At 44.0% G+C, this 71786-nt stretch overlaps 1 protein-coding gene across 2 annotated transcripts; it reads left to right on the top strand.

The window, feature by feature from the left end:
* The first annotated feature begins 16715 nt into the window (after positions 1-16715).
* DNAJB12 (DnaJ heat shock protein family (Hsp40) member B12) lies at positions 16716-60204 on the top strand. 2 transcript variants are annotated; one of them, XM_032231791.1, is made up of 10 exons: positions 16716-16906; positions 26456-26630; positions 28231-28376; positions 33774-33953; positions 36781-36900; positions 37756-37835; positions 41250-41359; positions 51919-52091; positions 53497-53648; positions 58406-60204. In XM_032231791.1, the coding sequence occupies exons 1-9, from the start codon at positions 16774-16776 to the stop codon at positions 53616-53618; spliced, it is 1239 nt and encodes a 412-aa protein (XP_032087682.1). In that variant the 5' UTR covers positions 16716-16773; the 3' UTR covers positions 53619-53648; positions 58406-60204. The 2 variants fall into 2 exon arrangements, with proteins under 2 accessions (XP_032087682.1, XP_032087683.1); XM_032231792.1 differs by lacking the exon at positions 36781-36900 and having other exon boundaries at positions 16718-16906.
* The last annotated feature ends 11582 nt before the right edge of the window (positions 60205-71786 follow it).

Here is a 71786-nt window from a genome sequence, read left to right as displayed (position 1 = left end):
GAAAGCAGGCCACACCTACAGAAGAGGTTCCAAAATTTTTTGAAACCCACCACTAGTCCTTGGATATGATTATTCTACACTATCATGCTCATATTTATAAAACTCAGTGCCTCTGTGAAAGGTAAGGATAACTACTGCGTTTGTGGTGCAATCGGAACATTCTGTGTGTTGAAGTTGTTTTAAGATGCCTTTTAAAAAACAAGTTTATATCATATTCTTATGCATGCCAGTGCTGTGTGTGAAGTAATTTAAGATGGTTCTGACAAGTGTCATTGGCATCTTCATATCCGGTCACATGGGCGGCAAGCCACTCCCACAAAGGAGGCCACACCCACAGAGTAGGTTCGAACAATTTTTGAAACCCACCACTGAACTGGGTACATCTGCAGAATGTATATATTTCATAACCTATAAATTGTTTTCCTCCCGGCTCTCTCTCGGAAGCCCCTTTTAATGCGATCAGAGGTGGTGAAAATAATAATAAAGAACTTCATTATCTTAAACAGAAGGGGGAGCAAAATTGATTATAAACAGGTGGCTTTCCATGAAGAACAGTTTGGTTCTCCACCTAATTGTCCATGTTAGTATTTATCAATCTTGACAATTTTAAGATGCTTAACATGCTGGCTGGGGCATACTGACAGAGAATAGAATAGAAAAAGAAACAGAAACAGAGTTGAAAGGGACCTTGGAGGTCTTCTAGTCCAACCCCCTTGCTCAGCCAGGAAACCCTACACCACTTCAGACAAATGGTTATCCAACATCTTCTTTAAAACTTCCAGTGTTGGAACATTCACAACTTCTAGAGGAAAGTCGTTCCACTGGTTAATTGTTTTAACTGTCAGAAAATTTCTCCTTAGTTCTAGGTTGCTTCCCTCCTTGATTAGTTCCCATCCATCGCTTCTTGTCCTGCCCTCAGGTGCTTTGGAGAATAGCTTGACTCCCTCTTCTTTGTGGCAATCCCTGAGATATTGCAACACTGCTATCATGTCATCCCTAGTCCTTCTTTTCATTAAACTAGACATACCCAATCCCTGCAACCGTTCTTCATATGTTTTGGCCTCCGATCCTCTAATCATCTTCGTTGCTCTTCTCTGTACTCTTTCTAGAGTCTCCTCATCGTCTTTACATCGTGATGACCATGAATTGAAGGTTGAATGTCCACATATTATAAACATGCCATGGTTGAGTAACACAGGTCTAGGACTAACATAATCTGGAAAAAAGCAACCGTGCAAACGTTCTTATGATGTACGCTGCCTAGAGTCACTTGTTGAGATGGGCAGCTATAGAAATCAAATATATAAATTGTCAGGCCTGCAGCCATATTTGCTTGTGGATTTCAAGCCTGCCACACTTTCTATTATTCTACTATGCATTTTCTATTGTGGGAAAATGGGAGGGGGGCTTGTATGGAATTAGATGCTATGTAGCCATAACAAAATTCTTTCTAGAAAGCCAAGGTCTAGAAAGCCTTTGTCTTTGCACCTCTGCACCTGACCAGAACTGGATGGGGTGGAACTGCCAGCATGGCAATGGGAGATTGGACCATATGATGGGCTTGTGGATGTGGGGGCAAGATCTTGAACTTTCAACTGGGTAGGAAAACCAGGAAGCTTTCAGATTCGGGGTTTCCCAGATGTGCCAACATGGCTCTCTTAATAAATTGGAACTTTGAGCAATTATTTGCCTCAAATTATTGGACTCTAATTTAATTTTGGATGCTATTTGGAACCCTGACATAAATAAGGCCCATGTATAAGCTTGTCAATGTTCCACTGCTTGCCAAGGAAAGTCTCTCCCTCCTCCCCGCTTCCCGGCTAATTCTGCTTTGTTTCAGTAGCGTGACTTTCCTTTACAGTCATGTTTAACCGAGCCATTTTTCAGAACTCCAGGATGGAGCTCCTCACTCACAGCCATCTGTCTTGCTGAACCCCTTGGCAACCAGCAATTAAAAGGAAGATCTCCCCTGGCCAAGGGGGCATGGCTGCTGCTGACTTCCTAATTTATGGATCCAGCAAAAGTCTGCTCTTCTGTTCTCCCAGCAGCATTAGCAATCTGTTCTGCCTTTGGCCCGTTCTTGGAGGTGACCTGTTCTGGCAATCTGCTGATGCTACTTGGCGGTTTCGTTTCTAAGCAATCTTCTTCCATCAGCCTGATGGGACTGAGAAGATACCATCCATCTTAATAAAGACAGTAACCTTTGCCAGGGCAGCCTGAATAAAATTACCATCTCTTTTCCACTTTCTTTCCTTAAGTGATGCTCCTGAAACTTTCAGCCAAGGCAGATGTGCCCTTATTGGCGCCATATGTTGGCCTACTTGGAGTGCAATGAGCAACCTTGTTTTCTTGGTGGCCAGTAATATTGCTTCTGCTTCACTTCTACAGATGCCCCCCAGGCATCTGTTTCTTTCAATGTTGTCTAGCTTGGCCATCTTCGAGTGTCATAAAAATTGAGAGTAGCATACCCCTAGCTGTAGGGACGCGGTGTCTCAGTGGCTAAGATGCTGAGCTTGTTGATCAGAAAGATCAGCAGTTTAAATCCCTAGTGCTGGGTAACAGAGTGAGCTCCTGTTACTTGTCCCAGCTTCTGCCAACCTAGCAGATTGAAAGCATTTTTAAAAATGCAAGTGGAAAAATAGGAATCACCTTCAGTGGGAAGGTAACAGCGTTCCGTGTGTCTTCAGTGTTTAGTCATGCCAGCCACATGACCACGGAGACGTCTTCGGACAGCGCTGGCTCTTCGCTTTTGAAACAGAGATGTGCACTGCCCCCTAGAGTTGGGGATGACTAGCACATATGTGCAAGGGGACCCTTTTACCTTTACCTTACCCCTAGCTGTACTGTTATTGACACATGGTGCATAGTAAACAAACTATTTTGTTTCTGAATGGAAGGGGGGCGCGGTGGCTCATGTGGTAAGACGCTGAGGTCCACTGCTCAGCGGCTCAATTCCCGTGAGTGAATAAACTAAATAAATAAATCTGAATGGAAAGAAGATGGTTCCCCATTGTTTTCACACAGACAATTGCCTCTGACCCTTTCCAAAATAATTAGGACAAAAGGAAGGCAGTGTCTTCTGCAAATGCCAAAACAGGATGAATTGACCCATCAATAAACTTGCTGGGGGTTAACTGAGCCTCAGGTAGGCCCAGTATCTCTACTCCGTCATATTGTGGAAATAACTTCCATTCATTCTTTGTCTGTTTTTGCTAAATCAGCCTTCTTGAATTTCTTTTTCAAATATGGAGATTATGATTTTGTGTTTCAGTGGCTGCCACAAAGAAGAGGGAGTCAAGCTATTCTCCAAAGCACCTGAAGGCAGGAGAAAAAGCAATGGGTGGAAACTAATCGAGGAGAGAAGCAACCTAGAACTAGGAAGAAATGTCCTGACAATTAATCAGTGGAACAACTTGCCTCCAGAAGTTGTGAATGCTCCAACACTGGACATTTTTAAAGAAGAGATTGGATAACCCTTTGTCTGAAATGGTGCAGGGTTTCATGCCTAAACAGAGGATTGGATTAGAAGACCTCCAAGGTCCCTTCCAAATAGCAATAACACTTAGATTTACCACTTCACAGTACTTTTATAGCCCTCTCTAAATGGTTTACCTATTGCCCCCAACAATTTGAGTCCTCATTTTATCGACCAAGGAAGAATGGAAGGCTGAGTCAACCTTGAGTATGGTGAGATTAATCATGCAGTCATTTGGCAGCCAGCAGAAGTAGCCTACCCAAGATCTCAAATGAAGCGAAAGGGGTACTAAACCAAAAGATAACAATAGATGAATTAGAAAAGGCAGTCAAAAAAATGGAAAACAACAAAACTCCTGGCATGGATGGTTTGCCAGTTGAAATCTATAAAACTTTTTTGGAAATCTTAGGACAAGAGATGATAGTATTATTTAATGCTGTCTTGACGGATTCTATCACACTGAAATCATGGGCTGAGGCCTATATAACCCTTTTGCCTAAAGCTGGAGCTGACCGTACCCAAATCAAAAATTATAGGCCCATTTCACTTTTGAATGTGGATTATAAAATCTTTGCAGCTATGCTGGCAGATAGACTTAAATTCTTCCTTAGTAAATTTATACACCCTGATCAGAACGGCTTCTTGCCATCAAGGCACTTGAAAGATAATGTTAGAATTATTTTGGATGCCTTAGAATATTATGAAGCCCGGCCGGATAAACAAGTGTCCTTTATGTTTCTTGACGCACAAAAGGCTTTTGATCGGGTAAATTGGAAGTTTATGTTGTCACAATTAGAAAATATGAAGTTTGGAGAAAACTTCTTAAATGCAGTTCGGGCAATTTATGTACAACAAACTGCGACATTATTGGTAAATGGAGACGAGGTGGGTGATATTGAGATTGGTAAAGGCACAAGACAAGGATGCCCGTTATCCCCCCTACTGTTTATCCTCACATTAGAACCCCTTCTTAGAATAGTGAGGAGTGATACACAAATTAAAGGGTTACGAGCTAAAGCTCAGGAATTTAAGGTCCAGGCTTTTGCCGACGACCTTGTTTTTATTCTGGAGGATCCTATGGCTTCTGGGATACAACTTTTACGTAAAATAGAGGAGTACGGTAGGATAGCGGGGCTACGTATAAATAAAGAGAAGACAAAACTGTTAATTAAGAATATGACTTTGAACCAGAAAAGGGAAGTACAAAGCCTGTTAGGGATTAACATGGCCCATAAAATACAATACTTGGGAATTTGGCTCACGGAGAGATGTTCCTGTATCAAGGTAGATAACTATATGAAATTGCTACAACAGGTATCTAAGGATAAGACTAATTGGAGTGGTAAACAACTGTCTTTGATGGGCAAGATTGTGACAGTTAAGACACATGTATTACCGAAATTTTTGAATCTGTTTCAAACGGCACCAACTAAATTGGACAAATTTTTTTAAAAATCTTTGGAGACAATAGATTTATATGGCAAGGCAAGAAAGCACAAATTAAAGCCCAAATGTTGCAAAAACGTAAAGAACTGGGAGGCTTCGGAGTACCCAACTGGGAAGCATATTATAATGCAGCAACTATGACATGGGTGAAGGATTGGGTGACGTTGAGTAGAAGGCACCTATTGGCTATAGAGGGACATGACCTCCCCCAGGGATGGCATGCCTCCCTCTGGCAAGAAAGAGATACCCCCCCATAGGTACTTCATGGGACATTATATTCAGAAGATTTTGATGGGGATCTGGGAAAAGATGAGGAAAAAATACTATCTTAGGGTTCCGTGTTGGTTGGCACCGTTAGAGGCCTTAACGCATCCCAGTGTATTTAATTGGACAAGAAACATAACATATAAAGACATCATGACAGAAGATGGCAACATGAAAACAAAGATGGAATTAGAGCAGCAGGGCAGGAATCTGGAATGGTGGGAATATTTACAGGTTAGAAACAGGTTTAAAAGTAATAGGGTACGGTTTGGGATCTACCCAAACCCTCAGGGGCTAGATAAGATTTTGTTTGGCGGAGATAAGAAAATGTTATCGAAGATTTATCAATTTTTGACCTGTCAAGATGTTAAAGAAGAGATGGATAAAAGCCTTCTAATAGCATGGGAGAGAAACTTTGGCTATGAGACTGAAATGGGCAAATGGTGGGATCTATGGAGTAAGACCATTAAACTTACAATATCTACAGCATTTAAAGAAAACATATAGAAGATGGTTTATAGATGGCACTTCCCCCCAACGAGGTTAGCCAAAATGTTTCCTGGGTTATCTCCACTGTGTTGGAAATGCAGAAGAAGGGATGGCACATTCTACCATATTTGGTGGTCTTTTACTGAGGCCACGAAATACTGGAGGAGGATTCAAAAATGGCTTAAAGAGGTCACTGGGGCAAGCATGGAATGGAAACCCGAGAATTTTTTATTAAGCATAAAACCAGAAAACATGAGTAAATCAATATGGCGTTTGAGCCTACATATAATTGTGGCCGCAAGAATAACTTATTCACAATTTTGGAAATCTACTACCATACCATCGGAAGATGCCATAATTAAAAAGATCTATGAATGTGCAGAAATGGACAGAATGACGGGTTGGCTGAGGGACAAAGGAGAAACGGAACATTATCTTAGCTGGAACCTATGGTATATGTGGGCGACAAGGAGAACAGCAGGGACTTAAAACGGGGAAAGTCAAATAGCAGTTGTTAACAATGGGAACTAAAAGTGAACAGGAGTATTGTAATAGATCCCTGAATTTTGTAACGAGAAGATGCGGCTTAGAGACTAAACAATGAGGAAGGGGAAAAAAAGTTGGGCTGTGAATGACTGTCACCGTGGGGGGAGGAGGGGGGTAGTATGTTTAAATTGTATTTGTATTTAAAAAAATGTATAACCAATAGATTACTTTTAAAAAAAAGAAGTAGCCTGCAGTACTGCACTCTAACCACTGCGCCACCATGATTCATTCCTATTCCTATTCTATTCCCATGGCCAGAAACAAATTGCAAGAATCCTCATTGCACTGAAGTGGCCAAGTCCTCATTAAGCCCAGAACACAAGAGCCTTGCTTTCTCTCGTTCTCATTTGCCACTTGGCCTCTATTTAATTCAGTTGAATAGGTTCTGAACCCCATCAGCTTTGGAATTAATTCACCTCTTTAAATTCAACAGCTGCTAATCCAAGTTGTGCAATCCACCTTTGGCCTGTTGCAAGCGCAAGAGCGTTGCGGGAGTTGACTTAACAAGCCTACTGTGGGAAGGTTTAGGCGAGGAAATTTGCTGGCGAGACCTGATTGCTATTTTTCTATCCTTTGAACCTCAACACCTAATTTGAATTGGCATCTCTGAGGCCGTACAGCCTACACAAGCTCCAGCAAAATCCTCTTCCTTTGCTGCTTCTGTGACACTGAATTTTCCTCGCCTTCCAGCCCATGAATGAAAAGGGGCTCCGGTTGTCCTTAGAAGTACAAATAATCTTCCCTTGATTCTGAACTTCAGGTTGAAGGTGTGCAAAATCCACTGGGCTTTGTCAGTCTTACTTGGAAAGAAATCTGCAGTGACTGACAACAGAGGGTGGGGGTGGAGGACAGAAGATAGAGTGCCAATGAGGATTGTAAACTTCCTGCAGGTATAGTTCTTCTGCTGATTTGAGGATGGATGGACAGGGTTTTATCTGGATAGTGGAGGCCACACCTTGAGATTTATAGTCCACTCTATGTATCTTTTGCCAGAACCGAATAACCCAATGAAAAGATGCTCGGGAGACACAAGATCTGATTTCTACTTCTTTAATCCAAAACTCAGTTTCTCAGACCCTTCAATACTAGACAACACAGGATCAACAGTAGAGACCTTCAAATTTCTAGATTCTACCATATCTCATGACCTAAAATGTACACCTGTTCTGTCCCCCCTTCTCGGTTCAATAACCAACGGCAGGCAGACAAACTTAAAAGGAACTTTCTTTATCAGTTCTTGGCTCAGACTGGCTTCGAGCCCAGAAATAACATAAATACAGTCTCTGACCAGATAACGGAATGAAAAACAAATCTTTCTTACGGCAACACAAGTTGAACAAAACAAAAGCAAAACACTTCTTCCAAAGTCTCTAAGAATCAGGGTTACAGAAATCAAAGCACTTCTCCAAGTGTATCTTCTTGAATCAGGGTTACAGAAAACACAAAGCACTTATCCAAGTGTATCTTACATAAACCACGACTGATGATCAAGCATTGTTGTCCGATCCCAGGAACGCACGAAGGAACGTTGACTCCTGCAACTAGGGCGTGGCACCATCCGTCCTTTTATCACCCAAAGACCCACTAACGAGCCCCAGCTGCATTGTGAAACTTGCATCCCGAAAAGACTCACAGAAGACTGCTGCTGAGTCACAACAGACACCTAACATCAAAAACGTCATTCAAAAAAGCACAACAAAGAATGTTCTTTCTGCACCAAGTGAGGAAGCTCAAACTGCCAAGGAGCTGCTAATACAGTTCTACAGAGGAATTATTGAGTCTGTCATCTGCACTTCTATAACTGTCTGGTTTGGCTTTGCAACCCAACAAGGCAGACACTTCAGAGGATAATCAGAACTGCAGAAAAAACAATCACTGCCAACCTGCCTTCCATTGAAGATCTGTTTACTGCACGAATCAAAAAGAGGGCTGTAAAAATAACTACAGACCCCTCACATCCTGGACATAAATTGTTTCAACTTCTACCCTCAAAAATGATGCTATAGGGCAGTGGTCCCCAACCCCCGGTCCGCGGACCGGTGCCGGGCCGTGGAGTACCTGGCACCGGGCCGCGCAGCGGCCGGGGGCCATGATCGCTGCAGCGGCCGGGGGCCATGCAACGGCCGACTCTTCACTCATGCAGCACCGTCGCCGGAGGGGGGGAGCTGCACGGAAGCACAGGAGCAAGTGAGGCGAGGAGGAAGAATCCCCCGCTACTACACCACCTCCGCCCCCTCCCCGAGTCAGCCGTCCCCTCAGTGAACGCCTCCGCCTCTTTCTCCTTTCTCGCCTCAGTCGGCTCGCCTGGAAGCGAGGCGAGGAGGGGGCGGACCATGCGCTGGAAGCAGAGCCCTTGGAGGCCGCTCTCTTCTTTTTCCCGCCCGGCCTTGGCTTGTGAGAAGGAACGGTGGGAGAGGTAGAGAGAGAGAGAGAGAGAGAACGTCGGGCAGCCGAGGGCGGGGGGGGGTGTCTTTTGAGGGGAGATGGGGGGTGCGCGATTTTGGCGCGCGTGCGCCCTCCGCGGGCGTGGGTGGGGGGCTGAGAGGAGTCTAACGGTAGCGCAGGAAAGAGGAGGGTATGAGCGCCGCCTGAGGTGGTGAGGGGTAGTCGCCAGATTCAGGCCGCCGCTGCCGCTATTGCAGCGCACGGTGGAAAAGCGGCGGTCTTGCCCACCCCTTCCCTGCCTCCCGCCCGCTCCAGTTGCCGCAGCCAGGGGTGGGGGCTCGGTGCCTGAAGTCTCTTGCCTCTCTTCCAAAATTTCGCCAACGGGCATCGGTGAAGCGCGCTCTTTCTCTTCCTCACAAAACACATTTCCTTTCCCCCCACGCGTAGTTATTGGCGATATGGACTCTTGGAGGCTGCGCTCCCGGGTCGCGTTTCTCCTTTTATATATGGTAGTGAAGATACCTAATACTCCCACCCCCTATTTTCCCCACGACAACCTTGTGAGGTGGGGGGGCTTAGATAGAGTGAATGGGCTTAATACTGTATTCTTTTTACATTGCTATCCTCTGGCTTATTTAATTTTGCCCTTGCTCTTTTTATCTTTGACCTTGATTAATTCAGCTGTTTATTCCTTAAAATCTACATACAAAATGGAAGGTGGGATATGATTCAGGTGTTGAATTGGGAAGGTGGATTTAAAAAGTATGTTTGTATTCCCCCATTTTTGCCCCCCCCAACCCTGCGCGCGCTCAGCGGGCCACGGTAAAATTATCAAAGGCTGACTGGTCCGCGGCGATAAAAAGGTTGGGGACCACTGCTATAGGGCACTGCACACCAGAACAACTAGACACAAGGACAGTTTTTCCCGAACGCCATCACTCTGCTAAACAAATAATTCCCTCAACACTGTCAAACTATTCACTAAGTCTGCATTACTATTAATCTACTCATCATTCCTATCGCCTATCTCCTCCTACTTATGATGTAACTTTGTTGCTTGTATCCTTACGATTTATATTGATTGTTTTCTAGTATGATTTGATTGTTTATTTGTACCCTATGACCATCATTAAGTGTTGTATCTTATGATTCGTGATGAATGTATCTTTTCTTTTATGTACACTGAGAGGCATATGCACCAAAGAGAAATTTCTTGTGTGTCCAATCCAGTGGTGGGTTTCAAAAATTGTTCGAACCTACTCTGTGGGTGTGGCCACCTTTGTGGGAGTGGGTTGCCGCCCATGTGACCGGATGGGAGTGGCTTGCTGCCCATGTGACCGGATGGGAGTGGCTTGCTGCCCATGTGACCGGATAATGAAGATGCCGACGACACTTGTAAGAACCACCTTAAATTACCTCACACACAGCACTGGCATGCATAAGAATATGATGTAAACTTGTTTTTTAAAAGGCATCTTGGTTTGCGTTAAAACAACTTCAACACACGCAATGTTGTGATTGCACCACGAACGCAGTAGTCATCCTTACCTTTCACAGAGGCATTGAGTTTTATAAATATGAGCATGATAGTGTAGAATAATCATATCCAAGGACCAGTGGTGGGTTTCAAAAATTTTTGGAACCTCTTCTGTAGGTGTGGCCTGCTTTCTTGGTCCACTGGTGGAACCTCCTCTAACCGGTTCGGTAGATTTGACGAACCGGTTCTACCGAATAGGTGCAAACTGGTAGGAACCCACCTCTGGTCCAATCACACTTGGCCAATAAAGAATTCTATTCGGAGAGCACTGCTGTGCCACACTGAAAGCAAGGATTTTCAAGATTGTATCATCTCAGTTTGATATGAAACAGCCAAATTTTCTCTTTTTTTTCTCTGTAAGGAATAAAAAAAAAAACCTCATTAAGCTCTAAAAAGGTTTAGTATGCCTATTTTGACTTTTAAACACTGTTTTTTCACCCTTCTGTTCAAACCTGTCTGACTCTCAGAGCCTGTCTGGACAAGTCTCTGAAATTTTGCTGGCAAGGAAGTGGTCACCCTTGCTTTCTTCCTAAGGCTGAGAGAGTGACTGGCCTAAAGTCAGTCAGTGGCTTTATGTTCGAGATACAAGGGTATTAAAATAGAGAGATAGTAAATAGTAAGACCATGACAGGATAATGACGATTTAATAGCTGACCAGCTGCTGTAAGGCTGCAAACCGAGATGATGTCATGAGGATGAGTCAGCAGGGTTACTGCCACTTTAAGAAGCTGTATATATAAGGGAGGCCATGTGAGGACGCCTCTCTCTCCTCGTGTATCTATCTCCATTGTAGTTCTCTGTGCAGAGTTGAAGATTGATTGCTTGCCTAGTATTTGCCTGATACGTGTATGTATGTATATATAAGTCCTGTACATAAGCCAGTTTGAAAGACAAAACCTGTGTGTACTGTATTTTGCTCCTGGGTTGTCTCAAAACAGTAGTCACGCTGTGCACACTCTGACACACCAGGACTAAATCTTACCCTATTTAATACAGGTAGTCCTCAATTTAAAACCACTGAGCCCAAAATTGATGCTAAGTGAGAAATTTGTGAAGTCAGCTTTGTCCCATTTTACGACTTTTCTTGACACATTTCTTAAGGGAATCACTACAGCTGTTAAATTAGTAGCACAACTGTTAAGTGAATCTGGTTTCTTCATTAGCTTTGCTTCTCAGATCCTCAAAAGAGGATCACATGACTCTGGGATTCTGCAACCGTCATAAATGTGAGTCAACCGTCAAGCATTTGAAGGTAAATCATGTGACCATGGGGATGCTACAATGGTCATAAGTGTGAACAACTGTCACTTTTTTAGTAATGTTGTAACTTTGGTCACTAAATGAACTGTTGTAAGTCAAGGACTACCTGTACCCTTAAATCCGTGGCATTCAATACCATCAACCATGTCCAATCATCCACCATCATTGACTGAGATATCATCAATATGTTGATGACACTCAGCTGTATGTCTCGGCCCATGGTGGGTTAAGAGATGCCATAACCTCCCTCTCGCAACGTTTGGAGGCTGTTAAGAGCTGGTGGAAGCAACTGGAGGAAAGTGAAACCTGGCAGGACTGAATGGGGTTCTTTGGTCCCTATAAAATTGACACTTTTCATCTTAGGTGGCGGGCAGAGGTGGGTTCCTACCAGTTCGCGCCTATTCGGTAGAACCGGTTCGTCAAATCTACCGAACCGGTTAGAGGAGGTTCCACCAGTGGACCCGGAAAGCAGGCCACACCTACAGAAGAGGTTCCAAAATTGTTTGAAACCCACCACGGGTCCTTGGATATGATTATTCTACACTATCATGCTCATATTTATAAAACTCAATGCCTCTGTGAAAGGTAAGGATGACTACTGCATTTGTGGTGCAATCAGAACATTGCGTGTGTTGAAGTTGTTTTAACGCAAACCAAAGATGCCTTTTAAAAAACAAGTTTACATCATATTCTTATGCATGCCAGTGCTGTGTGTGAGGTAATTTAAGGTGGTTCTGACAAGTGTCGTTGGCATCTTCATATCCGGTCACATGGGTGGCAAGCCACTCCCATCTGGTCACATGGGCGGCAAGCCACTCCCACAAAGGAGGCCACACCCACAGAGTAGGTTCGAACAATTTTTGAAACCCACCACTGGTGGCGTGGCATTGCCCCAAATAGACCCAGGGTCAGGTTCCGTTCAGATGAAGATCACAACAAGAAGACTGAACTGGTAGTTCCTGGTAAATGTAATCTTTATAAGTCTGTTCTGGTACTTCTAACCCTCATACAATGTAAATCACGAGTGAAATAAAGTCAAGCCTGTAGTTCCGTACTTCCTTCCATCATTTAAATCCTCCTGTGGCCCACCCTCTCCTATGCACGCGGAATATACCTAATATACTCCGATGACGTGACAGACCAGGCTGGTTTACATTGCCACGCATGTGCCGGTGCCGTTCCGTATAAAAGTCACTGCAGGATCCGACGGTCCTCCAAACTCTTGGCGCGGCAGGGAAACAGGTGTGGCACAGCAGCGATCCAAGTCACGAAACGCCTGAGTCGCGAATCTCCCCACCAGCGGAATGGCAGCCCCGAGCCGCTGAGAGCACCAGGGCTGACACCCAGTGCATAATTGGGGGGTGGGGGTTTCCTCCTGGATTTGTGACTCCTGCTTGAAGAGTTGGTGGCAGTCACGACCAGGAGGGCCTTTGTACAACTGCGGTGTGTGTGCTAGTTATGCCCATTCCTGGACCAACAATCCCTGCTCCCAGTCACTCATGCCGTAGTCCAGTATTGGAGCGCACATGTGCATGGGGGGAGGCAGCACGCTTGAAACCGGAAGCTCAGTTTCCCGGCACGCAGAACCACACCAGGGAACTGCTCTTCTGGTTTTCAGCGCTCCTGCGCATGAAGCCCAACTAACGCGCCGAGACCCGGAAGAGCAACGGATGACAGTTGGCATGCCCAGAGAGATGGCTCTATGTGTTACTTCCTGCACGTGGGCCATAGGTTCACCATCACAGCCCTAGTCACCTCTCACCTTGATTACGGGACACGGGGTATATGGTTCCACCACAAAACCGCGCTCAACTAAACCGCGCCCAACTAAACGCGTCACTGACGTCATCAACAGGGCGACAACAGCATGGAGACAGAAGCACACTGTAAACCCTAAACCTAAAATTAACCCCTAAACCTAACCCCCCTAAACCTAATCCTAAACCTAACCCTAAACCTAACCCTTAACCTAACCCTAAACCTAACCCTTAACCTAACCCTAACCCTAACCCTAACCCTAACCCTTAACCTAACCCTAACCCTAATCCTTAACCTAACCCTAAACCTAACCCTAAACCTAACCCTTACCTTAAGTTGAATCGGCTTGCTTTCAAAGAGCTATTTAAAGCACCCTTCTTTCTCCGCGCTGGCTGTTGTCACCCTGTTGATGATGTCAGCGACACGGTTTAATCGGGCGCGGCTTAGTTGAGCGCGGTTTTGACGGGTCACGGGTATATATGGAGCTACCCTTGTAAAGCATCCAGGAGCTTCAATTGACTCAAAATGTAGCAGCCTGCGTGGTTTTGTGCAGAGCCAGCTGTGCACATATCACCTCTCCCGTGGGAGCTGCATTCACTGCCAATTTGCTTCTGGGGACAATTCAAGGTGCTGGTTGTCACCTTCAAAACCCTTCATGGCTTGGAACTGGGTTGTGTGAGGGACCTTCTCTTCCTGGTTACATCCACCTGACGCACTAGAGAGGATGGGCAAGGAACATTGCGAGTTCTATCTCCTAAGGCAGTGATGGCTAACCTTTTTGTTGATGCGTGCTGAAAGGGCGCGCACACCCATAATGCAATGTGTGTGCAATCACCCTGCATGTGTCCCTCCCCCTGCGCATGCACCCCGTGCTTCCCACCCTCATGCATGCACCCACTCCCACCCTGCACTCCCCCACCCCGTGTGCATGTGCAGCCCCCTGCTTGTGCACCTAACCCCACATGAACGCGTGACTCCCCTGCCCCCCCACCCATGCGTATACATCTCCTACATGCACCCCACCCCCTGTGCACGTGTGACAGAGACCTAAAAACCAGCTGGCCAGCGAGAGGCACACGCGCATGCACAGTGGAACTGAGTTAGAGCGACAGCTCGCGTGCCCGCTGAGAGGGCTCTGGGTGCCACCTGTGGCACACGTGCCATAGGTCTGCCATCAAAGTCCTAAGGAGACACATCTGGCGGCTCCCTCCTTTTGGAACATCATCCCTGCAGAGGTAGGACTGGGCCCTCACTTTAACTCTCCTTTGCAAGGCCCTGAAGCCTTGGTTCTGCCAACAGGTCTCAGGAATCCACAAGTGGGATGGAGCCCATCAAGTGGCTTGTTTGATTGTGTATTGTCTCCAGGGGGTGGGTGGGAATATTGGTTTTTATTGTATGTAAGCCCACCCAGAGTCACTGAGAGCGAATGAGCAGCCATATAAATCTTCTAAATCAGTGTTTCTCAACCTTGGCAACTTGAAGATGTCTGGACTTCAACTCCCAGAATTCCCCAGCCAGCATTCGCTGGCTGGGGAATTCTGGGAGTTGAAGTCCAGGCATCTTCAAGTTGCCAAGGTTGAGAAACACTGTTCTAAATAATTAAATGTCCATTTGAACATTTATTTTTAAATCTATTTAGGCATCTATATCACCCTGAGACTTACAGATTCCCCACAATGGAAGAAGAATGGATGATGAAGTTAATGGAACTGGCTGAGACGGCGAAAATGAACCACCTCGGCTGACGAAAAGCTGTGTCCGTGTTTCCACATGAAAATCACATTTGGACTTTTTGACAGAAACCAAAGAAAAGGCTGTATTAGTTTGGTGATTTGATGAAATGTTTATGAACGACAGAAATCCCTGGGTTATTGAATTTCAGATCTAAAAATGAATGTATTTCATATTTGTACCTGTACCGAAGAAAGTTGGAAGCTAACAAGAATCACTGCGGTCCAAGAGCCTAATGAGGGTCAGGAATAGTTTCAAAACACACATAAAATATTCATTTGTTACTTACTTGTATATGCATACAGCAATACTACCCTCATGCTTTACAACTTTCCCAGTGTCTTAGCACAGAGGTCTCCAACCTTGGCAACTTTAAGACTTGTGGACTGCAATTCCCAGAATTCCTTAGCCTGCAAAGCTGGCTGAGGAATTCTGGGAGTTGAAGTCCAAAGGTCTTAAATTGCCAAAGTTAGAGACCCTTGTCTTAGCACACCAAGGCAAAACATCAAAAGGAAAGACAACCTTTGGCTGCCAACATACCCTTTCACTCCTTAAGTATCAGCCCAAATCAAGAGGGATAGAAACTGAAACTTTGATGTTGACTTAAAATTTGTTGTCGCGACCTCATGGACAATGTTCCTCCAGGCCTTCCTGTCCTCTACTATCCTCTGGAAACAATTTGAGCTCACGCTGAGTCCTTCAGTGACTCCATCCAGCCACCTCATTCTCTGCCGTCCCCTTCTTCTTTTGCCCTCAATCTTTCCCAGCATTAGGCTCTTCTCCAGTGAGTCCTTCCTTCTCATTAGGTGGTCAAAGTATTTGAGTTTCATCTTCAGCATCTGGCCTTCTAAAGAGCAGTCAGGGTTGATCTCCTCTAGGACTGACCGGTTTGATGTCCTTGCAGTCCAAGGGACTCGCAGGAGTCTTCTCCAGCACCATAGTTCAAAGGCCTCCATTCTTTGGTGCTCAGCCTTCCTTATGGTCCAACTTTCACAGCCATCCATTGCAACTGGAAAAACCATAGCCTTGGGGGTCGGAACACTTGACTATATGCACTTTTGTTGGCAGGGTGATGTCTCTGCTTTTTAGTATGCTGTCTAGATTTGCCATAGCTTTCTTCCCCAAGAGCAAGCGTCTTTGAATTTCTTGGCTGCAGTCCCCATCAGCAGTGATCTTGGAGCCCCGGAAAATAAAATCTGTCACTACCTCCATTTCTTCCCCATCTATTTGCCAGGAATTGTGAGGGCCAGATGCCATGGTAAAATAGGCTAATCCAAGGGTGTCCAAACTTGGGAACTTTAAGACTTGTGGACTTCAACTCCCAGAATTCCCCAGCCAGAAATCCACAAGTCTTAAAGTTCCCAAGTTTGGACACCCCTGGGCTAATCAATATCCACAGGTGTTGAATTGCTCATTGCAGCAGTGACCACTAACAGTGATGGTCAATGGAAGCAAGAATTGCCCAAATCCAGTTAAGTGGGATTATCATCAATGCAGAATTTCTTAACCTCGGCTCTGGAGATGCGCGGACTTCAATTCCCAGAGTTCCTCAGCCACAGTTGTTAAAAGTTGGGAAACGCTGGCTTTACGTGTCCTACTCCTAGATTGCATGAAACTCTAATACAATTTGGAAAAAGAACCAATTCCCTAGGTTGAACCTTTCCATTTTTTTACTTCTCAGCCTCCTTAGCAAAGCCAGTTTTTCTGCCGCTTCAGATGCTACCTTTGCGCTGCCAGGCTATTGGCGAGATTATGACATGCGGTGGCGCGGCTACTCCAAACAATACGGCAAGCCTTGCCGCCCTGACAATTAGGGAGTTTCCAGCAGGGGACGCTATGACCGTATCATCGTGCGCCGGCGCCTTCCACCGCTACCGCCACCATGGAATCCAACAGGGACGAAGCGGAGCGTTGTATTGTTATCGGGGTAGCCGCCATCAAGGCCAACCAGATCGAGAAGGCCCGCCGTTTCTTGGAGAAGGCCCAGCGGCTGTACCCATCTCAGCGGGTCGGCGGTGAGCGGGGCACGGGGAGGGGGGCGGGGGAAGGCCTAGATGACGAGGCCTCGGATAGCCGGCCTGACCTCTCACCCGTACTGCGCGTGTGCAGAAGCGAGTGCTGGCGTGAGGCACCCTGGGACTTGAAGTCCCCTAACTCGCCGTGATAGGAAAACGCGCGTTGTGGGAAGGGGGTTTTCGAGGGAAGTTTCATGGTCGGCGCGGGGGAAAAGGGGGAAACCCGAGTCGGCGAGCCGGGTTTATGTGGTGCACGAAGAGAGCACGGCGGTTGTCGTTCCCCTAACTAAAGGGAGAGACTACAACTCCCAGCGGGCATTGCGCCGAGGGTGAAGGGGGCAACCCCGCACCTGAGTGACAGGGATGGCCCCTTTGCCCCCCCCCCCCATCTCTCCACATTTGCAATTCCCCAACGTCGGTCCCTGTAGCTTCTCTCCATCTCCCCGCCATCATCAGTTCCCTCCCGGTTTGGGACAGGCGCGGTTTAAGCTTCTCTCTCTCCCTTTGGCCTTCTCTGCTGGGGATCCGGACCTTCCTTTTCCAGCCCCTTCCCTAGATCCGTTGTAGACTGTGGTGTGCGCCCTCCTCTCCCCCCCCCCCCCGCCTTTAGCCTCGGTCCTGACAACTTTCGGATGATCTGGACTACGTTTTGGGCCTGCTGGGCATTAGCTGGGGCAGGTGGGTGGGCAGAAGTCAAGGGAAGAGACTCTCCAGTTGGGTGGGCAGAAGTCAAGGGATGACTCTCCAGTTGGGTGGGCAGAAGTTAAGGGAAGACTCCAGTTGGGTGGCAGAAGTCAAGGGAAGACCCTCTCCAGTTGGGTGGGCAGAAGTTAAGGGAAGACTCCAGTTGGGTGGGCAGAAGTCAAGGAAAGAGACTCTCCAGTTGGGTGGGCAGAAGTCAAGGGAAGAGACTCTCCAGTTGGGTGGGCAGAAGTCAAGGGAAGAGACTCTCCAGTTGGGTGGGCAGAAGTTAAGGGAAGACTCCAGTTGGGTGGCAGAAGTCAAGGGAAGACCCTCTCCAGTTGGGTGGGCAGAAGTTAAGGGAAGACTCCAGTTGGGTGGGCAGAAGTCAAGGAAAGAGACTCTCCAGTTGGGTGGGCAGAAGTCAAGGGAAGAGACTCTCCAGTTGGGTGGGCAGAAGTCAAGGGAAGAGACTCTCCAGTTGGGTGGGCAGAAGTCAAGGGAAGACCATCTCCAGTTGGGTGGGCAGAAGTCAGGAGAAGACCGTCTCCAGTTGGGTGGGCAGAAGTCAGGGGAAGACCGTCTCCAGTTGGGTGGGCAGAAGTCAGGGGAAGACCGTCTCCAGTTGGGTGGGCAGAAGTCAAGGGAAGAGCCTCTCCAGTTGGATGGGCAGAAGTCAAGGGAAGAGACTCTCCAGTTGGGTGGGCAGAAGTCAAGGGAAGACCGTCTCCAGTTGGGTGGGCAGAAGTCAAGGGAAGAGACTCTCCAGTTGGGTGGGCAGAAGTCAAGGGAAGAGACTCTCCAGTTGGGTGGCAGAAGTCAAGGGAAGACCCTCTCCAGTTGGGTGGGCAGAAGTTAAGGGAAGACTCCAGTTGGGTGGGCAGAAGTCAAGGAAAGAGACTCTCCAGTTGGGTGGGCAGAAGTCAAGGGAAGAGACTCTCCAGTTGGGTGGGCAGAAGTCAAGGGAAGAGACTCTCCAGTTGGGTGGGCAGAAGTCAAGGGAAGACCATCTCCAGTTGGGTGGGCAGAAGTCAGGAGAAGACCGTCTCCAGTTGGGTGGGCAGAAGTCAGGGGAAGACCGTCTCCAGTTGGGTGGGCAGAAGTCAGGGGAAGACCGTCTCCAGTTGGGTGGGCAGAAGTCAAGGGAAGAGCCTCTCCAGTTGGATGGGCAGAAGTCAAGGGAAGAGACTCTCCAGTTGGGTGGGCAGAAGTCAAGGGAAGACCGTCTCCAGTTGGGTGGGCAGAAGTCAAGGGAAGACTGTCTCCAGTTGGGTGGGCAGAAGTCAAGGGAAGAGCATTTCCAGTTGGATGGGCAGAAGTCAATGGAAGAGACTCTCCAGTTGGTGGGCAGAAGTCAAGGGAAGACCCTCTCCAGTTGGGTTTGATAGCAATAGCAATAGCAGTTAGACTTACCGCTTCATAGGGCTTTCAGCCCTCTCTAAGCAGTTTACAGAGTCAGCATATTGCCCCCAATAACAATCCGGGTCCTCATTTTACCCACCTCGGAAGGATGGAAGGCTGAGTCAACCCTGAGCCGATGAGATTTGAACAGCCGAACTGCAGAACTGCAGTCAGCTGAAGTAGCCTGCAGTGCTGCATTTAACCACTGTGCCACCTCAGCTCCTTGGTCCCTGGTAGTCTCTAAAAAGATAATAGCTCATTGAAATGAATTTTAACTGATGTGCTTTGAATCTCATAAATATATGCCGGTGATGGTGAACCTTTTCGGCACCGTGCCCAAACCGGAACATGTGTGCATACCCCAGCCAGTTGGTCTTTGGGTCCAGCACATGCATACACGCCGGCCAGCTGGTCTTCGCACACACCAGAGCACCAGAAGCCCGAAGACCAACTGGCCAGCGCGCGCATGCCTGTTTTTTGGCAGGTTTTGGAGCTTTTTCTGAGCTATTTTTGGCTCAAAAAAAGGCCTGGAAAACGGCCCAAAAAACAGCCTGCTTTTTGGGCATTTCTAGCCATTTGGGGGGCTGTTTTCCAGCGCTCCAGCACCCACAAAGACCAGCTGAGCAACCAGAAGAGCAGCTGGCGACGGCGCGCGTGCCCACCGAGAGGGCTCTGTGTGCCACCTCTGGCACGTGTGCCATATGTTCTCCATCATGGGTATATGCTGCTATTCTGCCTTAGATTCCTTGCTACTAATGCTATTACTAGTAATAGCACTTAGACTTGTATACTACTTCACAGTGCTTTACAGCCCTCTCTAAGCGGTTTACAGAGTCAGCCTCTTGCCCCCAACAATCTGGGTCTTCATTTTACCCACCTCGGAAGGATGAAAGGCTGAGTCAACCTTGGCTACTACAATTATTATTACTGTTTTTGAGCCTCATTTTTAAAACATGCAGATTTTTACCTCATTGGAAATTGCTTGATTGGCCAAACAGCTATGAAGCATTGTGAAGATGTTTTTATTCTATAAATGTGTAATTATATATTGTTCTGAACAAACAAAACCAGTGTTGAAACCTTTGGAAGTAACATGTAGTACAGAGAGATTTAAAACAATCTGATAATTCATTATTGCAAAATGTTTTAGAACTGGGTTTTTTTTAAAAAAAAATCACTTTCTGAAGCCATAAAAACTTCTGCCCTGTGCATCGCAGTCATCCTCAGAAGCAGTTTGTTAATTCAAACTTTTTGGGGCATGCTATTTCCAATTATTGGTGGTTTTTTTTTAAAAAAAAACAAACCTGTAGAATCTGGCATAACCAGAATTGCCTGTAGTGATGATTACAGTGCTTGGTCAGGTTTAAGGTTGTACAGATTAATATCGAAACTTCAAGCCTGCCCACTTTCAAACCAACAGGTAGCACAGTATTTTCAGGAGATGGCAATGGCTGAATTTCATGTACTCGTATGTTTGCTATCGTTTCCCATTGCAGCTCTCGACTTAACAACCGTTTGTTTAACAATTATTCAAAGCTACAACAAGACTCCAAAAAGTGGCATGACCATTTTTCACTCTTACAACCATTGCAGAATTTTGGTCACGTGATCAAAATCCAGATGCTTGGCGATTGACTCATTTATGATGAGTCGCAGTGCCCCGAGGTCATCTTTTGCGACCTTCTGACAAGCAAAGTCGATGGGGAAGCCAGGTTCACTTAACAACCCTGTCACGTAATTTAACAACGGCAGCGATTCACGTAACAACTATGGCAGGAAAGGTTGTAAAATGGGGAGGGGGGAACTCACTTAACAAATGGCTCACTTAGCAACTGAAATGTTGGCCTCAATTGTCATAATTTGAAGGCTATCTGTAATTGTAAGTTGTACATCAGTGGTGGCTAACCTTTTTTCCCTCGGGCCCCGAAAGTGTGCGTGAGTGTGCGTGCGCGTACCAACACCCATAATGCAATGCCCCCGTCCACCCCGCCCCATGCGCATTCACGTGTGACCCCCGTGCTCCCCTCGCCCCCAGCGCATGAATGCATGCCTCCCCAACCTCATTTTGGGCCTAGCAGGCCTCCCTGAAGCTGCCTGGGAACCTCTGTTTTTGGTACTAAAAAGCTTCAGGGAGGCCCCGTGCATGCGTGCGTGATCCCCCCACCCCATGCATGCACGCTCATCTCCGCAGAACCCCAATAATCAGCTGGTTGGCGGGAGGTGTTTGCACATGCGCGGTGGAGCTGACCTAGGGCAACGGCTCACGTGCCAGCAGAGATGGCTCCGCATGCCACCTGTGGCATGCGTGCCATAGGTTCCCCATCACGGTTCTACACCATTCTTAAGAATAGTCTCAGCTAAAGTACATAGCAGCAATTGAGATGTTACTAAGTCACCGAGTCTCAGCTCTCCTTTCACGGAATGGCAGCAGGTGATGTTCCAAAAAGGAGGAAAATGTGTTTCATATCAGTTGACATTCTTAGGCCTCATTATGAGTGGTGCTGTGGCCTAGAGGTGGAGCTCTCGCCTCACAATCAGGAGGCTGTGAGTTCGATCCTAGGTAGTGGCAGATATTTCTCTCTCTGGCCAGGGTGAGTAAATATCAGGTGCAAACTCTGCATTGGCAACAGGAAGGGCATCCAGCCAGTAGACACTTAGCTCCATTCAGTTACCCCAGACTCCACCTCACTGCAAGGGATTACGGGGTCATTAAAAGACAAACATTGAGCCTGTTAGATACTGGCCCTTCAATCCTCAAGGCCTCTTCTGATCGGTATACAGGTAATTCTTGAGTTACGACCATTCGTTCAGCAAAGGGCCAGGCTAGGTGCATTTGGTCAGCAACGGGGACAAGAAAATGGTAAAGATCAACTGGGTTGGTAGAGGGCAGGGAGGCATGGGCCTTGGAGTACAGGCAGTGGTGGGCTGCTGCCAGTTCGGACCGATTCGGGTGAACCGGTAGTTACAGCTAGCGGATAGGCCCGCCTGCTCATCCCTGCGTTATCCCATCCTATATAATCACTCCAAAGGGCGCAAAGCATGTGTGTGAAACTATCCTGTCCTATGCAGTCACCCTGTTTTCGAGCACAGAGTGCATGTGCGCAAGGCGCGCACTCACATTTTCGATTCTGGGTGAACCCATTGTTAAACTAGGTGATATACTGGGGGGGGGGGGAGAATGCGTCTAAGTTTCTGCACTATGGTGTTGAGCCAGGTTGGGGTAGCCGGGGCTCCCCAGGAGAGCTGCAGCTTCACATTGCAATGCGGATCAGAGGCTTCTTGTCGCTCCAAAGAAGCTCCTGGACCACAGTGAAGTAAGTAACCGCTGAGCCAAGTGGTTTTGGTGCTGTTTGCTGCCCCTCAGGGGGATACGGGACGGCCGAAAAGGGCAGAGATATGAGTGAGTAGGCAATTGGGGAGAGTTGAGCAGGAGGCAGTCCCTTACCTTGAAAGAACTAAGGCTCAAAGCTCAGAGGGGCCAAGCCAGAAATGGCATGGATGGGCGTGGATCCTCAGCTAATGGCCAGGGTGATTTGGTTTATGACAGCAACAGGGAGTGCCAGGATCACTGTCCGTATTCAATGCAGTCATGTGATGTTGTGCATTATGACTGTATCACTTAACCATGGAAATTCCGGTCCTAATTTGTAACTTGAGGACTACCTGTATCAGGGAGAAATTGAGGAGTCTTATGACAGTGAGCTCCAGATCTCTTTATGACTCTTTCCAGCAAGCTCATGTGGGCATCAAGTAGCATTACAGACAAGGTGGCATTTTTGTGGCCCCCAATCTAAAACTAATTAATGACTTTAAAACGGTGCTCTCAATCTTCATAGAAATGGTTAGATGCCCTGGTTATTTCCTTGCCAAGCTTAAAGCGTCAAAATGTGCTATTCTTTTAGGAAAAGGAAGAAAGTGGCAAGCTTTCTTTCATGGCATTGTGCCCACCTTTAGCAGATCTACACCTGCTTGTTGCTTAGTAAAGTATGGAGTAGTTTCTCTTGCTGGGAATGTTGTGTGGCCCTTTGGAGTATGATAATACATACAGCAATGCAGTGGAAACAATAAGTAGAAAACTACCAAAGCAGAATACAAAACTGTGTCAGTTATTTCAAGCCACTAGAGGAGAGAGGCTGCAGACAAATCAAACTCTCCACAACTTGTAGTTCCACCTGGTTTTTAATCGCAGGATAGATTTGCATGATGTTGGGAAAAGTCAAGAGGGCCAAGTGCATTTAATATAGTTTCATTCCCTTTAGCCAGGGAGCATTGTTAGTGGTAAAAGTACCATATTTTTGGGAGTATAAGATGCACCCCCCCCCTCGAAAAAAAAGTGGGTGGAAATGTCTGTACATCTTATACAGTGAATATTGCGGTGGGGGGGGAGGACGAATGGGCTGCGGTGAATGGACTGTGGTGAACAGGCTGTGGCGGTGGCAGACGGATGTTGGTGAATGCGCTGCGGCGGCAAACAGGCCAGGTGAATACTGCAGGAATGAAATGCTATCAGTTCGGACCGGTTCACCGGAACTGGTACTATCGGTTTGGCCGAACCAGTAGTTCTGACAATCAGCTGATTGTCATGCAGCTGATTGTCAGAACTACCGGTTCGCCTGAACTGGTAGCATTTTTTTTTACTACTGGTTTGGGTGAACTCTGCATAAAGTGCGCATGTGTGCGCAAAGCGAACCAGTAGCAGAATTTGGAGCATTTCACCCCTGGAATACCAGATGGTTGCTGGGAGGCAGATTTTTTTTCTTGTTTTCCTCACCAAAAGCTAGGGTTAGGGTGTCTTATAGTCCAAAAAATACGGTATGTTGGAATTGTAATTCAGAAGCACATAGAAAACTGCAGACCATCCAGCAGAATGGATGCCATCATAACTTTGTGGGAAGGATTCATGATGAATGGTTTGCCTACAGCAGACTCCCTAAATTTGAAACATACCACTTAGTTTAAGTGGATCAAGTAGTACAGAAAGGGAAAAATACTGTCTCTAAAACTCTGGGAAATCATAGCCAATCCAAATAGACGAAACTAGATGATCTGTCTCCAAAGAAAAGCCATTTCATATAGACTGGCTCGACTTTTGGTTTATATTATATTATTGTTGTTCGCCAATTAAGAGGGGAAAATGAATTTTCAAAATTGTTTTAGTTGTCATCTTTGAATATGGCTCTGCAAGAACATTTAACGTGATGGCAAAGCTGAATCAGATGGGGCTGTTATAAACTCTTGAGATTCATGTTCTATGCCAAAGTGGAATTAAAGAACTAGAATTTATCAATATTACATCAGACCTTTGTGCATTTAGAGAGCTGGCATTCACAGTGGTTTTGGAAATAGATGTAGCTAATATTCCCTCTGCGATTATCCAATTAGATGCGCTCTCTTTTTCCCCTTTATTTTAAACATTCCGCATGTAGCCTATAAAAATCCAGACAACCTCTGATGGTAGCATGGATATAACAGAAGATTCATTGTTGCTTTCTAGTGGTCATCCAGATTTTTGCCACCCAGATAAGTGTCTTCTGTGTTCCTCTAACCATTCTATGGTATTGAAACAACTGTTTACAAGGTTTACTCAAAACATTAAGCCAGAATATAATTACCATATTTTTCAGACTATAAGATGCACCGGTGTATAAGATGCACCAAGATTTCAAAGAGATATGTAAGAGAAAAAAAAGATTTTGTCCTCCCCGGCCCCTAGGAGCACTCTGCAGGCTTCAGCAGGGCTGGGGGAAGGCAAAAACATCCCTGTTTTTGCAAAAAAACGGGCAGAAAACGGGCTGTTTTTCACAAAAACAGAGGTGTTTTTGCCTTCCCCGCGATCCTGCTGAAGCTTGCAGAGTGCTCCTGGGGCTGGGGGAAGGCAAAAACGCCTCAATTTTTGCAAAAAAGAGTCTGCTTTTTGCAAAAATAAGATGCGGGGGTGGGGCTTCAGGAGGTCAAAAATGGCTGTATTCGGTGTATAAGACGCACCAACATTTCCACGCTCTTTTAGGGAGGATGGTGGAAGGTGCATCATATACTCCGAAAAATACGGCAGTTTCTGATGTGATGGTAATTTGCTCTTGATAGTTTAGTATTACAAGTTAGCCAAATCATTATGGTTTGTTCAAAGAAATTAATTTCAAAGATCCTAATTCTTCATGCCAAGAATTATTCAACATAATTCTGGGCATGAAGTAGGATAAGTGAGGATCTTACCAGGAGTATTAATTTAGGTGTTCTGTTTGTTGCTGAATGCTAGTTGCTTATTTTCTCTGATTTCCTGTTTTTATTATATGCAGTTTTGTTTTTATTGATTTAAAAATGTATGTTACTTCTCTTAAACACATTTCCAGCAGTGAATACCCCCCTATTCACAAAAAACCTGATCTAATAAAAATCACATCAAATACTAGGCACAACTAAAATATTTGTAAGGATTAAATGACTATATTTTAATGTATGTGTACAATTTTAATTGTGGAAGGTGTCCCATTTCAAGAATATAAAGCGATAAGTATTCTGAAAATACTGTATTAGTTCTCATACAAACAAGAGGAATTCTAGGGTATCAGAAAGCAATCTTTCTGTTTTGAGTTTCTAATCTTGAAATCTGCCCATTAATATCATGCACATTTTTACACTTGCTGCTCAAAAAGAAATGGAGAAACTTCTGGAGTCTTCTGGAAGAAACCAAACAAAAACGTAAGGAATGATTGATTAGCTGCAATGAAAAGATTTGTCAATAAATGTTACATATTAAATGACACTCTTTCTGTTTGGGTACCAGTGCAATGTAATTTGGCCAGCCCGATATTATTGGAAATACTGTATTTTTTGGAGTATAAGACGCACCAAAATTTTGAAGAGGCAAATAAATAAAAAACAGTTTTTGCACTCTGCAGACCTCCTGAAAACGGGCCCGTTTTTTGTCCCAAAAATGGCCATGCATAGCCTTTAGGAGGCTTATAGAGTGATTCTGGGGACAGGGGGGGGGATCAAAAATGAGCAAAAAACAGCCCATTTTTTGAAAACGCGGGCCCGGTTTTCATCCCAAAAAAGGGCATGCATCACCTTTAGGAGGCTTATAGAGTGCTCTTGGAGGCTGGGGGGGGGGGGGGGGATGAGCAAAAAGCGTCCCATCGTTTGCTCAATTTTGCCCTCCCCAGCCACCAGGAATACTCTGGAAACCTCCTAAAGGCTATGCACAGCCATTTTGGTGAAAGGGGGGGGGGGGGTCGGTAGGCCAAAAATAATGTGTTCAGTGTAGAAGACGCACCCAGATTTTCACCCTCTTTTTTGAAGGAAAAAGATGCGTCTTATACTTTGAAAAATACAGTAGATAAAGCTCAACAAAAAGTATATTTGAGGTGTGGAATGAGAACATTTGGCAATGACTTGGGGCGGGGGGAAGAAAACATAAATTTGTGAGACTGGAACCACTGGATCTATGCTGAACTTTTTTCTTTGTAGCGCTATTGGACTCACTCACCAAGAACAAACAAACAGCCGATGACCATTCGCAACCCAAGGAATCTTCCAATCTCGGCAGTCAGAAAAGGACCGAGGATTTTGCTTCAGCCAATGGAGAAGCCGGGGGTGATACCAGCAAAGGTTACACTCAGGATCAAGTGGGTGCTGTGAAGAGGTAAGATTCTGACCAACAGACCACAGTTACAATCATAGAACAACTTGTCGGTCACAGTTGGAAGAGTAACTGTGGGATGTGGCAGCAATCTCATAGAATAGACTACTGTCAGGCCTGGAAGCCATCTTTTGCATTGGGGGGATTATATGGAGTATGGGAGATATACAGTCATAATAACATTCCTTTCTCAGAGTGCCAAGGACGTCTTGCCCTATACCTGAAGGGGTATGACTAGGAGGCACCTCCAGTTGGGACAGGGCCTAATTGGGGCATGTGACGGACATATGGGGGCTGGGCAGGGACTTGGACTTTCATTTGGGTGGGGAAAACCTGGAAGCTTTCAGATTTGGGTTTTCCCAGATGTGCCAATATGACATCTCTCATAAAATGGAACTTTGAGGAACGTCAAGTCTCGGAGTCTTCTTTCCCGGGGGGGGGGGGGGGGGGGGGGGGGCATTGATGATGATACTAATAAGAGGAGATAGTAGAAAAGGTGAAAAATACAGCCATACTAAATGGATAAATGTATGTAAGGCAGGACTACACTTTGATCAATAGCAGTCTCAGTCTTTGGGAAAGGGAGAGGGAATTCAGAAGACATCTGACAGGAGGTGTTTCTTCAGCGGGAGTTGTCAGTATGGGGTAAAGATCAACTGCTTAAATGTTGGTTGCTTGAAAATGATTTGTTTGGCTTCTTGTAATTTGCTTTTTAAATTACAATTAATGTGGCTTGAAGTGGAAAAATACACTGCTGTTGGCAGCAGATTTGGATAGTGAGAAGATTGGGGAGGAACATAGGCCAGTCTTGGAGAATGGGGAAGGCTCTGATGGGGGCTCTGTGTCGGAGGCAGAGATGGGGCCAGGGCTGTCCGACAGTAATCAGCTGCCTTCAGAGTCAGACGTCAGTGAGGCAGACAAACAGCTGGAGCCTGTTCCCAGTGTGCACATGCACAGAGTTGCCAGACGAAGGGAACAGCTAAAGAACAGGGGTCGACTTGGGAGTAAGGCCACAGGTGCATGATGAATGACCCCTCCCATAGGGAATAGAAGAGGAGTGAAAGAGGAGGGGAGTTTGCAGGAGACAATGAGTTTGCTTAATTGGTTTGTGACGAGACGTCGGCCTGTCAGCTCTCTAAGCTAGATAAGGTCTATGATTGTAAATCCTCCCTTGAAAGACTTCCCTGGATGTGAATGAGCAAAATTCAGACTCAATTAATAAAATGTTTTTTTGTTGGCACAAGGCGTTTGCTTCATGCTCTTGGGAAGCCTAGATCAGAACAACTGCTATTATAGAGGATAATACTTTTAGTGGTTTTTTAATCTAGATTTTTGTGAGGAAATTATGTCTAAAGGTGTTTTTTTTTAAGTCTTCCTCTTCTGTTTTAGTTCCCTGAGTTATTTTCTTTAAAGTAATATAGGCGTGTGCCACTTGAGGGCACAGTTTTCACAGGGTTGAGTTTGAGCTTCAGTCCAATATTTGGGTTCTATCCAGAAAAGGGAAGGAAGGCACTGTATTGCTATGAGTTTTAATTCAGGGGAAGCAGAACCTGTAATTTTAAATAGATTGTCAAATGAGGTGTTTCGTCTATTCAACTTTTAGGGTGAAACAATGTAAAGACTATTATGAAATCCTGGGCGTCGGCAGGGATGCCTCTGACGAGGATCTGAAAAAGGCCTACCGGAAATTAGCTCTAAAATTTCATCCTGATAAAAATCATGCACCGGGTGCCACGGAAGCATTTAAAGGTATGTTGGAAGAAATGTCCTTCTGGGTTCAGTTCCAAGTGGGGAGGAAGACACTGGAAACATGGGGGGCTGCCTGGAAAGATGGTTTTAATGGTGGACAGGATCACATGGCTTGAGATGCTGGGAAAAAAGGGAAGAGATGCTGAGACTGCCCTGCTTTTATGCCCTCTCTGGGCCCCACCTTAGAGCTTCCTATTCCTGTGTAAGAAAGGTATTCTTACTGGTGGTCAGACTCCTAGGGGAGCGGGGGTCCTTGCTAACTTTGTAGGCTGTCTGTCTTTTGAGTCCCAAGCTTGGTTGAGCTGTTGCTGGGTGATGATGTAATGAAAGGGCTCTGGGATTCCTATTATGGTTCTGCCTGAAGGAGGTAGATCTTTGTTATGTAGAATAGACTGTCTCAGGCCTTAATGGTCCATTGACGAAGGTGTGGGGAGCTGAGTTTCTCCCTTGCTTTTAGGGGAAATATTCTGCCCTTTTAATATTTCCTAAAATATCTCATTTTCCTAGGAGAGGGGTGGGTGCTAACTTCCTACAGGTAAAAATACCCTTTTTCTTCCAAGAAAATTGTACCTTTTAGTGACAGAAGTCCACCAAAGAGGGCTGTTGTTGGTTTGCAATCATTAAAAAAGAATTGGAAAGGGTACAGTAAATTGACTCGTGGCTCAGTGGCTAAGACACTGAGCTTGTTGATCAGAAGATTGGCAGTTCAGCAGTTTGAATCCCTAGCGCCGCGTAATGAAGTGAGCTCCTGTTACTTGTCCCAGCTTCTGACAACCTAGCAGTTCAAAAGCATGTAAAAATGCAAGTAGAAAAATAGGAACTACCTTTGGTGGGAAGATAACAGCGTTCCATGCACCTTCGGCGTTTAGTCATGCCGGCCACATGACCACGGAGATGTCTTCGGACATCGCTGGCTCTTCGGCTTTGAAATGGAGATGAGCACCGCCCCCTAGAGTCGGGAACGACTAGCACACATGTGCGGGGGAACCTTTATCTTTACCTTATGTTAAGTAAAAAATTGTAAAATAAATGTCCATATAATTAATTTAGTCACTTCATGCATTTGATACAGAGACTTCTCAATCACTTTTTATAGCTGCTGCAAGAAAGGGTAGCAAACGTAGCCTACAAATGGGTTGGGGGTGTTTATTGAAACCCCTAATAATTTGGTGCATAAATAAATGAAGAGTCGGACTTATCTATAAGTGCTTAAAAGAAACAGATACCCAACTGATTAAAAGTTTTATTTCTGTGCTAAAGGCAGGCACATGAATACTGTTATCTAATACTCTCTTCTCCACGAGTTAAGCTCCGTTGCAAATTGATACGTCTTTTTTCTAAAGAGATGACGAAAGACACTCAGTATGGCTATAGTATTAAATGCATTTATATTTACAAGTATGGGACCTGGAATGTACTTGCATTTATATACAACAGGATACATCTGAATGTATCCTGAACACCTGGATTTTTTTTTTTTTTTTTTTTTGGTCTGAAAAGCTACATATGGGTTTATGGTGCAAACTTGTGGGATTTTGCTGCAACAGTTAAGATTATGCCTAAATATTAAAATGCTGAAATGATCCCTCTGTGATCTTCATACTTAATTAGTGCCTTGGATTGCAATTAAAAATTAATAGTTGAATTCAAACACAGCTTTAAAACTGATTGTTTTTATTTCAGTTTATCACCTGAGCAAAAAAAAAAATTTTTTTTCAAGCTGAAACTACTATTTTTATTTTTTGTTTCTTTGCATTCCATCTTTATTATTTTACAAATAACTCAAGGTGGTGAACATGTCAACATGCCTTCGTGTTCGTATTTTCCCCACAATAACCCAGTGAAGTGCATTAGACTGAAAGAGAATGACTGGCGCAACTCACCCAGCTGGCTTTCATGGCTAAGGCAGAACTGAATTTAAAAATCTATGTCCCCCACTTTCTAGCCTGGTGCCTTAACCACTAGACCAACTGGCTGTACTTTTTGAGTAGTAATGCTAAAGGGTTAATTGCAGCCATGAAATTGGGAAGCTGTATTAGGATTTGGATCACACACTGTACTCGTTTGTTCTCTTTTACGTTATGGGCTAGTGCTAAGGATGGGATGGGATAGGATAGGATAGGATCAGAGATGGGTTGCTGCCGGTTCGGCCCAGATTAGCCGAACTGGTGGTAGCGGCGGCGGGAGGCATGGGCAGAAGTATTGAGAGCGCGCGCCCGAACCGGTAGTAACAAAATTGGCAACCCACCACAGGATACAGGGGTGGTTTTCACTTACCTTCTCTACCAATCCGCAATTGTGTGCCTTCACTTGCAGGCGCCCCGTCCACACATGCTCCCGGCCTTCGGTGCATGCGCTTTGCTCAAAAAAGTCAGTAAATAGGATGAAATAGAGCCAGGCCGTGTGGGCAGGCCCACCTGCGATTTCTGCTACCGGTTCAGGCGAACTGGTCCAAACCAGCTGAATACCACCTCAGATAGGACAGGGCAAGGCAGATTTGATTCTTTATTGGCCAAGTGTGATTAAACACAAGGAATTTGTCTCAGGTGCATAAACTGTACATGCAAAAGCAATAGAGTAATAATCATAATAATGATACCAATAAGAAAGGTAGTCAAAAAGATGAGAAGAGTAATAGTAATATAGCCGTACTAAAGGGGGAAATATACTTAGACATAAGACTTCTTAGACTTAGCTCCCAACTCTTCTTAGTTGAATCAGATTAAAACTGTCCTTGTCTAGACATCCACAGCATATCTAGCACAAAACTAACACTGCAGAGGTTTCTTCATTTGTAGACTTTATATTATTATGTTTATTGAAGGCTTTTCCAAGATCCATATATCACAACTGTGATGCATGAGCTAACTAACACTTTACTGGACCATCTTCCAGAAGTTTATCTTTAGCTAGGCATGTTTTATTCCTCTTGTGTAATCTTCCAAGAGTTTAGTATTCTCTCTCTCGAAATGCCTTGGTTAATGTTTTTCAGTCACTGATGTCAGTGATCCTTTAATTTTCCATTTTGCGGTGCCAGGTGATAATGAGGTTATTCTTATGTTTTAAACTTTGCTTAAATTAATCATGCTTCTTCGTTTTGCAGAGTAAACCCATGTAAGCCAAATTCTGCATGTAGATCATTTTCACGTCTTTTAAATAGCTGTATTGTTAATAAGTAACAAGAGTGTAAGAATGCACCTAGCTTTGATAAAATGGAAATAGCGTATTTTGCATTTTTAGCACATCGTATTTTGAAGTTTCAGGCTCCTGTTCCCTTTTAGAATTCCTTTCCAGTTAAACCATAGCCTGGATCATTCAGGCAAAGAAAATTAATAAGTCTTACCTCTCCATTGAAAACTATTAGACTAAACATGAGATCAGTAGGCACCGAATTTAGGCATATTTCTCAAAGATAATCTTGTTATTTTTCATCAAATACCGGTATTACATATAATTTCCTTTACACGGGTACTTAATCCCTGGCATTTTTTGTGTTGATTGTTTTTAGTTTTTGTGGTTATAATTTATTGCAGATTTATTCCTCTCCTGGTCATGCTTTTTTTGTGTGTGTAATGCTGTGAAACTGTCAGTATTGTGTTACTGTGTTTTTGCAATATTATGCTTAATCATGCCTAAGTCTGAACATCTGATAATTATGGATAGGAAGTGAAGTCATATTCCTCTAAATGGAAACATTAATTAGAGGAATAAAAATATTATATATAGGGGAGAAAAAATATAATTTATATTAGCAATTAACCTGAAACCAAAGCATACAATAGCAACAGTATCATTACAGAGATGAATTGGGATTTGGCCATTGTATTTTTCCAACATTAATAGTAATGTTGATGGTAGCTACTGTGCCTCAACTAATTACAGACGTTTTATTCACCCTGAGTTCATTTCTGTTGCATCACAGTTCTTGCCTGCTCCCTAGCTGTTTTCTGTTAATTTGCATTTCCAGTTATTCCAAGAGAAAGGTAATTTTTCCAAAGGAGAGTAATTACTTTATTAAATAAACCATAGTGAATCAACCAAATTGGAAGGTCAGTAACAAAGGAAGAGAATGTAAGATTCAAAAAGAGAAGCTATAATAAAATGTAAGAGATTAGTGTAAATCTTCATTAAATGCTCTTAAAGCCCGTTGAAATCAGTGTGAAGAGTTCCTCCCCCCACATATTTCTTATTTAATTCCCAATGATTGGTCCAATCTAAATCCTGTATTAAGATGGGTTTCATTTCGTTTCTGAGGAGCTGCCTTTTGAAAGATTCACCAAAAGCCAGCTCACGTGTGTAATAAGAAAAATCCAACACATGCTAAAGTTCCACTTTTAACTAGCATTCATTTTGGAATATAGCTTTGTATAATGTATAAATTATTGGCACGAGCACTAGAGAAACCATGTCTCTCAGCAGGGTTGGGATTCAGCCGGTTCGGACCAGTTCGGGCGAACCAGATGTTAATTTTACATCTGGTTCGCCGAGCCGGTAGTTGCAAGCATTGGCTTTCCTGCCCCTCCCGGGAGTCTCCACGTGACCCTTTTGGGATGCCAGGTGGGTGCAAAGCCTGCACGGAGGCTCTGGGAGGGTGAAAAACGGAACTCCTGGAATTTCCAGCCTCCGGAGCCCGGGAGAGACTGTTTTCGCACTCCTGGAGGCTTGAGGAAAGCTTGTGGAGCATGAGGAGGGTGAAAATGATCCCCCCCCCCAATTGGTGCAGGAGGCCACGTCCACCCAGCAAACAAGCAGAGAACCGGTTGCTAACATTTTTCAATCCCACCCCTGTCTCTCAATTGTCTGGACCTTTACTTTAATAGTATGGCAAAGACTTATGAGAAGATTTCAGACCTTCCAATCTATACTTGCAATCTGAAAATAATTGGAGTCTGCTCGCAATCTAATGTTAAACAACATACAAGAAATAATACTATGCACCACTAATCACCTGATAAGTGCAATGGTCATGTGACAAAATGAACATTTGAATACAGCTCCAGAACGTAGCCAGAAGATCCAGTCTTTGCACCAGCTATATAGCCTACCTGCCTGCCTGCCTGCCTTCCTTCCTTCTATAAAATCTTTTACAGAACAAGTTGAACAGAGTTTCCGAAAAAGGGTGGGATGTGGTTATCATTATTTATTATTCCAATGGTTTCCTAGCTTCTCAAGACAGGTGGTGTAAATGTATCAGTAACCTTTCCTCCAGAGATAGGGTGAACGTCTTCAGAACACTAGAGGCCACAGACTGAAAGAAATGATGTTGTGAGTGATGGATTTGAATGTAAGGTGGGAGATGCTGGACATTTCCTGATTTGTTCCTTCATAATCATCATTAACACATTAGCCGTTGCCGAAGGAATAACTATGACTGTCTCCTTCTTTCTTACATTTTAGCCATTGGGAATGCCTACGCGGTCTTGAGCAATCCAGAGAAAAGGAAGCAGTACGATCAGTTTGGAGATGCCAAAGTCAGCTCTACGCGACACGGTCATGCAGACTTCAACCGAGGCTTTGAGGCAGATATTTCTCCAGAGGATCTCTTCAATATGTTCTTTGGTGGTGGTTTTCCCTCTAGTAAGTCATGAATTTTGTGTGCCTGGCTGGCAAAAGGGAAGGCTCTTAAAAGGAAAGGGGATACCTCTGAGTTGGCTTTCCGCCTGTTTCTTCAAGGAGGGAATCCAAGATGGAAGTGTGACTCATTTGTCATGCCAGAGGGGACAGTGCTCAGTGAAAGGCCTAGGCCAGCCTTTCTTGACAGGGCAGCTTTTGAAACTTCTTTAGAATTATAATGGAAATTTGATAATGGTTTTAACAAAAATATATACCGTATTTTTCTGACTATAAGACACACTTTTTTTGTCTTCCAAAAGGGGGTGAAAATTTCTGTGTGTCTTATAGACTAAATATTGCTGAAGCCCCACCCACCTGCCAGCCATTTTTTTTGGCCTCCTCCCCCCCCTCTTGGTTTTGGGCCTTTTTTGGCGTTTTTCAGACCTTTTTTTTTTCCAGGTCATTTTTGAGGCTTTTTTGAAATGTTTTTGAGAGTTCCCCCCCCCCAAAAAAAGCTTTGAAAATGGGCCAAAAAAAGCCTAAAAAATGGGCCAAAAAGCCTTGGAAATGGACCAAAAAACCTCAAACTGGGCCATTAAAAAAACCTCAAAAAGGGACCAAAAAAAGCCTCAAACACAGGCTGAAAAAAGACTCAAAATGGGCCAAAAAGCCCCCAAAACAGGCCAAAAGAAAAAGAGCCAAAAAGATCCTCAAAAATGGCTAGTAAAAAGGCTAGAAAAGGGCCAAAAATGGGGCACACGGAGGCCAAAACCCTTTTTTTGTTGTTTTTTTCCTCTTCTAAATTTAGGTGCGTCTTATAATCCGAAAAATATGGTATGTGTCTCCTTTCATCCACCATCAACCAGCTCATAGGGCTATCCAGCTGGACACCATGGGAGTTGCAACCTCCAAAAGATTGCCCATGTGGGGGCGTGTCAACCTAGTTCTATAGCGCTATGAAAGTTACTAATAGGTTTCACATGCTGGACAAATAACAATATTATTAGAAAAATGGTTAACGGAGATAGAATCGGAGCCTGAGGCCATAGGTCAGGTTGCATGGACATTTGGACAAGAGAAGTATTTTAAAGTTACTTTCTGTTCCTCGGGGGCCAAGACACTGAGAATGGAACCTGATCTACGTGTCTTCAGGCTAATAGTAGAGGTGCTGTGGCAGAGTTACACGTTGTAGCTGAGAATGAAGCTACATAGACAGAAAAAGGGCTCCTGTTGGGTGAGTTCTGTGCTTTGCTCTGAGGAAGGAACATTCCATTCCTCACACTATTAAAGCATCAGTTGAGAATAGAAAAGCTTTTTTTTTGCTGAGTTTCTATCTTGAGCTTTCTTCTAATCCCACCTAAGAGGACCTTTTTGGGTATCCAGAAGGAAATTTCCTTTAGGTAAAATAGTGTAGAGCAAGGGTCCCCAAACTTGGCAATTTTAAGACTTGTGGATTTCAACTCTCAGAATTCTCCAGCCAGCAGAGCTGGCTGGAGAATTCTGGGAGTTGAAGTCCGCAAGTCTTAAACTTGCCAAATTTGAAGACCTCTGGCCTATAAAACACTGATTTGAGTGGTAGAGACCAATTGAGGTGGCCTTCGTGTTGCATGTAGCTTAGCTTGCTCGTTTGCTCGAGTCTTGGCAAACTTCACCCTTCTGTGGAAATCTGAGCCAGGATGCAAATGTCCTATTTTGACGTTTGGTGAACAGCTCTCACGTTTTGTACGGAGATTCAGTATTTGAGCTTTTATCAACATTGTCGCAGAGGAAAAAGTCCTACCCTTTCAAGTGGTACACAGCAAGGGTTTTCCAGTTTCCTCCTGAATCATAATACTAATCCATCAAGAAATTACTTGTTGAATGGCAATGCAGATTTATGTTCAACGTTCCAACTATCCGCAAACGTGCATTTTGTGAGTTTCAAACACACACACACCCCCTTTCAGTGGTGGGTTCCTAACCGGTTTACTACCGGTTCGCTGAGAGAGGGTGCTTTGTGCACGTGCAAAAATTTTGCGGGTACGCTGCTCGCTCCGCTCACGCACGTGCCTGCCGCACATTGCTGCGCATGTACTGTTTACTGAAAACTGTTCTGCGCATGCGCAGAAACATGCCGGCGACAGGGGAAGAGACTGGGGAACTGGTTCGGGGACATAGCAGGCCTGGGTCGCTTCCAGTTCCAGTGACCCAGGCCGCTGAACCGATCGGAACCCACCACTGCCCCCTTGGAGCATTTTTATAACCAGAATTGCCAGCAACTCACGAATTGCATGTGTCTGTGAGCTTCTGGCTGCTGATTTCAGTTTCAGAATCACCTTGAAAACTGAAGCCCAGATAATACTCTTTGACTTTCCGCTTTCCACATTTATGGCCATCTAACCTGCTGATAACTTGTTGTGGCCTTCCACCTTCCATCCCAGCAGGTTGCCATGCGGCCTCCTAAACATTTACTGCTTGCACGGCATGCCTTGGCTGTTGAAAGCATTGAATGTCCATTAAGACAAGAACCACTTCTAGAGCAGCAGAATTGTGAGAGATTTGCGGATAGATAGCTAACTGAGCGGGAGAAGTTTCCGAGAGCAGGGCTCTCCCCACTTACCAATTAAAACTTTGTTTGATCAAGCTCTGTCCGGCTTATTGGGGTTTTTTTTTTAGTGGTGCGAGGGTCAAGGAGTAGATGTGGAGATCACGGTCGATTCCAAGCGATGGGAAAGGGAAGGGAGGATCAGCTGCTAAGCGAACAGGAAAAAGGAATAAAACAACAGCAATTCAATCTGCAGGTTTTCAAGAAGTGAGGAAGGGGGTTTCCTGAGAAGGCTGGGGGGCATACTTACCTGAGTCTCCCTGGCAGGCTCCACCTTTAATAGAGAGCCCAAAGGAAGACGACGCTGCGATTACAACATCTCGGTCCGCAACAGAAAGCCTCCGAGAGTGGTGGAGCCTACTTGGAAAGAACACCAGGGAGAACCGCGTGAGATTAACCTCCTCTGGGAATCCTTGGCCAAGGAGTTGGGGGCCCAGAGCGGCCATCTGAGGCTGCTTATCTGAACAGCCAGATGGTGCAGCAGGTGGGGGAGAGAGAGAGAGAGGGAGGAAAGGGCTATAAAAGTCCCTGGACTTCACAACTTTTACCGCCCCTTTATTCCCTGAACAAAAAGGCTTACAACTGACACCCAAGAGCGTTCCTGGAGAGCAGAAAATAAGAGTCCAACGATGCTGAGGCTACTACCCTGTTTCCCAGAAAATGAGACCTCCACGGATAATAAGCCCAATTGGGCTTTTGAGCGCATGCGCTAAAACAAACCCTCCCCCAAAAATATTGCAACACAGCAGCAGCCATGAGGTGACCACGCTCGCTGCCTTCTACACCTAAAAAATAATAAGACCTCCCCGAAAATAAGGCCAGGTGCAAAATAAAATAAGACCCTGTCTTATTTTTGGGGAAACATGGTACTTGAATCTCAGTGATTGGAATTTGGTTTCTATGCTTCATGGCCAGGAACGGAGTGTTCAGCATTTTCTAAAAGCCAGTGTCCAAATCAGCTTCCCCCCACCACATCCCCACCCCAAAGAGCCCTTGTCTGCCTTGGTTATCGTTACAATTACTCTTCTTCCATTCATCCCACCGTCTAAGCTTGTCTTTCCTGAACTTGCTGGCTACAACATCGACAATTAGCAGGTCGTAGACGAAGCTGGATTGTGTTCAGTTGAAAGCGCCCTGTTAAACGTAACTTTAAAAAAGAGGGACAGTTAGGAGCTCCTCTCTCGGATATTTAGCCGATTGGACAGTCTTCAACCATTCTTTAAAAATCTCTTTCTCTCATAGGTAACGTACATGTATATAGCAATGGCAGGATGCGGTATACCTACCACCAACGGCAAGACAGGCGGGAACATCAAGGCGATGTAAGTTGAAGCAAAGCAGAGGGAGAAATGAAAATATTTCAGAATGTGCACAGATCTGTCTCAGTCAAATGCTATATTGCTTCTGTCCTTATGGGTCTGTTCATTTTTTTTTCTTTGCTAATCCCAAAGTGCAGGACGATGCTAGGTTTTTGATTTGTAGTTAAACTGTGGCTTTTAGAAAGGCAGTTTTCAGTGCTATTTAGGTGTAGGAGTACAGTTTCTGACTAATGTTAAAGTAGCAGCATTATTGTGCTTTTGTAATGCATTGTACTGAGAGTCTTTGAAAAATGTGTTTTGAAAATGATCTCTGTTTTGTTGCAAAGATCTTTCACCAGTACATTGGGTGCCCATGAGTTGCCTACGGAAATCTGCAAACAGGAAAATAAAGACTCATGCCTTGCCACTAATCTTCCTTAGCACCTAATATTGAGGAACAGCCTGCCTCTGATATTGGAGTTAACTTAGAGTCATTCTGATTGCTATCTATTACCAGACTCATCCTCCAGAAAATAAAAGCTATGAAGGAGAATGTCATTTATTCAGGGTTGGCGTGTTACTACAGACTCTCTAGAGTAGGGATGTCAAAGTCAATTTCATTGAGGGCCGAATCAGGGCTGTGGTTGACCATGGGGAGTGGGGGGGGGACAGGACACTGGGTGGATGTAGCCAACTGGGTAGGTGTGGCCAGCTTGATGCCATTCCCCAAACTGCTGGTATGTTTCCTCTTCGCACTGGGCAGACTGAGGCGAAGCCACACTGGCCCAATGTTTCCTCTTTGCATTGGGTAGACTGGGCCAAAGCGATGTGGGCTGGCCCCTTACGTTTTCCAGGAAGGCCCCGCAGGCTGGATCCAACCACATCACGGGCAGTATCCAGCCCACAGGCCTTGTGTTGTACACCTCTGCTCTACAGTCATTAGGCAAGACTTGACTCCCACCATCCTTAAATAAGGATTCATACCCATTCATAAAATAAGCCAAACGTCACAGGTGGAACTTAGGGGTGCATTTCGATCAGAATATTGTTTATTAGAGGATATGAGGAACCCTTAGTGTTCTCTGAGCTTCTTTGTTTTCTTGAAGATGTTTCATTACCCTAACTAGGTAACGTCATCAGTGCTATTAGAGGATATGTCTGGTCCATTCAAGATCATTATTTTTCTCCTGGAGTGCCCCAATCCAGATAGGGCAGGAATTTGTATTTGTATTTGTATTTTATTATTTGTATGCTGCCCTTCTCCGGGAGGACTCAGGGCGGCGAACAATTCAAGAGGGAAAAAAGGGGGAACATAAAAGACCAAATACAAATAATAAAAGTAGACAACAGTCGCACAACCATACATGTCGAGAGGGGAGGGAACTCATCACCCCCAGGCCTGCCGGCAAAGCCAGGTTTTGACGGCTTTTCGGAAGGCCTGGAGAGAGGTGAGGGTCCGAATCCCTGCGGGGAGTTCATTCCAGAGGGCCGGAGCTGCCACAGAGAAGGCCCTCCCCCGGGTAATAACCAGGTGGCATTGGCTGGTAGATGGCACCCGGAGGAGGCCAACCCTGTGAGATCTAATGGGTCTGTGGGAGGTAATTGGCAGCAGGCGGTCTCTCAAGTACCCAGATCCAATACCATGAAGGGCTTTATAAGTTACGACTAGCACCTTGAAGCGTATCCGGAGACTGATCGGTAACCAGTGCAGCTCGCGGAGGATAGGTGTAATGTGGGTGTACCGAGGTGCACCCACAATCGCTCGCGCGGCTGCGTTCTGGACGAGTTGAAGTCTCCGAATACTCTTCAAGGGCTGCCCAATATTTTGTTAATTTCCAGAAGTTAATCTTCTAAAACTGTGATAGCAAACCTATGGCACATGTGCCGGAAGTGGCACACAGAGCCATCTCTCCGGGCACACCAGCCATGGCCTATTGCTCTTCGGTGCGCATATGCATGCTGGCCAGCTGATCTTTGTGCGCACAGGAGCACCGGAAATCGGAAGAGTAACTCCCTGGTACGCATGCACATGCCAGAAAGCTGAAGGTCTAGTTTCCAGCGCACATGTGCGCCAGCCAGTTGGTCTTTGCACATGCATGTGAGCCAGAAACCTGAAGACCAGGTGGCCAATGCGCATGGCGGAAACTGGAAGTTCAGCTTCCCGGCACACGCATGGATACTGGGGAACTGCTCCGGTTTCTGGCGCTCACATGCGTGCACACCAGGGAGCTGCTCTTCCAGTTTCCGTCATTCACTCATTCTCACGCGCTCCCATTTTGGCACTTGGTGCCAAAAAGGTTCGCCAACACTGTTCTAGAACAAAGAATGGCACATATAGAAACAAGGCAAGGAGGAAATAGAGAGCCACTTGGGTCTAGTGTTTAAGGCACCAGGCTAGAAAACAAAAGATTGTGAGTTCTAGGCCCATTTTAGTCATGAAAGCTAGCGGGGTGACCCCTCCCTCCCTCCCTCCCTTGGTTTTCCATAGATCCGAACTCTGACATTCTTCCTGCTTCCCAACAATTCTTTCATTGACCCACAAACCTTGGACACATTGTTAGCAGTGTTGCAAGAGTAATACTTTCAACCAGACATACCACAAAGATAACAGGACAAGAATAAAATGGGTAAATTTATAAACTGGCTAATGATCGTATGTGACATCAAATTAGTGTTGACTCTTAGCAACATAGATTTTCTCCACGTTCCTAACCTGGCTCTTTGGGTCTTCCCACACTGATCTCATCACCACTATAATCAGAGATGGTATTCAGCAGGTTCTGACCAATTCTGGAGAACCAGTAGTGGAAATTTTGAGTAGTTTGAAGAACCAGTAAATACCATCTCTGGCTGGCCCCGCCCATCTATTTTCTGCTTCCCAAGTTCCAGCTGATTGGAGGAAATGGGGATTTTACAGTAACCTTCCCCTGGAGTGGGGTGCGAGCTTGTTGTGGGCCTCACGAGCATAGGGGCCCCATACTAATCTGTGTATGTTAACCCTTCAAAGCACCTTGTATCATATAAATACAGCACCTGTATGGCTTACTGAGTATCATTGTGTTTTTCAAGCCTCATGTATTTAATCATGGATTAAATAAACGCACAGTCAAATTCACCTCACAGAGGAGGAGTTGTGAGGAAAATAGGAGCGAGGTGTGTTGGATATGCTTGCAGCCTTGTTTGTAAAAATAATAAAAACAGGATGCAAATAAATAAGTACATAAAATGGGACTAACCTGAAGTCCCTTACACTTCCTTCCAGTTTTTTTCCAGAGGATTTAATTTCTCTCTGCAACAGAGTTCAGGGAAGATCAAAAGCTGTGGGTAAGTGTACAGTACTTTAGGTTGTGCCCAGAGGCAAGATTTGAACCAAAGTTGTTAAAGATAAGTGATTTGGAGAATGCAAATGATTGATTATTTTCAATTTTTTCTTTCCAGGGTGGCCTTGGGCTATTTGTCCAGCTGATGCCTATCCTCATTCTCATCATTGTGTCTGCCCTCAGCCAGATGATGGTCTCCAGTCCACCTTACAGTTTGAGTCACAGACCGTTAGTGACCATTATTCTTGTCCCTATAGTTAACCTGGGTGGTAAGGTTTTGGGAAAGTATGGCTTTGCTGGCTGGGGAATTCTGGGAGTTGAAGTCCGCCAGGCTTAAAGTTGCCAAGGTTGGAGACCCCTGCTTTAGGTGGTTCCAGCAGAAGATCTGGCTATTTGTTGTGCAATTGTCAGTTTTACTAATGGATTGACCTGCAGGATTGACAAAGGTAAGGCAGGAGATATTGCCTACAAAAAAGTACTCGTTATTCTATGAGGACAAGATGTTTGGATATTGAGGCTGTGGGTGCTTTTCCATTCTTTCTACACTGTTATTGTTCAAGGATGAGTTGGAAGCTGGAACCTTGAGGCATAATCTGATTTCTCTGAGGGTCCTTCTCCAGCCTGGCATTGAATCAGCCAGAAGAGAAAGAAATATGGGCACTTGAGCCCTTGGACTGGGGGAGACATCCATCCTTTGACTGATAGGTTTTGGTTCCAAGCGGTCTGCTGTTAAAACAAGTCACAACTAATAGACATTTGTTGTTGTTAGTTGCGAAGTCGTGTCCAACCCATTGCGACCCTATGGACAATGTTTCTCCAGACCTTCCTGTCCTCTACCATCCTATGGAGTCCATTTGAGCTCACACTGACTGCTTCAGTGACTCCATCCAGCCACCTCATTCTCTGCCGTCCCCTTCTTCTTTTGCCCTCAATCTTTCCCAGCATGAGGCTCTTCTCCAGTGAGTCCTTCCTTCTCATTAGGTGGCCAAAGTGTTTGAGTTTCATCTTCAGGATCTGGCCTTCTAAAAAGCAGTCAGGGTTGATCTTCTCTAGGACACGTATGTGAGCCAGAAACTGGAAGACCTGACATGCATGCGCATGCCAGGAAACTGGAAGCTCAGCTTCCTGGTGCACGCATCCGCACTGGGGACTGCTCTTCCGGTTTCTGGCACTTAGTGCCAAAAAGGTTCGTCAACACTGTTCTAGAACAAAGAATGGAACATGTAGAAACAAGACAAGCAGTGAGTCCTTCCTTCATATTAAGTGGCCAAAGTATTTGAGTTTCATCTTCAGGATCTGGCCTTCTAAAGAGCAGTCAGGATTGATCTCCTCTAGGATTGACCAGTTTGATCAGCTTGCTGTCCAAGGGTCTCGCAGATGTCTTCTCCATCACCATAGTTCAAAGGCCTCCATTCTTTGGCACTCAGACTTCCTTACGATCCAACTTTTACAGCCATCCATTGCAACTGGGAAAACCATACCCTTGACTATACGCACTTTTGCTGGCAGGATGATGTCTCTGCTTTTTAGTATGCTGTCTAGATTTGCCATAGCTTTCCTCCCCAGGAGCAAGCGTCTTTTAATTTGGCTGCAGTCCCCATCTGCGGTGATCTTGGAGCCCCGGAAAATAAAATCTGTCACTACCTCCATTTCTTCCCCATCTATTTGCCAGGAATTTTCAAGGGTCGGATGCCATGATTAGTTTTCTTTTGCACTCTCCTTCTTCACCCGCATCAAGAGGTTCTTTAGTTCCTCTTCACTTTCTGCCATTAGAGTGGTATCATCTAATAGACATAAGGGAGTATATAAGTCTCATATATTTTATTGCATGTTAGCTGGCTTTTAGGAAATGTTGACCACACAAGAATTATATTCTTTAAGGAGGTGGTTAGATGTGAACTTCCCGTATCTGGTGCCATTCTAAGGTGATTTTTTTTAAAAAAAGATTATAGACTATACATTCAAATTGGCACTTTTAATTAGTCATGTTTGACATCCTCACGCTAGTTGTTTAAATTGAAACAGCACATTTTTATAATAAAATACTTGCTTTTAAGGATTCTTGGACCAAACTGGGATAGTTCATCTTTTAGCTTGGAGTTCAAATTTCTCAAGTTCTGCATTTCTTAAACGTCGGATTCAGAAGCCGAGCTCAGATCTCAAGGCACAGATTCAGCAAATCGGCTTTGGAATTCAGCATTTAAGAAATGCAGAATTCATGAATGTAATCTCAAACTTGAAGCCAACTATCCCAATTAATCCATAAAAAGAAATATTTCACCAGAAAGATGTGCATTTTAAATTTTGAAGTCTGAACACCCAGAATAGAGGATTTTAAAACTTGAATATTTTTAAAATGCAGTTTTTTTAAAGACTGTGTGTGGCATTGTTGGTCTTTGAAGCTCCACGCCCCCCTCCAGCTATTCTTCATAGCAACATCTTGCTGTGATCTTCCATAGATTTTTATCACCTGGTGGCATGACTGTATAGGCCCTTGTGCAAGACCACAGCCCTGATAAAAAAGCTCTTAGTAGCTTTCCATGTCATACTCTGGAAGAAGCCAAGATATTTCTCTTTGTCTTTAGATGCAGAAGTCCTCTGGTTCCTGAAACTCACAAGAAACCTTCCCTTTGTTCAATCTACACCTCCTTCCTCAATAGCTTGATTGCTTGATAATTTATTGACCGTAGTTTTAAAAAAGTCAATAAAGGCTCTACATAGTTCTAGGATAAAATAGACAAGCGAAAATACAGTAATAAAAGATGTATGTGTAAGAACAAACATTCAGATAAATAGATCACTTTTACAGGATATCATGAGTTCTTAGCTCAACTGCCTTAACTATGGATTTAGCAGACCTGCCCCACAATGTATGCATTAGAGCCCAGGAGGAAATAAGACAATCTGAGATCAGGATCCCAGTAGGCTGTTCTTTCAAGAAGAGATGTTAAGTACCTACTTAAGGTACCTACTTAAGAGGGGCATGACAGTCAAACAACGTGAGCAATATCATTTGTTGATGTAGTATATGTAATAAGTATATAATGGCTGGGGCACTGCATGTATACGTTATCTTATGATATGGCAGGTAATGGAAGCAGTGGTGGGATTCAGCCAGTTCGTACCTATTCGGGAGCACCGGTTGTTAACTTTCTAAACAGTTTGGAGAACCAGTTATTGGAAGAAATCTCATTTTGTTTTTTCCCACTTTACAGGGCTAATCCTGTAAGGAAGGCAGGAAGGAAACATTCTGGTGTCGTTTCTTATTGCCCTGCTTGCAGAAACTGCCTCTCTGGTTAACCCTTATCACATTGTAACCCATCAACATGAGTGACATTGAGTTGGCCACACTCACCCAGTCACATGACCACCGAGCCTTGCCTACCCAGCTGGTCATTAGGGCAGAGAACCGATTGTTAAATTATTTGAATCCCACCACTGGATACTAAAGTGTCCATATTTGGCCATGGGATCCAACAACTCAAATCTTGCTCTAGAAGAGCCCTTCTTGAAAATTGTGAATCAAAACTCATTGACTGGTATTTTTCAAATTGAAAAAGAGTTTTCTTCTTAACCAACTTCAAGGACCAATCTGTTTTTCTTTGCCAAAAACTCTTGTGTCATTTTGCACACTGATATCTGGGACTCCTATTTAAAAATTTCCAATAAAGGAGAATAATTGTAGTTCACGGTTGATGTGAGGGGATCCTCGACGCTGTCTGAGCTTGGTTCTTTTCTTGCAGACTTTTCATTACCCAAACTGGGTAACTTGTCATTGGGGAACCTATTTCAGATAATGAAATGTCTGCAAGAACACAACCAAGCTCAGAGAGCACCAAGGGCCCCTCATTTAAAAAATCCCCTTGCCTGGGAGACAGTTGAGAGTAAATGTTGAATGTGAAATAACGTTAGTAAGTCAGTTTACCCAGGACGTAGGCTGAGCCATACTTCCCAGGTCTGCTAGACCTATTTTGGGTAGCCTATCAGGATCCATTGATTAAGTCCTCTGCTAGCCATGTGGAAACTTTATTATTCTGTATGTGTGGAATGGATACCCATTTCTGCTTTGATCATATGAGCTGAGGTGTTCTTATCCATTCCCAGGATGCTTCTTAAACTATGAGTCTGAACTTGTTCAAGTGAGGTGACTTTCATAAGAACCCCCCCACCCACCCCCAATCCTTCCCCAGTAGAAACTCGAAAGGGATACAAGCAACCAAATGGATTGAGTGCGCTGGCTCACCGCAAATAAATCCGCAGAATTAACCAAATGGCAAACATTTTGGAAGCAATGCCATCCACTGCCTGAGCAACTGAATACGTTATACATGTACTGCACCGGCCATTTGTCACTAGAATATAGCAGATAGCCAGAAGGGGGCAATGCTGCTTTATCAGTTGTTCCTTCCAAGCAAACAAAGTGGTTAGAAGAACCCGATCTTGCCAGCTGTCTTGGTGGAGGAAAATGTATTGCTGCTAAAAAGGCTGGAGCTCAGCCATTAAGTGTTAGATTTAATCCTTGTTTGGATTATCACCCATGTAAACAAATCTATCAAATGGGAAAAATGATTTGTCTCCAATTCACGTGCAGAATAGAATAGAATAGAATAGAATAGAATAGAATAGAATTCTTCATTGGCCAAGTGTGATTGGACTCACAAGGAATTTGTCTTTGGTGTATAAAGAAAAATAAAATAGAATACATTCATCAAGAATCATAAGATACAACACTTAGTCACAGTCATAGGTTACTAATAAGCAATCAAATCATACCAGGGAACAAATAAAACAATATAAATTGTAAAGATACAAGCAACATGGTTATAGTCATAAGAAGATAAGGAGATAAGTAATAGGGAAGATGAGAATAATGATGGTAATACTGCCTTTTTTGATAGTTTGACAGTGTTGTGGGGATTAGTTGTTTAGTAGAGTGATGGCATGTGGGGGAAAAACTGTCCTTGTGTCTTGTTGTTCTGGTGTGCCGTGCCCTATAGCATGGCTTTCAGGGTAGAAGTTGAAACAATTTATGTCCAGGATGTGAGAGGTCTGTAGATATTTTCACAGTCCTCTTTTTGACTCGTGCAGTATACAGGTCTTCAATGGAAGGCAGGTTGGTAGCAATTGTTTTTTTCTGCAGTTTAATTATCCTGTCTTATTTATTTATTTATTTATTGGGTTTATTTGTATGCCACCCTTCTCCAGGAGGGCTCAGGGCGGCGAACAACTCAAAGGGGAAAGGGAACATAAACAACAGTACACATAATTAAAATACACGAAAATCACACAGCCATACCAGTTGAGAGGGGAGGGGAACTCATCAACCCCAGGCCTGCCGGCACAGCCAGGTTTTGACGGCTTTCCGGAAGGCCTGGAGAGAGGTGAGGGTCCGGATCTCTGCGGGGAGTTCATTCCAAAGGGCCGGAGCTGCTACAGAGAAGGCCCTCCCCCGGGTAGTAGCCAGATGGCATTGGCTGGTGGACGGAACCCAGAGGAGGCCGACCCTGTGTGATCTGACGGGTCTTTGGGAGGTAATTGGCAGCAGGCGGTCTCTCAAGTACCCAGGTCTTCTTGGGTTGCAGAGTCAAACCAGACAGTTATGGAGATGCAGATGAAAGACAATAATTCCTCTGTAGAACAGAATCAGCAGCTCTTTGGGCAGTGATCAACTGTTTATCTGTCTTGGGTTAAGAAACCAGGGTATTAAAAGCATTTCATTCTGGATGGCATCAATGGGGGAAGTGGGTGGGAATATAGGCAGCCAACCAGAAATTTAAGTGTATTCTGCAGAAGCAAAGAGCAACATCCCTTTTCTAAAAATTTCATCATGTGTAGAAGAAATATCTAGTCTTCTCGTATGTGATGCAGAAGTATGATTTAAGGAGCAAATACATTTTTGTTTTACAATGCTACCTTGGTACCCAACTGCTTTAAAACTCATTGAATTTGGTACTCAATGCATTTTGATGCGAAAATTTTGTCCCAGTGCTCATTAGTTTGGTACCCAATGCACAAGTTAGAACTTACTGATGGTCCGTTGCCTTGTGATTCACTATATTATTCCTTATGGTAAAAATCCATTTGTTACTCATAGCTTTTGGTACTTGTTGTGCCTCCCAGAACCAATGAAGAATGAATGCCAAGGTATCACTGTATGTAAACGCTTATGAATGTTTATCTTATTCAGGAGGAAATAGCAATTGTTTCGTTGGGACAGTGCCATCTCTACAGGGTTGAGGGTAGGGTATAAATAGGGTGACTTGGATAAGGTTCCTTAACTAGGCTAGGAAAGCCAAAAGCACTATTTCTCTGTAAATATCTAGCAAGTAGATTCACAAGAATTCCTCCCTCAAAAAAGGTACTAAAAATATCTTGCAATTATACGTGATAAGAGTAAAACGAACAGATGGAACTAAGCAAATGTACAGCGATAGACATTTCTTCCATAAAAACAAATATCTTTGCAACTTCCAGCTCAACCATAATCTTGACATTTTTCTGTAACAATGAGGGTCAGGCAGTTACTCTTCTGAAATGGAGGGATTCTGTACTCGAGATCCAAGAACTGGCTCTAGCTTTGCATAAAAAAACATGGCTTCTGATCTGAAACAAAGAGAAGGAATAATTTGTGCAGCACAAAAACTGTGGGGGGAGGGGGGGGGCACAATTAAGACAAAGTAATTAGTGATTTGCAAAGCCTGATTAGATGATCATTTATGTCCCAAGGGGCTTATACATAGTCTTGTAAAGCATTAAAATAAAAGTGTTTACTAAACATAGGTGCAGCTTTCAAGAGCGACTAATTTCTCATGTCGAGTGCTGAGAAACTTGGGGGAAGGCCTGCAGACATTCTGAAACATGAGAATTACAGAATACTTTCAGTAAGAGGAAAAAGTCTTCTCAGCAGATTACTTTAATCTAGCCCTGTAGCACAGAGAGGATCAGGTTCCTTTTCTTCTCTTTCCAAAGTAATAAGGAGAGTGCCATTTGTTTTCAAGTTGGCACAAGCTGTTTTTTTCCGGGTCCGTGGCATAAGAGACAAAGGCTTCAGCCCTGTTGCTTCAGCCATAGAAACCAACTGGTTGTATCAGAAATATGTCTAGTTGTGAGCATCTGCAGCAGGTCATTTCAGGCCTTTTCTGTCAGGGTTTGTTGCAAAAATCAAATCCAGAAAGCACACACAGATAACTGCATGGCACGACAAAACCGCGGTCCACTAAAGCGCGCCCGATTAAAGCGCGTCGCTGACGTCATCAGCAGCGCGACAACAGCGACCGCAGAGAAAAAAGGGCACTTTAAAAAGCGCTTTTAAAGCAAGCCGATTCACGTAAAGGTAAGGGTTAGGGTTAGGGTTAGGGTTAGGGTTAGGGTTACGTTAAGCGTTCGGGTTAGGTTTAGGGTTAGGTTAAGGGTTAGCGTTAGGTTTAGAGTTAGGTTAAGGGTTAGGTTTATGGTTAGGTTAAGGGTTAGGTTTATGGTTAGGTTAAGGGTTAGGGTTAGGGTTAGGTTTAGGGTTAGGTTTGGGGGGGTTAGGTTTAGGTTTACGCGTTAATTTTAGCTTCACCGCTCACAGCGTGCTGTTTTCGTCGCGCTGTGATGACGTCAGGTACGCGGTTTCGTCGAGCGCGCTTTAGTCGACCGCGGTTTTGTGGTGGAACCGATAACTGATTCAGTAGGATTCATTAACTTCTTTATATACGTAATAACACATGAATAACTGTACAATACCAACAGCAGATTCTTTCAACATGGTAGAGAGGAGAGATTGTAAGCCAGTTCAAACACAGGCAGGCTATACAGAGAATAAATTTCTTTTAGTTTCAGTTCAGAGCTAAGCCACACCAGACTCCAAAGTGTTTCAGCTCCCATTGGCTGACCTTGTTAATAAGCCTTATTCATTGGCTGACCTTGTTACCGTGTCTCTGCCGGTTCATGAATATTCTTTTTAAAAAAAACCCAAATTTTATTTGGTTTTGAACAAGGACAAACAAACATAAAAATAAAAGTAAAAAAACCCATCTTCCATTACAAATTGTAGAAAGTGTGTCAGTTGGTTACAGTATTTCCATGCATCTCTTCCATAGTCACCACCTGCTTTTCATATCAAATCGCATATTTTAAATTCACATATATCACAATTATTATATATCAACCTTAATTTGACTATAATTGTTTTTACGTCCTTTCATAAATAATATTCAAAATCTAGAATAAGATTATGTGATAACATTCCATTAAGTCATCCTAAAATCATCCAATCACAATACATCTTTATAACATATTCTAGATAAAGCTTTTAAACCTCCTCTCATAATCTCCATATATTGTTTATATAAAATTTCATATTATCAAACTAATATATCTATATGTATTGTTAACATTATTAATCATTATTTAACTATAGCTATTGTCACTTCATTTTATACATACTACTAGTAAACTAAATTTAGCTTAGTTTTTATTATACATTTTCATTGCATCAACCTCCAGCAATAGTGCGGTCTTATATCTCTTGCCATTTGTAGCATTAATTTGTAGATTATTTTCTTAATAAATCTTGTATAAACCTCCCTTGGCAACATGCTGTTCCTTTCGTATCTCACAAAAGCTTGAAACCTAATATCTGCTCTTTCCATCAGCTTATCTTTTGTTATCACTAGTGCTTCTATCAAGATTTCTCTCCTTATCTCCGTCAATTTTTCTCTCTTTTCTTCTTCTGTGCTTTGAAGTCTGGGGTAGAGTTCCAATCCATCCATCTCCCCTTTCCATATTCCAATCTTGCCATTACCAACCATGCTCACTTTGTTGTCACATATCCACAGTTTTCTTATCTCTTATCTCGCCAAGGTGGCGCAGTGGTTAAATGCAGCACTGCAGGCTACTGCTAGATCAGCAGGTCAGCGGTTCAAATCTCACCGGCTCAGGGTTGACTCAGCCTTCCATCCTTCCGAGGTGGGTAAAATGAGGACCCAGATTGTTGGGGGCAATATGCTGACTCTCTGTAAACCGCTTAGAGAGGCCTGAAAGGCCTATGAAGCGGTATATAAGTCTACTGCTATTGCTATTGCTATTGCTATTGCTATTTGCTCATTTTTTCTTCCATCTTTTGAACTCTGTCCTCCACTTTCTTCATTTGGTAAACATCCTCAGTTTCTCCATCAGATTTTTCTGTTTTGTATTCCAAATTCTCCAAACGCTTTTCAATTCTCTCTGTCACAACTAATAGATTTTGAATTTCAAACATAATCATTTGCAATGCTACAGTTCCTTTTTCCTGCTGGGCCATTCTTTCAATTTTGCAGATACTGCCACTATAGGGTTCAAGGCTATTTTAATAAACTTCAAGCAGGTTGATTTATTATATTTCAAGTCAAAATGTTGTCTTCTCTCTGATAGCTAGTGATAGAACTTCCAAAAGGCACCTGTATAAACAACTTGTGCACTTCCTACTATCACTGTCAATAAACAAGCTGAAAGAACCTTGAATCTCAAGTGATCAAAGAGAAAGAAGAAAAAACAATGTATCCAGCCTCCAGCCTCTAAGTGGCAGTGTAACTGCTTTTCCCCCTGTTGTTACAACCCTCTTTATAATCCTCCTTATTTTCTTCTTTATATTCCAAGCTTAAGAAATAAAGAAAAAACCTTAAATGGAGATCAAAAACAATCCAATCAATCAAATCAAGCATTATAAAAAAGGAGAATTTTAATCCATAGGTATAAGCAAAAGTGAAAAAAGAAAAAGAAAAAATTAATCCATTCAGTTTAAAAAATAGGGAGCCCCTGCAAAAGTTCCATCCATGAAAAAAAAGAAAAGAAATTAGAAACTAGATAACACACTAAGTTCAATGCAGATCAATCTTGCTGCCTACGGTCTTTTGTCTTCGATCTTAACTTAATTTTTTTTCTTGGGTAGTCTCTTCCTCTAATAATAAAATTTCCTCACCAATTAGACACACTTTCTCTTTCCGCTTTCTTCCCATTCCGGAGCTGTCTCAACTTCAGCAGCTTCATTAGCTGCGTTTCTGTCGCTGGAAAAAAAGGCTATTCCTGGATCTTTCAGGGACTTTGTGGTGTTCCTGAGATCAGCAGAATGTGCCCTTCTCAATCAGCGTCTCTGCGTACGGTTTAGGTCCAAATGGACCGTCCAGTGGCAGGAATTCGACTGCGATCTTGGAAACCAAGATCGCACGTTGTGCCGTCGCAACATCACCTCTCTTCCCGGTTCATGAATATTCTGACATTTCCTTACTGGTGACATGCTTCAGCTTGCAGACTAAGTTGAAGGTGGTTGCAGAAGGTCTCTGGGATGTCAGTAGTGGTCAAGGACTTTGGAAAGAGGTGACAAGATGGACTTTTTCAGGAACAAACCATTGAGATAATGGATTGTTGGGGCAGTCCCCTTCCTCTATTCCAAATCACATTCCTTATTCTTCTACAAAAGCTTATGTTCATTAAATATCCATTGTTAGGCTCATTCCGCCCTCATTCAATTTTCCCTTCCCATGAAGTAGCTAGAAACAACCTGCTTTTAAGCTTTACATTGTTTCTGCCTGTGGATAATCTATACTAGCCCAGTTTATGGATAATTTAAATTGTTTCTCCTTAGAGGACCTATACTCTGTCCTTGCAGGAGCAGCATGGCAGAGGATAAAGGAAGATTTGGGTATCATGGTTTGCTTTTGGGTGGGATTGGCTGGTCTTTGGTCTCCTTATCCAAACAGATGTTCCTTTGCGTGTGGGCAAGTGTGCAATTTTGACCGTTGCTTTTGTCCTCCTTTCCTCCACAGGTCGGTGGGACATGTATTTAAACGAACGACTGAGCATTTGAAAGTGTCTTACTATGTAGGTGACAGCTTTGCAGAAGAATACACAGGCACGAATCTTAAAAATGTAGAGAGGAGCGTGGAAGATGATTATATTGCAAACCTCAGAAATAACTGTTGGAAAGAAAAACAGCAGAGTGAGTAGCCCAGCTTTTAAGACATGGGATAAAGAGACATGCAGGATTCAAAGCATTGTAAACTGCATTTCAAGAAACTCTGTGTTACCGTGTTTCTCCGAAAAGAAGGCAGGGTCTTATTTTCTTTTGATTCTCCCCCCCCCCCAAAAAATAAGCACTTGGCCTTATTTTCAGGGAGGTCTTATTATTTTTGAGGTACAGGAGGCAGCGAGCGTGGTCACCTCATGGCTGCTGCTGCTGTGTTGCAATATTTTCAGGGGGACTTATTTTAGCGCATGCGCTCAAAAGTCTGATTGGGCTTATTATCTGGGGAGGTCTTATTTTCAGGAAAACAGGGTATCACTTGCTTCTTTATTATATTTATATCCCATCCCTGTAAATTGAACTTCACAAAGATGTTGGAAAGAGGTTATTGATAGTTAAAACGAAGCCACTTTTATAAGTGAGGTACATGTGACAATTTAGCTGTTGCAGCGCAAGTGTTATTTATGCGTGCGCACATGTACAAACAGACCCTGCAAAGAGACATATGAGCTTTCCAGAGGATATAATGTATTTATGCCTGAGGGGAAGAATGCTTGACTTGTGCTGGCATGTCTTGCAAAATGCTCCTTTCAAAGGCTTTCTGCAGCCCTATTGGTCATTATGATCTGCACTAACTCTATTGTCCTGTTTCCCCAAACGTAAGAGTTTAAAATATCCAAATGGAACAATAGTCCCCACGCTTTGCCCTTGCCTCCTTTAAAAATTCTGCCTCAGCTAAGGTGTAACCACAATATCTGGGGCAGGGTTTAGCTGTGGATAAATATTTTTGACAACTCAGAATGGCCGGTGACAAAATGGTTCCACCACAAAAGCGCGGAGGACAAAAGCGCGCTCGACGAAAGCGCGCATTTGACGTCATCACAGCGCGACGAAAACATCGCGCTGTGATCGAAAAATGTAAAAAAAAAAGCGAAAACCTTACCCTAACCCCCCCAAACCTAACCCTAAACCTAACCCTTAACCTAACCCTAAATCTAACCCTAAACCTAACCATTAACGTAACGCTAAACCTAATGCTAACCCTTAACCTAACGCTAAACGTAACCCTAACGCTCTAAACCTAACCCTAACCCTTAACCTAACCCTAACCCTTACCTTTATGTGAATCGGCTTGGTTTAATTTTAATTTTATTTCAATTTTTAATTTTTTGCGTCGCGCTGTGATGACGTCACATGCACGCTTTCGTCGAGCGCGATTTTGTCCTCTGCGGTTTTGACGGGTCACGGACAAAATGAGGTAACCGTATACTCTCGCCAGTGAAATCCACAAAGTAGATCAGAAATGCAATACAAACTAAAGAGAAAAGTTGCAAGCTCCCTGGGACTGTTGCTTTAATGATTTGGCTTTCTTCTTTTACAGAGGAAGGCTTACTCTACAGGGCCCGTTATTTTGGTGATTCAGATCTGTATCAGAGAGCACAGAAGATGGGCACACCAAGCTGTACCAGGCTGTCTGAAGTTCAAGCATCAATGCATGGATAGCTGTGGCAGAAACAGTCCATAGGGACCTAAGTAAGAGCTGGTGATTTCTATTTCTGGGAGCTGGGAAGTTTGGTTTAGGAATTATAATTTCCCAGCATAATTCAGAATCCAAAGCTGCTTTGTCTTGTTTTGTGTTAAATTGTGGTTAGTTTTAGCAGAGTTAGCCAAATAAGCGAGTGTTAGTCTTACAGACAAAAAGAAAAAAAAAAAGATAGCTCTTTGGTCATTCTTAGATCATCCTCTCCATTCTTAGTAGCGTTTCCTTTGCATCTCTCTGAATTAATTTCATGTTCGGTTTGGGTACATTTATGTCGGTTTAATGTCAGGATTCCAAATAACACACCCATAGCAATCAAAACTCGGAAGCAGCTGTATCCCTCAAAGAATAGATTTATTGGACATGTCATATTGGCACGAGCTGGTGAAAACCGACTCTAAAATGTTCCCGTGGTTTTACCTAATTAAAAGTAAAAATCCTTTCACTTTCTCCCAACAATCAGTCACATGGTCCAATCAGGATACAGTCCAGTTGCTAGATGACTCCAATCCCCTCCTTCTGGACACCTGGTCGGAATGTCCTTGTTCCCAAGAGAAAGTATTTTATTTTGGCTACAGCACCCCAGTTATCTCTACTCCCCCTTCCCTTTCCCATCGCTCCAGTTGTGGCAGCAGTGAAGCCCCAAAATGGCCACAGCCAGGTCAGCTTCAGAGTTGACAAACAAACTAGGAATAAACAAAATGCTCCTATTTACGCGTCATGCTAAGCCATAGATTTAGTTTGAAAGCCAACATGAATCATGGTTTCAGTGCTTTATTGCCCCAAATCCTTTTTTTAATTCACTGACTCCCATTTGCTTGTTAACGTTAAGACAAAAAAAAATCAAATTGCATAACACCCAACCCAAAGCGTGACTTCCTATATGCTCTCTGGTCCCTCTGATGTGCTGATGTGCTTTTGATCACCATCCCTTTTGCCGGAGCATTTAGCTTAAGTTCAGTAGTTGCACTTTTCCTACTCTCAGCAGCGTCTCTGGTTGGAGGGCCGTTGTCAAAATGAGCAAGGTGACAGATGGAGGGTTGCAGTGTGAGGCCCAACCCCTTTTCTACATGCATTGTCCACACGTATCAAATGGGCAGGGCTTGCTTTGTCTGACATCTTGCTGAATTTGAGTGGCCTCCCCCTCTCTGCAAACACTGCTGGAGGTCCCTTCTGTTCCTCAAGAGCGTCATTAATTTTGGTGCAGATAAAATTATTGGGAAGCTGATGGGCCTGTTGCAGAATGATTGGTGAACATCTTCTTGGAAGCACTCACTAATAAAGCTTTTCAGCAGCAGTGGCTTCAGCTAAAGGTAGTGTGTCAAGCATCAAATGGACAGTCAGCTATGGATTGTTGCTGCAGTGTTAAAATACCGAACATAGTTTTGCAAACTCAGTGTCAAATGTGGCTTTAAAGGGTCCTGTGATTTAAGCAATTAAATCACTTCGCCCATGTGTGCTTAGCCAAGTTGCTTTACTTTTCAAGTAAAAATGTAGTCGTAATATCACAGGCATTGGACATTTGGAAGATAAGACTATAGTTCATTTTAATACATGAATTTAGCATGCCGTTACAAATTGTAGAAAAGAGGTTCAGCTGGGCCTGGTGGACCTACCACAAAAATGTGGCCTTGCGTGTCATTTCTTTTAGATTGCAAAAAAAAAAAAAAAATCACAATGATTTGTCTTATCTCATAGTGAGAATTTCTTACTGATAATGATGCTTGGCAAAAGAATTGTAAGCGTTGAAATAATATTTAACAGCTTCAAAGAGATGAGAACATCTGCTTCATTCAGCCCTAGTTAAATATCTTTAAAAGAAAATAAAAACTAGTGTAAAATACACAGCAACTGGTTTAGGGTAGTGATGCTTCTATAGGTTTCCAATTAGAATTGTTTATCACCTAAAGTTGTTGTCTTTGTCGCCATCCTTCTTTGTTTATTGTGTTTCATTTTAATATGGGTCAGTTCTCCTCAAAGCAACTTAGAACATCCAAATTACATAGCAAACTGAAGCTTTGGGATGATTGCATAGCAAATCTATATACATTGTATCCAGAGATGGTATTCAGCAGGTTCTAGCCAGTTCTGGAGAACCGATAGCGGAAATTTTGAGTAGTTCGGAGAACCGGTAAATACCACCTCTGGCTGGCCTTGCCCCTATCTAGTCTCTGCCTCCCGAGTCCCAGCTGATCGGGAGGAAATGGGGATTTTGCAATAACCTTCCCCTGGAGTGGGGAGGGAATGGAGATTTTACAGTATCCTTCCCCTGCCACTCCCACCAAGCCAAGCCATCCCCACCAAGTCACGCCCATAGAACCGATAGTACATTTTTTTTGAATCCCACTAATTTGTAACACCTTATTAATGTGAATATTTCTAAAGTTGAAACAATCTACGAACACCCCATATAGGGCCCCCTGATCAAAATATAAAAAAATTAATTTTAAGCACTTTAAAAATAATACTTGGAATAATAATCGGAATCCAAGGGTTAACTGGTTACTCCAGAAACAAACATTAAACCAAACTCACATACTGTTCACAAACTGGGAAGGAAAAAAGAAACCGTAGTTAAGATATGCTCCCTATTTTATTCCAAACATGCACACCATTGAACTATATTTTCATTCCCCAGAAGCGATTATTATTTGGAGCGAGTGGGTTCCAGAAAGTGGAGTTCTGACACTAAGTTTTGAAAGCCTCAAATGGAAGTCTCTCTGGGACACAGGTGTCAAACTGGCGGTGTCACGTTGTCATCACGTGACATTTCCCCCTTCTGGGAGGTAGGGTGGGCGTGGCCCGCAGGCCGCCAGTTTGGCACCCCTGCTCTAGGATGTTAAACCCACTAGTTAATGGGATTAAGATGGTGGTTTAGCTGCACTTATGAGTTGGGTGCTTTGCCTTAGCCTGTAATGCAGCGATAACCTGCATGTTTTTAGGCAGCAGGAGTGGCAGTTGTACTAGAACAGTGTTTCTCAACCTTGGCAACTTGATGATGTCCGGACTTCAACTCCCAGAATTCCCCAGCCAGCTGGCTGGGGAATTCTGGGAATTGAAGTCCGGACATCTTCAAGTTGCCAAGGTTGAGAAACACTGTACTAGAACCTTCCAGGGCTGTGTCCTCCCTCCCAACTGGATCTGAGCCAGATTAGTGAACATCGATCAGGTGTAACCAGGCCAAAAACTTAACGCATTTCCAGTCACACAACTTTTCATTCTTTTTTTCCCCCCCTGTGGCATGTGTTTTATTTTGAGTGAGAAAAATGGCACAGAAAGAGTTAGAATGCAACCAGGGTGTATTTCACAGAATGGTCTTCCATGCTACACACACACACACACACACACACACAGACACACACACTCCCCCCTTCCTTCTAGAACAGGTTTGACTTGAATTTCAGGCAAACTATCCCCAGACATAGCTATCCTTCTTGATGAGAAAAACATTTTAGTCATGTTTTTAGAAATGTTGAGAGGCTTAATAGATAGGCTATTTAAGGCACCCTAGATATCTGAGGCGGCTACCCTGAGTTTTTGTTTTAAGACTTCTGTTCCTAAGAAAATGTTCTGAATGTCGATGTGTGTTTGGGGATAAAGGGAGAAATATTTGAAGAATACCTGAGAAGCAAAGTATTTAGTCTCACATTTGTCTGTAGCGATAGTCTTCATTGACTAGTGCTCCTTCTCGGTTCCACCACAAATGCGCGAACGACAAAAGCGCGCCTGGCTAAACCGCGGTGACAAAACTGCGCCAACAAAACCGCGCTGACGAATGAGCGCTGAAGCGCGCCGACAACAGCGCGCCGACAGAAGCACGCTGTAACCCAAACCCTAAACCTAACCCTAACCCTAAACCTTACCTTAACTTAAATCGCGCTTCTGTCGGCGCGCTGTTGTTGGCGCGTTGTTGTCAGTGCGCTTTTGACATCGCAGTTTTAGCGCCGCGGTTTTGTCGGCACGCTTTTGACGTTCGCAAATTTGTCGGGTCACACTCCTTCTCAGGGCACTCATAAAAGGAGAGCAAAATAGCCAAGATGGCGAAAAGACATACAACTGTGTGATTGAAGCGACTCCACTTTTTGTAGGCATTCAAGGGGCCTGGCCTCAGTCAATGTAGTTACGGCCATCTTGACCTCTTTTTTTTTTTTTTACGTTACTTGAAGATACGCTATTATGCATTTTATTTCAATATTTAAAGACCAAAACCAGTAAGAATCGGCTTCTAAATTAACATTTCCAGTTATGCCAGTCTGTTCTTTAATGGAAGTGCCGGTCCTGTTACCATTATAATCAGGGGTGGGCTTCAAAAATTTCAGCAACGGGTTTTCTGCTTGGTCGCTGGGTGGGCGTGGCCTACTTAGCCTTCTGCCCGGGGGGGGGGGGGGTGGATTTTCACCTTCCACAGGCTCTGGAGGCTTTCTTCGAGCCTCTGGAGGGCAAAAACTGCTTCCCCTGGGCTCTGGAGGCCTTCCGGGAGGCCCGTTTTCCCCCCTCCCCGAGCCTCCGAGGGCCGTGCACTTAATTTGCATCCAAAACGGGCCGCATGGAGGCTCCTGGGAGAGGCATGGTGGGGTGGCAGGGGTGGGGCATGGTGGCCGGGGCCAACCAGGGGTGGGGTTTGGAGGTTCTATGAGTCAGCCATAACATTAGCTAAGGGTTCTCCCAAACCCCGGGCAAACACCTAGCGGCCCACCCCTGCTTGTAATTGACCGGAGACTGACGATACGTCTGCTGTTTTTCTCCTCAGACTCTTCAAATGCCTGAAGACTTTGGGGGAAGTGCACTGAGCCAAGGAGACAGACTTTCTATTTAAAGAATCAGTCCTTAAATTAAAATGGCATTGGAGTATTAACAACGCACAACTGCCCTCTCCTCTCTTTCTCTGTCCAGCATTAGACTTGAACATCTCTTAAGACAAGGAGGAAAAAGACGGCTAGTCTTTTTTTTTCTCCCTCCCTTCCTCCCTCTCCCTTCCTCCAAAGGATCTCCCCCTCCCCCCCCGCCCCCAGAACAGTTGTTGAGTTGCTTTGGTTTCCTTTCCAGATCATCAGAAAATCAGGAGCAGTGGAGAAAGTTTTGGAATTGCACTAGTCACTTCAGAGAGCAAGGGAGGAACTGGAAGAGCTAGAAATTAAAAACAAAATTAATTTTGAGAGACACTACTTAGAATTGAACTCACCATTGTAAATATGTTGTACTTCTAAACTATGCAGGGATAGAATTAAATTATTTCATTTCTTTTCTTTTCTTTTTTTTCTTTCTTTTTTTTATTTTGCTGAAACTTCATAATTTACTATCTCTGAATTCTAGCTTCTTTTTCCCCTGCCTGGGCCTTCCTTCCCTTTTCTGGCCCAATGTCCTGTTTTCTATCAACGGCAATCTTATCTGACAATACAAATGTTTTATATTTTATAATGGCTTGGACTTCCTGGGGGAAAACAAAAGTAAAACTCGCAAACTCTGAAACTGTTTCCTTTTTTAAAATGTGAAATACTGAGCCTAATAGATTATATTTTATACGGACACGTTTCGGCCCCGTTTTGGATTTGCAACGTATGGCGGCTTTTGCTCAACGACTCGTTCTTCCTAATAAATGGAAAACAAATTGTCCTCATAACAATCTTCAGTTCACCAGGATGGCTTTTGCTGTGTGGACTTTTAAAAAAAAATAATTTTGTTAGGTTTTGCGGACTTTTTATTTCTTTTTATTTCTTTTGCCTTGCAATCAGGGTTCATTTTGCTACCCAGAGATGTGCTATTGTTTTTTTTTTCCCAAGAGATATCCCCTTCTGCCTTTTCCACTGCTCCCCAATCTGATTTCCTCTTGCTCTACAAAATAGTTTTTATTTAACAAATTTGTTGCCGGTAATTTCATTCCAGGAACCTGCTGTGCGCTGGCGTGGGTTACCAAGCAGTGATGTAGCTACGTACTTTTCCATTATGGTGAGACTTGGATGGCCCTTCTCTATAGATCAGGGGCATCCACGCTTGGCAACTTTAAGATTTGTGGACTTCAACACCCAGAATTCCCCAGGCTGGTTAAGGAATTCTAGGAGTTGAAGTCCACAAGTCTTAAAAGTTGCCAAATGTGGAGACCCTGCCTTCTCTAGAATAAGGAAAGGCTATGCAGCAACAGTGCTTGTAGACTGGGTGAGGATCTTCCTCAGGAGAATGGGACTCTGATGTCCTCTTCCTCAGGAGAGCAGCCTTCTTTGTCCCAATGAGTTTGCTACTTTCCATTATTTAAGCAACTGAAAAAAGACAAAGAATAATTCTTTATTACTTGACTGGGCTGTGAAGTCCAACTTTTGTTTGGAAAAAAAAATGCTACTTAATGCCAGACTTTTTTTTTAATCTTTGAAGTCCATACAATGCTGTCAGAAGAGCCTTAAAAGAAGCTACTTCAAAGAGCTGAGCTATTCGCCAGAGTTAACAGTTAATGCTCCAAGTTCCAATAAGCCTCATCATCTTGAATTAGCAGTAATCTGAAGACGCTTCCACCCCTGCAAGAGGTTTTGCGTTTTCATTAGTCCAAAAAAAAAAAAAGATTCATTTTGCAGGCATGGATCAACTCCTACCATCAAAGCAAGTCAGCCCTCAGGATCAGGGTAATACGTTAAGAAAATGGCTTAGTTATGCCAAGGAAATAGCATCGCCCTTCATTACTTCACACTGGAACCTTCTTTACGTTGCTGTTAGTTTTGTCCAGAAACCTTTATATTAGTTTGTTGGCGAACATCCCTCTGTTCAGAATTGTTGGAGTACCAAATAAGAGCTGATGGATTAGGGGCGGTCTAATAATTGTGTTACTTCTTTGGCATCGACAAATGGATCTTGATTTGAACTGAGTTGCTGGGTTCCCCTATTTCCTGTCATAAGCGGCCATCTTGATGGACAAATCTACTCCATTTGTCTGCGGTCCCAAGGAGACGCCTCCACCCTCCGCTGTCCCTGGAGAACGGATCGTGGCTTAAAATTTCAGCCCTCCTGATTAACATTCAGTGATCCCTCCGGTCATTTTGAAGGATCACTTGTCCAGCTGCGCGGCACAAAATTACCGTCTTGTGAGATGGCAGGAGCCCCAGGCCATAACAAATCAGATCTTTTTTGATTTTCTTAAGTAGATAGCTGGGGATGAATGAGCAACGTGCAATAACAAGCATAGGTCTTGAAAGATATTGAAGAAGGCTGTATTTCTTAATTATATAATTGTACATCTATAAATAAAGATTTATAACATGAAAGCTTGCTCCTGGTTTTTGTGTCACCGTACAAGCAAAGTGGAGCCATTTCACCAAATGCCCTGATGGGGTCATCCCAGCAGCTGCCCTTAAACTGAATTGGTGCTTGTTGTTAGTAATGAATATATTTCTGGGCTCCACAAAAGGCAAAGCTTATTTACAAGAGTCCACAGAGACTGAGTGTTCTGCTGCTCTAAATAACATGAACCCAAGAAGATCTTATTTGTAAAAAGCTGCTATGCCGTATACTGAAAATGGCTGTCAGATTACCTCATGAAGAATATTATTTTCCTCCCTGATACTATTTCAACCCCAAGGTCTCCTGATATTTTAGAATTCTTAATGATACCATGAATTCAGAGATTTCAGAGGCAACAAATTGTCGTGGCATGACAAAACCGTGGTCCACTAAAGCGTGCCCGATTAAAGCGCATACCTGACGTCAGCAACGCGACAAATACGACCGCGGAGAAAAAAGGGTGCTTTAAAAAGCGCTTTTAAAGCAAGCCGATTCACGTAAAGGTAAGGGTTAGGGTTAGGTTAAGGGTTAGGTTTAGGGTTACGTTAAGCGTTAGGGTTAGGGTTAGGTTAAGGGTTAGCATTAGGTTAAGGGTTAGGTTAAGGGTTAGGGTTAGGTTTAGGATTAGGTTTGGGGGGGTTAGGGTAAGGTTTTCACGTTAATTTTAACTTTACCGCTCACAGCGTGATGTTTTCGTCGCACTGTGATGACGTCAGGTACGCGCTTTCGTCGAGCGCGCTTTAGTCTACCGCGGTTTTGTGGTGGAACCCAAATTGTAACTTTGCACATAGTTGGGGAGGTGATTCCCACCACAGAAGAGTGCTCTTATGCTTCCAATCAAATGAATGGTTAATACTGCCATGGAATAAAAACAATATATTGCAGAGGTGATGGAACTACAAGCTACCTCTGGAACTCTGGATTGGCATTTTTTGTTAGAAATTAAGTGGTGAGAAGCTATGCATAGTGCCTCACAGGGGATTCCAGAAAATATAGACAGGACTTTTAACCCTCCAAGGACAAAATTAGGTGTATTAATCTTCCTGGGATACCAAAGAGGTTGCTGTCAGATATGTTGACTGTTAAAATGTGCGTTCTCCCCAGGGTATGGATCCAGGATGTGATAAACAAGATGATCAAGACTTGTCAAGTTCATTTATCATGATTCATATTCACTAGATTGCATAGAAATGAGTGATACATCCAGGTCTTGTTAAGGTGTTCTGTCTGACAAACCCTGAAGAGGAAGGTGATGGACCTGGTTTGGGTGTTTGTATGTGTATACAGGATAAGAGGACTATAAGGAGAATTCTAAAGCTAAATGATGGTTATTGTGTGTGTGGCGCAGTACTGCAGGCTACGTCTGCTGACTGCCGGCTGCCTGCAATTTGGCAGTTAGAATCTCACCGGCTGAAGGTTGACTCAGCCTTCCATCCTTCCGAGATGGGTAAATTGAAGACCCAGATTGTTGGGAGCAATAGGTTGACTCTGTAAACTGCTTAGAGAGGGCTGTAAAGCACTGTGATGCTGTATATAAGCCTAATGATAGTGCTATCATGAATAATGATAGAAAAGGTTCATTTCTTGAACCACCAGCTAAGTTCACTCCTACTTTTCATTTGCTTTGAGAGCTTGTGCAAACCGTGACCCGTCAAAACCGCGCTTGACTAAACCGCGCCCGACTAAACCGCGTCGCTGACATCATCAACAGGGTGACAACAGCCAGCGCGGAGAAAGAAGGGCGCTTTAAATAGCGCTTTGAAAGCAAGCTGATTCAACTTAAGGTAAGGGTTAGGTTTAGGGTTAGGTTAAGGGTTAAGGTTAGGTTAAGGGTTAGGGTTAGGTTAAGGGTTAGGTTTATGGTTAGGTTTAGGATTAGATTTAGGGGTTAATTTTAGGTTTAGTGTTTACAGCGTGCTTCTGTCTCCGCGCTGTTGTCGCCCTGTTGATGACGTCAGCAACACGGTTTAGTTGGGCGCGGTTTTGTCGAGCGCGGTTTTGTCGGTGAACCTGTGCAAACAAACAACAGAGATGTGAATGCAAGAATCTATTCTCACCTCCACTCACACATATATACACAGCATGAAAAAATGGGACAAAACACCTTTTCCTAGGCCCCCTCTAGTGACATTACTGGAATATTTCCTGCAGCCGATTAGCTCATCAAGGAGATAGATTGCAGACTCAACCTTGAAGAAAACCAACCTCTACTGTAAGAGGAACGAAGAGGATATGCAGATATCTAGAAATTTTCCAGGAAAGCAGGTGAGAGATATTGAAACTCTGATGCAACACTCTTGGAAAGAAGATGAGCTGTAATCCCTGTTGGAAATTGATTATGATAGGAGTTGCTGAAGTTTGATGAGATGATTCCCCAAATTAGCAATGGGAATTTTGGGCTCAATTGTGGTTATGAGTCTTGCATTGCCATGGTATGATATTTTAAGAGTGGCACAGAGGTAAGTTGTGAGAGTGAAGGATCTTCCCCCTAAATAATTCATGAAGTCTTATTTATATGAAGTGCAACAAAATCTTTCAAGATAAGGTCCAGAATGTCAATGTAATCTAAACGTGGGGGTGAGTTGTAAACTCTTTAGGCTAGTCTCTAACCTCACAGCCAGAATTTCAGAACGTAAGCAAGTAACCTCTACTTTTCCTTCCCTATTTTTCCTATTATTTATTTTTTACATTTTCTTTGTATGCTACATTATAAACAAATAAAAAATTGGTATTTTTTTTTTAAAAAAACTTCACATGACAATGGGGATGTGTGAAAAACAGTCATAAGTCACTTTTTTCAGTGCCATTCTAACTGAAGGTTAGTTGTAAGTCAAGGACTATCTGTACAAACAGTCAGAGGTATTTAGCTTCCTCTACTTGAACTCCAGGAGAAGATTCCATAATTTTCTTAAGCATCTGTTGTTCCTTCTGTGCTTTCCGCTCTGGGTTTTCTTAGGGTGATCAGAGATACAAAAGTGGTTACTGTGCCTTTAATCATGTGGCAGTGTGTCTCATCTTTTGCGACCGCACAACTACCACCCTTAAGCTGATTTCATTTGTGTCAACATTGTCCAAATTACTTACATTACCACACATATTTTCCTTGTACTCTTTGACTAATTGAGTTTAAATAAGTTAAAGACAGGTGGTTTTACCTGAATGGGCCATTTTTAGCGTGTCCACCGGGGGTGGGCTTCAAAAGTAACAGCAACGGGTTCGCTGCCCCGTTGCTGGGTGGGTGTGGCCTAGTCGGCCTCCTGCACCATAGCGGGGGGGGGAGCCTCCGGGAGGATGAAAACTGCTTCCCCTGGGCTCCGGAGGCTTGAAACACGGCCATTTCCCCCTCCCTGAACCTCCATGTGGGCCCTGCATTTAGCTGGCATGATGAATGGGCTGTGTGGAAACTCCTGGGAGGGCCAGGGCGGGGTGGGTAGGGCCAGCCAGGAGTGGGATTTGGGGGTTCGCCGAACTGCGCAGAATCTTCGCTATAGGATCGCCCAAATCCGTGTGACACCCCCCCCCCCCGCACAGCCCACCCCTGGTGTCCACTGCCTCTCTTTCCCCAAAGCTCAAAGAAGTAGAATTAAATGTTGCTTAATGAACCAATTACACAAACCAGCTTCCTTGAGTCTTTTTATTTATTTATTAATTTCCCCTCCCTCCATCAAACACAAGCCATTTTATTTCCTTCTAGAGAAAAAAAATACCAGGTGCATATTACAGGAGGAAACAGTATGCATATGAATCACTCCCCCGAAGAGGTGTGGAGAGGACTTGTGCAATTGTAGGTGGGTCTTGGAATGACCTGTTTAGCTACTAATCAATCAGCGTTCTTCTGAAATAGTGTGAAACTTTTGTCCAAAAATAGCGTAGCTGGTAGGTTAGCCTGAAGGGGGAGTTTGTCAGCTCCCTCTCTTACATAGCAGCATCCCTGACAGGCCTGCTCAGCCTACTTGCTGCGTGACCCAACAAAAGCGTGAACGTCATAAGCGCGCCGACAAAACCGCGGCGCTAAAACCGCGATGTCAAAAGCGCGTCGACAACAGCGCGACGACAACAGCGCGACGACAGAAGCGCGATTTAAGTTAAGGTAAGGGTTAGGGTTAGGGTTAGGTTTAGGGTTAGGTTACAGCGCGCTTCTGTTGGCGGCGCACTTCAGGGCTCATTCGTCGCTCCTTCGTCGCACGGTTTTGTCGGCGCGGTTTTGTCACCGCGGTTTAGTCAGGCGCGCTTTTGTCGTTCGCGCATTTGTGGTGGAACCACTTGCTGGAGTAGTGATGGAGTTTCCCCAAACTGGTGTTTCTGGAGAACTTCAACCTACCTTTCTTGGATAAGGTGTCTGGAGCGATCCAAGATCCCATGACCATGAACCATGGACCCGACCCAATTTACTGTGAGCCCAACATAAAGTATCTAAGATCACGCCTTATATCTGAGTGATGTTTCAAGACAGACACAAAAAGATCTGAAAGTGAAGAGCATCAAAGTTAGTCTCTAATCATGGACTAATCGCTTCTTTTTCTATGGAGCTTCACAGAATGAACCTCCACAGTGGAGAAGACCCTATTGCATCAATCTCTCCTAAGTGCCTAATTAATCCAATGAGTTTCAGAGAGGGATTGAGTTAAGATTGGAATAAGAGGATGGTTAGGTGGTTGTTAGTTGCGAAGTCATGTCCGACCCATTGCAACCCCATGGACAGCATTCCTCCAGGCCTTCCTGTCCTCTACTATCTTCTGGAGTCCATTTAAGCACACCCCAATTGCTTCACTGACTCCATCCAGCCACCTCATTCTCTGTCGCCCCATTCTTCTTTTGTCCTCAATCGTTCCCAGCACTAGGTTCTTCTCCAGTGAGTCCTTCCTTCTCCTTAGGGTGGCCAAAGTATTTGAGGGTGGTTAGGATTCTTGATCAAATTGCACTAGAGCATTCAAGGAGACGAAGCAGCGGAGAAGATACTTAGAACATCATTGTAGGAAGAAACATCTCAAGTCTGACCAAATATTGGAAAGTTCAAGTTTAATTCTACACAGTGGTGGGAAGTTTTTGTTTTGCCGTATATTATTTGCCATAGATATTGCCAGAAAGTAGAGCAGGAAACTATTCTGAGCTTTATGAGTACCAGAATAGAATAGAAAATGGCGAATGCCTCAGTAGAGACCATAGATGCTTAACAAATGCTTTTATTTGGAACAATAAATAAATCTCTGGTTGAAACAACCATGTCACTTAGGTTACGGGTCATTGTGTGATATTCTAACTTATGTTGGCAAAGTAATATGATATGACAAGGATCAAGAATTACCAAGCTGAGGAAGAAGAAGAATAGCAATAGCAATAGACTTATATGCTGCTTCATAGTGCTTTACAGCCCTCTCTAAGCGGTTTACAGAGTCAGCATATTGACCCCAACAATCTGGGTCTTCATTTTACTGACCTTGGAAGGATGGAAGGCTGAGTCAACCTTGAGCCTGCTGAAATTCAAACTGTCAAATTGCAGGCAGCCAATGATCAGCAGAAGTAGATTGCAGTGCTGCATTCTAACCACTGTGCCACTGCAGCTCAACAAAATGGAAATAAATCATATTTTTCCCCCCAAAAAGAGAGTGAAAATTTGGGTGCATCTTATAAACCAAATGTAGTCCCACCCACCTCCTCCAGAGGCCAAAAATGTGAGACATGGAGGCAGCGGTTCCACCACAAAACCGCGTTCGACTAAAGTGCGCTCGACGAAACCGCGTAGCTGACGTCATCACAGCGCGACAACAGCGCGGAGAAAAAAGCACACGGTAAACGCTAAAGCTAAAATTAACCCCTAAACCTAAACCTAACCCCCCTAAACCTAATCCTAAACCTAACCCTAAACCTAACCCTTAACCTAACCCTAAACCTAACCCTAAACCTAACCCTTAACCTAACCCTAAACCTAATCCTAACCCTTAACCTAACCCTAAACCTAATCCTAACCCTTAACCTAACCTTTAACCTAACCCTAACCCTTACCTTAACTTGAATCGGCTTGCTTTTAAAGCGCTATTTAAAGCACCCTTTTTTCTCCACGGTCGCTGTTGTCGCCCTGCTGATGACGTCAGCGACGTGGTTTAATCGGGCGCGCTTTAGTGGAGCGCGGTTTTGTCGTGCCACGGGAGGCAGCAATGGTCTGTGGAATCCCTGCAGTCTGGAACAGCTGATTGAGGGTATGCCAGTATTCCGATTCAGCTGTTCTGAATCAGGCTGCAATAAGTGCTGAAGCTGACCTGGCTGGCCAGAGTTTGTGGTAGCAATCACATTCAAAAAGCACAGTAACTGATTCAGCAGGATTCAAAATAATAATAATGTACAATACTTTACCAAAAGCAGGTTTTCCAAGATAGCAGTAAATACAAGGAAAACATAAACAGTTTCACTTTCAGTTCTCGGCTAAGCCAGGCTCCTTCCTGTCTCCATACAGCAAATTTGTCCAAATAGCCCTCATTGGCTGATTTAGTTGCTATGCCTATTCATTGGCTGACCTTGTTGCCATGTGTCAGTTGAATACCATGGATACTGGTAGAGGCAGAATTTTTTCTTCTTATTTTCCTCCCTAAAAACTAAGGTGTGTCTTATACTCTGAAAAATGTGTTAAGTGAGGGACAAGAATTATTAATACCAAATTCCATTATTTCCAAAGCAGAACAAAGATAGTGCTCTTTCTTGCAACCAAAATGAAAATGCTCTCTATCACTCTTTGAACCGACAGAAAACCACAGTGACATATAATTTACAGCTTCCCACGTTTTTGAACCCACAGGGACAATGGTCAACAAATGGTAGGATTCTTATTTATGGTGACCATATTAAAGGCGGAGGTTTATAAATTGCCCCCGTTACTCCCTCTTCTTCCACCAAATGTCACCAGCAATCACTTACCTTAAAACGAGATGGGGGATGGGTAAGTAACAGGCTTCAAAAGATGTCTATACCAACAAATTGAACCACCTGTCAAGATTTTCTCTGGTTTTGTACAAATATTTTTGTGGGATGAGTTCAAAAGGAACCCCATCTTCTGTTAAGTTCAGTTAATAGTTGGCATTCCACCTGGCACAGATTTAGCACTATTCCAGTGAAGTGCCTGTGTTGAACAATAACTAATAAATGCCTAGAAAATAGAGGGTGTGATGCAGGGGTGGGTTTCAACTGGTTCGCGGCGGTCCCTGCGAACCGGTTGGTCGTCGAACCCGGAAGTAAGTAACTTCTGGGAACGGCGAAGGGCGCACCCGCCCGCCCGCGCTCCTTACCCGGTTTTGACGAGTTCTGCGCTTCCACGCATGCGCAGGACGCATACAGCGCCTGCGCGATCCTCCAGGCTGGAATTTTAGGAATTGAAGTCCACACATCCTCAATTTAAGAGACTGCCCTAGAGATCAATCTGGGTGCACCATGATCCAGATGGTCAGTGAAGTTATCTCCAGTAAGCTAAGGATGATTCATAGTTCTTTTCAGATTTGGACTGAACGTCAGGTGAATGCAACTTCATGAGGACACAGAAGACAACAATAGCCTGCCTTGTAGTACTCTCATTCTCATCGCTTCAAAATATGTAAAAGGTAAAGGTTCCCCTCGCACATATGTGCTAGTCGTTCCTGACTCTAAGGGGTGGTGCTCATCTCCATTTCAAAGCCGAAGAACCAGCGCTGTCCAAAGATGTCTCTGTGGTCATGTGGCCAGCATAACTAAACGGCGAAGGTGCATGGAGTGCTGTTACCTTCCCACCAAAGGTGATTCCTATTTTTCTGCTTGCATTTTTACATGCTAGGTTGGCAGAAGCTGGGACAAGTAACGTGAGCTAACTCTGTTATGCGGCATTAGGGATTCAAACCACCAAACTGCCAATCTTTCTGATCGACAAGCTCAGCGTCTTAGCCACTGAGCCACCACATCCTGCTCAAAATATGTACTCACAAATAAATACAGAGAGGATTTTCTATCCTATACCTATTTGCTGGTTTTATCCTGCAGGCACCACAAACACTGGCCAAATGTTGGGGAGGACAACGGGAAAACTTTGAAAAACCTGAAGGATATGTTCCCTGCATCCTCCCTAAAAATTATTCCTATGTATAGGCTCCACCCAGAAAAAAAAAGAAAATAAAGAAATATTCCACATAGAAAGAAGGGCTTATTCTTTCTCTGTGCCTGTCTTATTTTATGTGGAGATTAAAAAAAAAAATTCCAATCAGCAAAGCACAAACTTAATTGAAAACAGTGCTATTTTGTCTCAAGATCTTACCACCTTCAATTAAGTTCTTAAAGAATCATTTGTAAAGGGTTTGGAAGAATCGCCAAAAGGAATTCTTTTTGTGGGCATTTAAAAAATAAAACACCAATGTCTTTGTATAGAGCTCTATTTAAATAGCTGACTTCCCTTCACTGAAGGGACTAAGGGCGGGTCCTGAAATGTACAATTTCATTCCGAGGGAAATCTTTGGTTCTCTTTTCGTTTTTTCTTATCTTGATGGTATTGCAACCTCCAATGGCCCAGAGCTTCAGATCTTGATTGAATGAACGACAGCGGAGTGGCTGATACGAATCAGGAAACAGCCCTAGGAACATTCGGTTTGGCATGATCTGGAAGGGTGGGGAAGCCGCCTCCTGACCTGCCTTTGTTAAGGGAGGAAATGGAGGTGCCTTGAAGTAAGATACACTTCCTTCTTGGCCAAAGCTGCAAGCTAAGAGATATTCATACAGTAGGAGGGGAGTGGGGGAAAGAGGTGGACTCCTGTTGAAATAATTAACAGGTATTAAAAGATTAACAGAGTTGGAAGGGACCTTGTAGGTCATCTACTCCGTGGCACGACAAAACCGCGCTTGACTAAAGCGCGCCCGATGAAACCGCTTCGCTGACATCATCAACAGGGCGACAACAGCGAGCGCGGAGAAAGAAGGGCGCTTTAAATAGCGCTTTTAAAGCAAGCCGATTCAAGTTAAGGTAAGGGTTAGGTTTAGGGTTAGGGTTAGGGTTAGGGTTAGGTTAAGGGTTAGAGGTAGGTTTAGGGTTAGGTTAAGGGTTAGGGTTAGGGTTAGGGTTAGGTTTAGGGTTAGGTTAAGGGTTAGGATTAGGTTTAGCGTTAGGTTAAGGGTTAGGTTTAGGGTTAGGTTTAGGGTTAGGTTAAGGGTTAGAGTTAGGTTTAGGGTTAGGTTAAGGGTTAGGGTTAGGGTTAGGTTTAGGGTTAGGTTAAGGGTTAGGATTAGGTTTAGCGTTAGGTTAAGGGTTAGGTTTAGGGTTAGTTTAGGGTTAGGTTAAGGGTTAGGTTTAGGGTTAGGTTAAGGGTTAGAGTTAGGTTTAGGGTTAGGTTAAGGGTTAGGGTTAGGTTTAGGGTTAGGTTAAGGGTTAGGATTAGGTTTAGTGTTAGGTTAAGGGTTAGGTTTAGGGTTAGGTTTAGGGTTAGGTTAAGGGTTAGGTTTAGGGTTAGGTTTAGGATTAGGTTTAGGGGGGTTAGGTTTAGGTTTAGGGGTTAATTTTAGGTTTAGCGTTCACAGCATGCTTTTTTCTCCATGCTGTTGTCGCGCTGTGATGACGTCAGCTACGCAGTTTTGTCGAGCGCCCTTTAGTCGAACGCGGTTTTGTGGTGGAACCCATCTACTCCAACCCCCCTACACCATTTGGAGACCCTACACCATTTCTGACAAATGAAACCTGACCCAAAAGCATCTGTTACATATTGTAATGAGAGATGAAAAGCTATCGGTTTGCACTGGTTTGCACGAACTGGTAAGGACGATTGTCGTTGGTTCTGTGAACCGGTAGTTTCCGAGGATCGCGCAGCTCACAGCTCGTCGGAAGCTTCCCCCCCCCACTTTTTAAAGCATTTTCCCCTACCTATTCAGCAGGAAAACAATGCTTTAAAAAGTGGGGGGGGGAGGGGAAGCTTCTGACGATCGCACGGCTCACAGCTCACAGAAGCCATGGCCAGAGAACTGGTAGCCAAATCTTTTACATTTCACCACTGGATCTTAGCACCCTTCTGCTCTATGGTAGGGACATAGAATGAATAATGGATGGCAGTAAACTGGAGATCTGCAGTAAAGAAGGTGTGGTTTTCTCTAAGCCAAGTGCCTTTATTTTTGAGCTTCCACTAATTCTTTCTTACAAATGTCTCTTGGGGACTCAGGCAGGATGCTGTTCTCGGGCCTATCTTTTTTCCAGTGGTTCATGTAGCAGCAAAAGGGGTAGAATTGTGTGCCTGACTAACTGCCAGCCCTGAATCTAAAAGTTGAAGGGTGTTGACAGGGTGGGGATTATAAAGAGAGAAGTGGGAAAGTTTAGCCTACTAAGATACCCTCCTTTTTTCCCCCACTCCGATTTTCTTACGCAAAGTTGCAGAACCAGAATGTGAACAGACGGAAACCATTCAGTGACTTATCCCTTAGACTTATATACCACTTCATAGTGCTTTTACAGCCCTCTCTAAGTGGTTTACAGAGTCTGCCTCTTGCCCCCAACAATATGGCTCCTCATTTTACCCACCTCGGAAGGATGGACGGCTGAGTCAATCTTGACCCGGTGAGATTTGAACTGCTGAACTGCAGCTAGCAGTCAGCTGAAGTATCCTGCAGTACAGGGGTGGGTTGCTCCTGGCATTACTGTTCAGTGCACACAAAACTTTGCCCCACATGCACGCGCTTCACGCACACACGTGCCAGATGTGTGCTCTGCGCGCGTGCACATAGGTCTGTGCATGCACAAAACATTTAAAAAATAAACAAAATTACGTTTGTGCAATTACAATTGTTCTGCGCATGAAAAGAACCGAAAATCAAGATGGCGGCCCCGTAGGAGAACCAGTTCAGGGGCGTGGCAGGCCTGGGTCGCTGCCAGTTCCGAACCA

Source organism: Thamnophis elegans, chromosome 15 (assembly GCF_009769535.1).
Source record: "Thamnophis elegans isolate rThaEle1 chromosome 15, rThaEle1.pri, whole genome shotgun sequence".
NCBI classification, from domain to species: Eukaryota; Metazoa; Chordata; class Lepidosauria; order Squamata; family Colubridae; genus Thamnophis; species Thamnophis elegans.
The sequence above is the reverse complement of the archived record's forward strand: the minus strand, read 5'-3'. Positions and strand labels throughout refer to the sequence as shown.

What these genes read in the sequence shown, in the direction of transcription:
- DNAJB12 (XM_032231791.1), top strand. Translation starts at nt 16,774, where the DNA reads ATGGAATCCAACAGGGACGAAGCGGAGCGTTGTATTGTTATCGGGGTA. An exon ending in CCCATCTCAGCGGGTCGGCG is followed by an intron (nt 16,907 to 26,455) that starts GTGAGCGGGGCA and finishes TTTTCTTTGTAG; the next exon opens with CGCTATTGGACTCACTCACC. An exon ending in TGGTGGTGGTTTTCCCTCTA is followed by an intron (nt 33,954 to 36,780) that starts GTAAGTCATGAA and finishes TCTCCCTGGCAG; the next exon opens with GCTCCACCTTTAATAGAGAG.